The sequence below is a fragment of the Dendrobates tinctorius genome, unplaced genomic scaffold, assembly GCF_039654945.1.
Source record: "Dendrobates tinctorius isolate UK_male_01 unplaced genomic scaffold, ASM3965494v1 ptg000636l, whole genome shotgun sequence".
NCBI classification, from domain to species: domain Eukaryota; kingdom Metazoa; phylum Chordata; class Amphibia; order Anura; family Dendrobatidae; genus Dendrobates; species Dendrobates tinctorius.
This window is the reverse complement of record NW_027362288.1, coordinates 1-64,387: the sequence shown is the minus strand read 5'-3', so window position 1 is coordinate 64,387 and position 64,387 is coordinate 1. Positions and strand designations below refer to the sequence as shown.

The 64,387-nt window shown below is 47.1% G+C and overlaps 1 protein-coding gene across 1 annotated transcript; it reads left to right on the top strand.

Annotated features, from left to right (window-relative positions):
- The first annotated feature begins 9,142 nt into the window (after positions 1–9,142).
- Positions 9,143–55,737, top strand: LOC141079201 (receptor-binding cancer antigen expressed on SiSo cells-like). Its single transcript, XM_073565287.1, has 8 exons — positions 9,143–9,343; positions 12,909–12,980; positions 18,909–19,007; positions 24,309–24,384; positions 28,682–28,831; positions 29,364–29,471; positions 31,167–31,258; positions 55,329–55,737. The coding sequence occupies exons 3-8, from the start codon at positions 18,925–18,927 to the stop codon at positions 55,447–55,449; spliced, it is 630 nt and encodes a 209-aa protein (XP_073421388.1). The 5' UTR covers positions 9,143–9,343; positions 12,909–12,980; positions 18,909–18,924; the 3' UTR covers positions 55,450–55,737.
- The last annotated feature ends 8,650 nt before the right edge of the window (positions 55,738–64,387 follow it).

Genomic DNA, 64,387 nt, shown 5'->3' with positions numbered 1-64,387 from the left:
TCCTGCTAACCCCTCTAGCACTAGGAATTACTCCCTACCACAGGCAGTGCCCTGATTCATGCTAACCCCTCTAGCACTAGAATTACTCCCTACCAACAGGCAGTGCACCTGGATTCCTGCTAACTCCTCTAGCACTAGGAATTACTCCCTACCACAGGCAGTGCACCTGGATTCTGCTAACTCCTCTAGCACTAGGAATTACTCCCTACCATAGGCAGTGCACCTGGATTCCTGCTAACCCCTCTAGCACTAGGAATTACTCCCCTGACACACAGGCAGTGCACCTGGATTCCTGCTAACCCCTCTAGCACTGGAATTACTCCCTACCACCAGGCAGTGCACCTGGATTCCGTAACCCCTCTAGCACTAGGAATTACTCTCTACCACAGGCAGTGCACTGGATTCCTTGCTAACCCCTCTAGCACTAGGAATTACTCCCTACCATAGGCAGTGCAACTGGATTCCTGCTAACTCCTCTAGCACTAGGAATTACTCCCTACCATAGGCAGTGCACCTGGATTCCTGCTAAACCCCTCTAGCACTAGGAATTACTCCCCTACCACAGGCAGTGCACCTGGATTCCTGCTAACTCCTCTAGCATAGGAATTTACTCCCTACCACAGGCAGTGCACCTGGATTCCTGCTAACCCCTCTAGCACTAGGAATTACTCCCTACCACAGGCAGTGCACCTGGATTCCTGCTAACTCCTCTAGCACTAGGAATTACTCCCCTACCATAGGGCAGTGCACCTGGATTCCTGCTAACCTCCTCTAGCACTAGGAATTACTCCCTACCACAGGCAGTGCACCTGGATCCTGCTAACCCCTCTAGCACTAGGAATTACTCCCTACCACAGGCAGTGCACCTGGATTCCTGCTAACCCCTCTAGCACTAGGAATTACTCCCTACCACAGGCAGTGCACCTGGATTCCTGCTAACCCCTCTAGCACTAGGAATTACTCCCTACCACAAGGCAGTGCACCTGGATTCCTGCTAACTCCTCTAGCACTAGGAATTACTCCCTACCATAGGCAGTGCACCTGGATTCCTGCTAACTCCCTCTAGCACTAGAATTACTCCCTACCACAGGCAGTGCACTGGATTCCTGCTAACCCCTCTAGCACTAGGAATTACTCCCTACCACAGGCAGTGCACCTGGATTCCTGCTAACCCCTCTAGCACTAGGAATTACTCCCTACCATCAGGCAGTGCACCTGGATTCCTGCTTACCCCTCTAGCACTAGGAATTACTCCCTACCACAGGCAGTGCACCTGGATTCCTGCTAACTCCTCTAGCACTAGGAATTACTCCCTACCACAGGCAGTGCACCTGGATTCCTGCTAACTCCTCTAGCACTAGGAATTACTCCCTACCACTAGGCAGTGCACTGGATTCCTGCTAACCCCTCTAGCACTAGGAATTACTCCCTACCACAGGCAGTGCACCTGGATTCCTGCTAACCCCTCTAGCACTAGGAATTACTCCCTACCACAGGCAGTGCACCTGGATTCCTGCTAACCCTCTAGCACTAGGAATTACTCCCTACCACAGGCAGTGCACCTGGATTCCTGCTAACCCCTCTAGCACTAGGAATTACTCCCTACCACAGGCAGTGCACCTGGATTCCTGCTAACCCCTCTAGCACTAGGAATTACTCCCTACCACAGGCAGTGCACCTGGATTCCTGCTAACTCCTCTAGCACTAGGAATTACTCCCTACCACAGGCAGTGCACCTGGATTCCTGCTAACCCCTCTAGCACTAGGAATTACTCCCTACCACAGGCAGTGCACCTGGATTCCTGCTAACACCTCTAGCACTAGGAATTACTCCCTACCACAGGCAGTGCACCTGGATTCCTGCTAACTCCTCTAGCACTAGGAATTACTCCCTACCACAGGCAGTGCACCTGGATTCCTGCTAACTCCTCTAGCACTAGGAATTACTCCCTACATAGGCAGTGCACCTGGATTCCTGCTAACCCCTCTAGCACTAGGAATTACTCCCTACCACAGGCAGTGCACCTGGATTCCTGCTAACCCCTCTAGCACTAGGAATTACTCCCTACCACAGGCAGTGCACCTGGATTCCTGCTAAACCCCTCTAGCACTAGGAATTACTCCCTACCACAGGCAGTGCACCTGGATTCCTGCTAACCCTCTAGCACTAGGAATTACTCCCTACCACAGGCAGTGCACCTGGATTCCTGCTAACCCCTCTAGCACTAGGAATTACTCCCTACCACAGGCAGTGCACCTGGATTCCTGCTAACTCTCTAGCACTAGGAATTAACTCCCTACCATAGGCAGTGCACCTGGATTCCTGCTAACTCCTCTAGCACTAGGAATTACTCCCTACCACAGGCAGTGCACCTGGATTCCTGCTAACCCCTCTAGCACTAGGAATTACTCCCTACCACAGGCAGTGCACCTGGATTCCTGCTAACCCTCTAGCACTAGGAATTACTCCCTACCACAGGCAGTGCACCTGGATTCCTGCTAACTCCTCTAGCACTAGGAATTACTCCCTACCACAGGCAGTGCACCTGGATTCCTGCTAACCCCTCTAGCACTAGGAATTACTCCCTACCACAGGCAGTGCACCTGGATTCCTGCTAACCCCTCTAGCACTAGGAATTACTCCCTACCACAGGCAGTGCACCTGGATTCCTGCTAACCCCTCTAGCACTAGGAATTACTCCCTACCACAGGCAGTGCACCTGGATTCCTGCTAACCCCTCTAGCACTAGGAATTACTCCCTACCACAGGCAGTGCACCTGGATTCCTGCTAACCCCTCTAGCACTAGGAATTACTCCCTACCACAGGCAGTGCACCTGGATTCCTGCTAACTCCTCTAGCACTAGGAATTACTCCCTACCACAGGCAGTGCACCTGGATTCTGCTAACCCTCTAGCACTAGGAATTACTCCCTACCACAGGCAGTGCACCTGGATTCCTGCTAACCCTCTAGCACTAGGAATTACTCCCTACCACAGGCAGTGCACCTGGATTCCTGCTAACTCCTCTAGCACTAGGAATTACTCCCTACCACTAGGCAGTGCACCTGGATTCCTGCTAACCCCTCTAGCACTAGGAATTACTCCCTACCACAGGCAGTGCACCTGGATTCCTGCTAACCCCTCTAGCACTAGGAATTACTCCCTACCATAGGCAGTGCACCTGGATTCCTGCTAACCCTCTAGCACTAGGAATTACTCCCTACCACAGGCAGTGCACCTGGATTCCTGCTAACCCCTCTAGCACTAGGAATTACTCCCTACCATAGGCAGTGCACCTGGATTCCTGCTAACTCCTCTAGCACTAGGAATTACTCCTACCATAGGCAGTGCACCTGGATTCCTGCTAACCCCTCTAGCACTAGGAATTACTCCCTACCACAGGCAGTGCACCTGGATTCCTGCTAACCCCTCTAGCACTAGGAATTACTCCCTACCATAGGGCAGTGCACCTGGATTCCTGCTAACCCCTCTAGCACTAGGAATTACTCCCTACCATAGGCAGTGCACCTGGATTCCTGCTAACCCCTCTAGCACTAGGAATTACTCCCTACCATAGGCAGTGCACCTGGATTCCTGCTAACTCCTCTAGCACTAGGAATTACTCCCTACCACAGGCAGTGCACCTGGATTCCTGCTAACCCCTCTAGCACTAGAATTACTCCCTACCACAGCAGTGCACCTGGATTCCTGCTAACCCCTCTAGCACTAGGAATTACTCCCTACCATAGGCAGTGCACCTGGATTCCTGCTAACTCCTCTAGCACTAGGAATTACTCCCTACCAGGCAGTGCACCTGGATTCCTGCTAACCCCTCTAGCACTAGGAATTACTCCCTACCATAGGCAGTGCACCTGGATCCTGCTAACCCCTCTAGCACTAGAATTACTCCCTACCAAGGCAGTGCACCTGGATTCCTGCTAACTCCTCTAGCACTAGGAATTACTCCCTACCATAGGCAGTGCACCTGGATTCCTGCTAACTCCTCTAGCACTAGAATTACTCCCTACCACAGCAGTGCACCTGGATTCCTGCTAACCCCTCTAGCACTAGGAATTACTCCCTACCACAGGCAGTGCACCTGGATTCCTGCTAACTCCTCTAGCACTAGGAATTACTCCCTACCACAGGCAGTGCACCTGGATTCCTGCTAACCCCTCTAGCACTAGAATTACTCCCTACCACAGGCAGTGCACCTGGATTCCTGCTAACCCTCTAGCACAGGAATTACTCCCTACCACAGGCAGTGCACCTGGATTCCTGCTAACCCTCTAGCACTAGGAATTACTCCCTACCATAGGCAGTGCACCTGGATTCCTGCTACCCCTCTAGCACTAGGAATTACTCCCTACCATAGGCAGTGCACCTGGATTCCTGCTAACCCCTCTAGCACTAGGAATTACTCCCTACCACAGGCAGTGCACCTGGATTCCTGCTAACCCCTCTAGCACTAGGAATTACTCCCTACCACAGGCAGTGCACCTGGATTCCTGCTAACCCCTCTAGCACTAGGAATTACTCCCTACCACAGGCAGTGCACCTGGATTCCTGCTAACCCCTCTAGCACTAGGAATTACTCCCTACCATAGGCAGTGCACCTGGATTCCTGCTAACCCCTCTAGCACTAGGAATTACTCCCTACCACAGGCAGTGCACCTGGATTCCTGCTAACCCCTCTAGCACTAGGAATTACTCCCTACCACAGGCAGTGCACCTGGATTCCTGCTAACCCCTCTAGCACTAGGAATTACTCCCTACCACAGGCAGTGCACCTGGATTCCTGCTAACCCCTCTAGCACTTAGGAATTACTCCCTACCACAGGCAGTGCACCTGGATTCCTGCTAACCCCTCTAGCACTAGGAATCACTCCCTACCACAGGCAGTGCACCTGGATTCCTGCTAACCCCTCTAGCACTAGGAATTACTCCCTACCACAGGCAGTGCACCTGGATTCTGCTAACCCCTCTAGCACTAGGAATTACTCCCTACCACAGGCAGTGCACCTGGATTCCTGCTAACCCCTCTAGCACTAGGAATTACTCCCTACCATAGGCAGTGCACCTGGATTCCTGCTTACCCCTCTAGCACTAGGAATTACTCCCTACCACAGGCAGTGCACCTGGATTCCTGCTAACTCCTCTAGCACTAGGAATTACTCCCTACCACAGGCAGTGCACCTGGATTCCTGCTAACTCCTCTAGCACTAGGAATTACTCCCTACCATAGGCAGTGCACCTGGATTCCTGCTAACCCCTCTAGCACTAGGAATTACTCCCTACCACAGGCAGTGCACCTGGATTCCTGCTAACCCCTCTAGCACTAGGAATTACTCCCTACCACAGGCAGTGCACCTGGATTCCTGCTAACCCCTCTAGCACTAGGAATTACTCCCTACCACAGGCAGTGCACCTGGATTCCTGCTAACTCCTCTAGCACTAGGAATTACTCCCTACCACAGGCAGTGCACCTGGATTCCTGCTAACCCCTCTAGCACTAGGAATTACTCCTACCACAGGCAGTGCACCTGGATTCCTGCTAACTCCTCTAGCACTAGGAAATTACTCCCTACCACAGGCAGTGCACCTGGATTCCTGCTAACCCCTCTAGCACTAGGAATTACTCCCTACCACAGGCAGTGCACCTGGATTCCTGCTAACCCCTCTAGCACTAGGAATTACTCCCTACCACAGGCAGTGCACCTGGATTCCTGCTAACTCCTCTAGCACTAGGAATTACTCCCTACCACAGCAGTGCACCTGGATTCCTGCTAACTCCCTCTAGCACTAGGAATTACTCCCTACCATAGGCAGTGCACCTGGATTCCTGCTAACCCCTCTAGCACTAGGAATTACTCCCTACCACAGGCAGTGCACCTGGATTCCTGCTAACCCCTCTAGCACTAGGAATACTCCCTACCACAGGCAGTGCACCTGGATTCCTGCTAACCCCTCTAGCACTAGGAATTACTCCCTACCACAGGCAGTGCACCTGGATTCCTGCTAACCCCTCTAGCACTAGGAATTACTCCCTACCACAGGCAGTGCACCTGGATTCCTGCTAACCCCTCTAGCACTAGGAATTACTCCCTACCACAGGCAGTGCACCTGGATTCCTGCTAACCCCTCTAGCACTAGGAATACTCCCTACCATAGGCAGTGCACCTGGATTCCTGCTAACTCCCTCTAGCACTAGGAATTACTCCCTACCATAGGCAGTGCACCTGGATTCCTGCTAACTCCTCTAGCACTAGGAATTACTCCCTACCACAGGCAGTGCACCTGGATTCCTGCTAACCCCTCTAGCACTAGGAATTACTCCCTACCACAGGCAGTGCACCTGGATTCCTGCTAACTCCTCTAGCACTAGGAATTACTCCCTACCACAGGCAGTGCACCTGGATTCCTGCTAACCCCTCTAGCACTAGGAATTACTCCCTACCACAGGCAGTGCACCTGGATTCCTGCTAACCCCTCTAGCACTAGGAATTACTCCCTACCATAGGCAGTGCACCTGGATTCCTGCTAACCCCTCTAGCACTAGGAATTACTCCCTACCATAGGCAGTGCACCTGGATCCTGCTAACTCCTCTAGCACTAGAATTACTCCCTACCACAGGCAGTGCACCTGGATTCCTGCTAACCCCTCTAGCACTAGGAATTACTCCCTACCACAGGCAGTGCACCTGGATTCCTGCTAACTCCTCTAGCACTAGGAATTACTCCCTACCACAGGCAGTGCACCTGGATTCCTGCTAACCCCTCTAGCACTAGGAATTACTCCCTACCACAGGCAGTGCACCTGGATTCCTGCTAACCCCTCTAGCACTAGGAATTACTCCCTACCACAGGCAGTGCACCTGGATTCCTGCTAACTCCTCTAGCACTAGGAATTACTCCCTACCATAGGCAGTGCACCTGGATTCCTGCTAACCCCTCTAGCACTAGGAATTACTCCCTACCACAGGCAGTGCACCTGGATTCCTGCTAACCCCTCTAGCACTAGGAATTACTCCCTACCACAGGCAGTGCACCTGGATTCCTGCTAACCCCTCTAGCACTAGGAATTACTCCCTACCACAGGCAGTGCACCTGGATTCCTGCTAACCCCTCTAGCACTAGGAATTACTCCCTACCATAGGCAGTGCACCTGGATTCCTGCTAACTCCTCTAGCACTAGAATTACTCCCTACCATAGGCAGTGCACCTGGATTCCTGCTAACCCCTCTAGCACTAGGAATTACTCCCTACCACAGGCAGTGCACCTGGATTCCTGCTAACCCCTCTAGCACTAGGAATTACTCCCTACCATAGGCAGTTGCACCTGGATTCCTGCTAACCCCTCTAGCACTAGGAATTACTCCCTACCATAGGCAGTGCACCTGGATTCCTGCTAACCCTCTAGCACTAGGAATTACTCCCTACCATAGGCAGTGCACCTGGATTCCTGCTAACTCCTCTAGCACTAGGAATTACTCCCTACCACAGGCAGTGCACCTGGATTCCTGCTAACCCCTCTAGCACTAGGAATTACTCCCTACCATAGGCAGTGCACCTGGATTCCTGCTAACCCCTCTAGCACTAGGAATTACTCCCTACCATAGGCAGTGCCCTGGATTCCTGCTAACTCCTCTAGCACTAGGAATTACTCCCTACCACAGGCAGTGCACCTGGATTCCTGCTAACCCTCTAGCACTAGGAATTACTCCCTACCATAGGCAGTGCACCTGGATTCCTGCTAACCCCTCTAGCACTAGGAATTACTCCCTACCACAGGCAGTGCACCTGGATTCCTGCTAACTCCTCTAGCACTAGGAATTACTCCCTACCATAGGCAGTGCACCTGGATTCCTGCTAACTCCTCTAGCACTAGGAATTACTCCCTACCACAGGCAGTGCACCTGGATTCCTGCTAACTCCTCTAGCACTAGGAATTACTCCCTACCACAGGCAGTGCACCTGGATTCCTGCTAACCCCTCTAGCACTAGGAATTACTCCCTACCATAGGCAGTGCACCTGGATTCCTGCTAACCCCTCTAGCTCTAGGAATTACTCCCTACCACAGGCAGTGCACCTGGATTCCTGCTAACCCCTCTAGCACTAGGAATTACTCCCTACCACAGGCAGTGCACCTGGATTCCTGCTAACCCCTCTAGCACTAGGAATTACTCCCTACCACAGCAGTGCACCTGGATTCCTGCTAACCCCTCTAGCACTAGGAATTACTCCCTACCACAGGCAGTGCACCTGGATTCCTGCTAACCCCTCTAGCACTAGGAATTACTCCCTACCACAGGCAGTGCACCTGGATTCCTGCTAACTCCTCTAGCACTAGGAATTACTCCCTACCACAGGCAGTGCACCTGGATTCCTGCTAACCCCTCTAGCACTAGGAATTACTCCCTACCACAGGCAGTGCACCTGGATTCCTGCTAACCCCTCTAGCACTAGGAATTACTCCCTACCACAGGCAGTGCACCTGGATTCCTGATAACTCCTCTAGCACTAGGAATTACTCCCTACCACAGGCAGTGCACCTGGATTCCTGCTAACTCCTCTAGCACTAGGAATTACTCCCTACCACAGGCCAGTGCACCTGGATTCCTGCTAACTCCTCTAGCACTAGGAATTCTTCTCCACCATTTTTCCTTGAAGATATGAAAAATTCCTGCTACAATTTATAAACCTCCTAACAAAAGGTAAGACCATTTTACAGACGGCGCTGACATGAGGGAAACGTTATTTACGAACGTCAGAGTTTCAAAAATTGCTAACTGTTCTCAAACTTTTCATATTTTTTGTTATAAATAAATGCAAAACATATCGATCTAAATTTACCATTAACATAAAGTACAACGTGTCATGGAAAAAAAAATTCTCAGAATCACTGGGATATGCTGGAAACATGTCAGAATTGGGGGGGAGGCTGGGTCACTAAGGGGTTAAATGATGACACTGTGTCCCCTCTTCACACATCTGAAGGGCAGCAGTAAGCACCACACTACAGGCTGCAGGACACACAGGTAGAAGTAAGGAGGATCGTGAGCCAGGGAATTATGGGAAATGTAGTTTCTGAAATAACGTAGAGACTACACTTCCCAGAATGCTTCGCTTCGTTTTCCACGTCGGCGGCGTTTTGACGTGTGGAGCGTGCACTGCCGCCGCTGCGTCGACGTCATCGATCCTGGACAGAGCGGTGGGAGAGAAGGAGTGCTCGTCCCTCTTCCCTGTGTTTGCCGGGACCTTGCCTCGCATGCTGCCGCCTGATGGGCGCTCCACACCCGGAGCCGGGCGCACGCTGAGCCGGAGCTGCGCGTCCCCTGCAGGTGCATTGTGGGTAGTAGTGCTGAGGGAAACGTGCTGGAGCTTATCAGCCCCGGGGAAAGCTGGGTGACCGCCCGCAGCAGAGCCGCTGCTCCGGGATTAGAGCCCAGTGATCAGCCCCAGGGTGCGCTGGGATCAGTAGTCCCACCAGTGATCGCTGGCAGCTTATGGTGCAGTGTTTCTCTTGCATCACATGGATGAGCTTTTCCTAGACTTTTTTCCCCCAATGTTGGTTCTTGTTCACATGAAGCTTTATTTATTTTCTATTTTATCATGTTGAAATTTTGCTGCATTTTTTTTATCCTGTGCAAAAAAAAAAAAAATCCTGATGCACATTCCCGAGTTTGGAAAATTTAGCGCTTAAAAAAAAGAAAAAAGACACCATAAAAAAAGGAAAAATAACCTACCGTACCATAATTCAGCCTCTGTGTTCTTTTTTTTTGTCATGGGGGGTAAAAACCAAAGACTCTTTGCTGTGGTTTTTTTTTTCTTACGTTAACGTGGGAACGCTGCATTAAAATTAGCAGGAAAAATGCAGATTTTTTTTTTTTTTCCTTTCCAAAATTCACTTCAGATAAATAAAGATAAACATGCAAAGATGTGAATGAGACTTTACAAATCTCACTGTTTTGCTGCAGTTGGAAAAACTATTTTTTTTTCTTTCCGCCCTAAAAACTGGACTGAAAAAAAAAAAAAAAAATGCTCCTAGTGTAATAATAATCCCGGTGGTCTCGCACAATGGCAGAGTGACTTCTGCACTTAGGTAACAGGACAGTCAGTCTGCAGCAGTGTGGGGGCCGCGAGAACAAGCGGAGTCTCCGTCACTGAAAGATTTGAATCTCCTCCGAGGGTAAATACCAATCCTAGAATCCTAGAACCAATCCCCCGTTACACACTGCGATATCGCTAGCAATATCGCTGTAAAGTCACCGATTTTGTGACGTAGCAGCGATATTGCTAGCGATATCACTATGTGTGATACTTACCTCCGACCGGCTCCCCCGCTGCTCAACACTGGTCACGCGAGAAGCTGCTGGACCATTTCTCGTCGGTCACTTCCTGCGGCGCTTCCTGCTGTGACGACGAGCGACGCGTGGAGCCGGGCAGGATCGCCGCGTCTGACGGGTAAGTAGCGACCCCCGTCCCCAGCGATGTCGCTAGTGAGATATGCCTGTGTGGCAGCTCACTAGCGACCACTTAGCGATGCACCAGCGATCCTGACCGCGTCATATCGCTGGTCGGGATCGCTGGTGAGTCGCTAGGTGTAACGGTACCCTTAGAGTTGGAGGGGACCTCCTGGGCCATCGTGTCCAACCCCCTGCTCAATGCAGGATTCACTAAACCATCCCAGTCAGATGTCTGTCCAGCCACTGTTTGAAGACTTCCATTGAAGGAGAACTCACCACCTCTCGAATTCGCAGAATAATGCACTGCCCGCTCATTAAAAAAACAATTTTGACTAAATGTTCTGCTGCACATCAGTTGCAGAAAATACTCCTCATATTCACTACTTGTGCATTTGCTCTCTGATGTCCGCCCCCTCTTCAGGCTACTTTCACACCTGCGTTTTTTTTGTGCTGTTTTTGCGCATAAGTGCGCATCCGTTTTTTTCCCCCTATATTTAACATGGGTGCACATAGTCATGCGTTTGTATGCGCGTGCGTTTTTTTGTAGTGTGCGCCTGGCTGCGCAAAATGCATCCTGTTGCATTTTTTGTGCGTCCGACCTGTCCCAAAAAAACGCATGCGCACGAAATTCACCCAAAACTAGAGTTGAGCGACTTTGGTCGGATCGGGTTTCATGAAACAAAATTTGAGTCGGATGAAACTGCTCCGACTAGGGCAAAAAAAGTCGGAGTTTCGTCTGAAACCCGACCTCAATGCAAGTCAATGTCATCCACTCAATGATGACTTTTATTCCCCATTGACTTGCATTGGGGTCGGGTTTCGGATGAAACTCTGACTTTTTTTGCCCTAGTCGGAGCAGTTTCATCCGACTCAAATTTTGTTTCATGAAACCCGATCCGACCAAAGTCGCTCAACTCTACCCAAAACCCATTAAAGTCTGTGGGAGTGCTGACGTGCTCATGGTCATGCGCACGTCAGCGCAAAAAAAAGCATGCATTTTTTGCAAAAACCATGTGCAAAAAACAAGAAAACGCACTAAAAAACGCAAGTGTGAAAGTAGCCTCAGTAAGCCAAAAATAGAGGCTTCTAAATTACCGCATCAAAATTTGACCTTTTAGTCAGTTTTTTTTTTTATTATATGTATGGTATATTTAAGCCACCATTTAATTCATGTTCTATATTCTGTTTTATGTGCGCCTTCCTTGCAGATCACGCGCCACAGCGATTTCAAGGAATTGTCCAAATTCAAGCGCCCGTCTCAGATTTGCAATGACCCCCAGTAATTTTAGTATATAATGGGGCTCAGATTTCACTAGAGTCTATTTTTTAAATAATTCTGTTCTCGAATTGGTGGTCAACATTGCCCATGTGCCAGGCAGAGGGAGGCTGTCAGGGTGCCACCTGCTGATGTGTTTCCATGTTTTATTTCCTCCCTACTAGGGATGAGCAGACCCAAACGGTAAAGTTCGGGGTTGGTACTGAACACCTTGTGTCCGATGTCAAACCTCAAACACAGACTACTTACTGAATGTCAGGTTTCGGCTTCTGTAGCCTAAGGCCATGTGCACACGTTGCGGATTCTGCTGCGGATCCGCAGCTGATTTTTCTGCATTGTACAGTCCCATTGTATTCAATGGAAATCCAATAATGCTGTGGACATGCTGCGGATTTTTCAGCGCGGATTTGCTTCGGTTTTAAATTCGCAGCATGTCAATTCTTTGTGAGGATTCCGCAGCGGTTTTACATCTGCTCCATTGTACAGGTGTCAAACCGCAGGGGAAAACCACAGGCTAATCCGTAGGTCTTTTGACCTGCGGATTTACCTGCGGATCTTTCTAAATCCGCGTGGAAAAATCTGCAGCACCTTCAACAACGTGTGCACATAGCCTTATAAAGCTTGCTGAAAGCAAGCTTTAAGACATTGAGCACTACCATCCGTATCACGGCCATGGTAAGTAATGGCATGTCTATGATTAGCAGGCGCACCGCGTGATTCGGCCTGATAGTGTGTATATGTGTGAGCTGTGAGCTGGTCTTTATTATGCTGGGAAGTGGCCAATATCCATGGAGCTTCTTTTCCAGCCTATTAATATCAGTCCTCAGGTGTCTGCTTTGCCTTAACTTGTGATTAAAATGATGTGGGGGGGCAAAAAAGTTTCTCCCCTAATTTTAATAAGCTAAGGCAAAGCAGACAGCCGGGGGCTGACATTTACATTCTGGGAAGCTCCATGGATATTGGGCATTCTCAGCATTCGACTACCAGCTCACTGCTGTCTGCTTTCCCTTGGCTGGTTATTAAAAAAATAGTGGGGCCCGTGTATTTCCTTTTTTTTCCCCCATTTCAGCTGAACCCAAGCTTCCACAGGGTCCACTCATCTCTTCTCCTCAACCCATGTATTTTCCAGTGTTTCTTTATATAACAGGTGTTTTCTATCTCCAGTGACCACAGAGGACGGCTCTCTACGATCTTCTCAGATCTGTGAATGAAGCATAAAGGAGCCGGCGCTCACAGGTAGGTTTTATGTGTCACATGCCGAGAGTCCGTGGTTGAAAGAGCGTGTCTTGACCATAGGATGGAAGAACAGAACGGGGGATTGTTAGTATTCTGGGCCTGGGGGCACCCACCAGAGACAAGGCTTCTTTTTGTGTGTGAGTGGGGGTCTTACCACAATGCCACAGATGACTGGTTGACCCTTTGATGAGCAGATGTTGTATGTCGCTGACTTGCAGGTATGACCCTGGGCCATGAGATCTGGTGTCCTAGGAACAGAAAATGGGGTTTGTTCCTTCTAAGATGTAAAAGGTTTCTGATCCCAGTGTGCGGGTGATGAGACGAGGGCCCTATAAAGCTGACTCTCCGAGGAGGATACAATGAAGGCGATTCCTTGTTAAGGACATTGTCAGTCTGTGTACAGGGGGCAATTTTGGGACTGACTGCCCCACTTTTGAATTCGGGTTTAGATGTTTGTGGTTAATCTGGAATTTGGTCCAAAGACAGACCCTGAAACGGACATGTGAAGCAAACCTAGGCCGTGCTCTGAGGACTAAGGCTATGTTCACAAGGTTATTTTTCTTTTTTTTCAGGTGAAAATGCCTGAAAAACCTACAAAAAACCCAAAAGAATGTACTATGTAAAAAGTAGTCTTGCTTTTCAGACATGTATATGTATGTTCAGGCTTATTAACGTCTCTTAACAGCTTCATGTTTTCTAGAAATGCCAAGTGGTTTAAAACAAGTTACATGCCCTTTCCTCTGCCGTTTTCCGCTCGGGAGATCCTCTGTACCTTACAATACAAGTCAATAAGAGCATTTTGCCATCATTTTTGCTTTAAAAAAAAAAACAAAACTTCACTATCCAATGGAGTGAGGGGGGAAAAAAATCAACAGCAAAAAGGACATGACAAAAACCTTGGGAAAAACTACAAAAATTGACCGGGGGCTAAAACAGAAAAACACTCAGGACATGGCTTAAAAAAAAAAGCACACAACAATTTTCAACGGAAAATAATGGCCAGTTTCCTGCTTCTTCTGCTCGAAGGCATTGGCGGGTTCTCCGGAGTGTATAAGACACGGTGTGCACAACATAGCCCGACACTTTTTTGTTTTCTGAGTTGATAACCAGTGTCCTCACCTTCAGGTCGAAGTAGAAAGGGTGCGGCACTGATAATGTAACAGTATATATGTCCAACTCTGGCCCGCGACACCAGGCGGGTCTCCCAGGTGTATTTGGCCTGCGAGGCACTTTCTCCCAGCTTTGCACATTAAACTATATCGGCTTCCCAGATGCCAATACAATTAAAAGCGATGATGGAGAAGGGAGCATCAGCCGACTCTCTCCCATCATTCCCGCTCTACATCTGCAGAGGATTTGAAGACTCCATAAAGAGATCGGAGCAGAGGTGAACATTTATTTTATTTAATGTGAGGCCAGTATACTGTATGTGGGGCCCTTTATAGTGTACTAGCTGAAGAGCCCGGCGCTGCCCGGGCATAGTAACTAACTGTGGTTAGTTATAACAAATTATAATTATCCTCCATCCCATAGTCCCGTGCCCATATACCCATCATACATATCCTCCATCCCATAGTCGAGTGCCCATATACCCATCATACATATCCTCCATCCCATAGTCGGGTGCCCATATACCCATCATACATATCCTCCATCCCATAGTCGAGTGCCCATATACCCATCATACATATCCTCCATCCCATAGTCGAGTGCCCATATACCCATCATACATATCCTCCATCCCATAGTCGAGTGCCCATATACCCATCATACATATCCTCCACCCCATAGTCCCGTGCCCATATACCCATCATACATATCCACGATCCGATAGGTCCGTGCCCATATACCCATCATACATATCCGCCATCCCATAGGCCCGTGCCCATATACCCATCATACATATCCGCCATCCCATAGTCCCATGCCCATATACCTGTCATACATCCTCCATCCCATAGTCAACCATTATGACATCATAATGAGCGGCGGGGCTTGATACACGCACACTTTTTCCTCATTATGTAGATAGGGGCAAAATTATTTGGTGAATTGGAACGCGCGGGGTTAAAATTTCGCCTCACAACATAGCCTAGGACACTCGGGGGCCAGACGTGTGACTGTGCCAAATTTTATGGCTGTAGCTGCGACGGTGCGGATGCCAATCCCGGACACACACACACACACATTCACATTGAGCTTTATATATTAGATGGGCCGCTACTCAGTTGGCGAATGGGGGCCACCATTCTTTGTCGGGGAATTAAGGGAGTTGAGAAGGGTCATCATACCGTGTGTGGGTGTGGATGAATTCTCTGTAGGGGTATCATACTGTTTGTGGGCATTTTTGTTTGCATCATACTTTATCTGTATTCAGGCTTTGTTATCCTTTGTTACATTATTTTACTCGCTTATATAGCGCCATTAACTCCACAGCGCTTTACAGACATCGGATTAATATTATAATTTATTCTAATTATATTAGGCCATTGTGCCACATGCTTTTTACTGCTCTTACATTATTATACATTTTTATAGCACCATTTATTCCATGGCGCTTTACATTTTCAAAGGGGCAATTATAGACAAGTACAATGAACATGAGCAAAACAAGGCGCACACAAGTACAGAGGATAAGAGGACCCTGTACACGAGGGCTCGCAGTCTACAGGGATGGGTGAGGATACACTAGGACAGGGTTCCCCAGCTCCAGTCCTCAAGGCCCACCAACAGATCATGTTTTAAGGATTTCCCTTGTATTGTACAGGTGATGCAATTATCACTTGGGCAATACTAAGGAAATCCTGAAAACATGACCTGTTGGTGGGCTTTGAGGACTGTAGTTGGGGAACCCTGCACTAGGAGAGGGTAGAGTTGGTCGTGCCGCGGTTCAGCAGACTGAATTGCAGGTTGTAGGCTTGTCGGAAGAGGTGGGTCTTCAGGTTCTTTTTGAAGGTTTCCATGGTAGGCGAGAGATTGATATCTTGGGGTAGAGAGTTCCAGAGTATGGGGGAAGCATGGGAGAACTCTTTTATGCGATTGTGGGAAGAGGAGATAAGAGGGGAGTAGAGAAGGAGATCTTGTGAGGATCGGAGGTTGCGTGCGGGTAGGTACCGGGAGACCATGTCACAGATGTATGGAGGAGAAAGGTTGTGGATGGCTTTGGATGTCATAGTTAGGCTATGTGCCCACGTTGCAGAAATGTGGAATTTTCTGCAACTCCCTGCCGTGGGTAAAACGCGTGCGGAATTCGCATGCGTTTTCCTGCAAAACACAAGCGTTTTGCAAGGGTTTTTTGCTTGCAGAATGCTTGCGCATTTCCAAGCGATTTGAAGCATTGCTTAGAGAAGTGTTTGACAGGTTGGTCACACTTGTCAAGCATAGCGCTTGACAAGTGTGACCAACCTTTTACTATTAGTAAACCTTTTACTTTTAGTAAAAAAAAATATTAAAAATAATAAAAATAAAAAATAGAGATATACTTGACCTCCGTTGGCCCTCGGAATCCTCCCGGCCCTCATGGCGCTGCTGGCAACTTCCGTTCCCAGGGATGCATTGCGCAAATGACCTCTGATGACGAAGCGGTCTTGCGTGACCGCTACGTCATCAGAGGTCATTCGCGCAATGCATCCCTGGGAACGGAAGTTGCCGGCAGCGCCATGAGGGCCGGGTGGATTCCGGGGACCGACGGAGGGTAAGTATATCTCTATTTTTTTAATTATTTTTAACAGGAATGTGGTACCCAGGGCATGGAGGACGGTCTCCTCTCCTCCAGACCCTGGGTACCATCCACACATATAACGCTCACTTTACGCATAGTGGGCATAGCCACATGCGTAAAGTGAGCGTTTCAATGCAATCCTATGGCGGCGAAATCACAGCGATTCCGCAGAAATAATGGAAATGCTGCGGATTTTACCGCTATGCGATTCTGCAGCGGAAAAATCCGCAGCATGGGCACAGCAACTGCGGAATCGCATAGGATTGCATGGAGATGCGTTTAAGCGTTTCCGCTTAAGGTTTTGGACTGGAGCCTCGATGATAGGAAGCCAATGAAAGTCTTGGCATAGAGGAGAGGCTGGGGAATAACGGGGAGACAGGTGGATTAGTCGGACAGCAGCATGTAGGATGGATTGGAGTGGTGCCAGAGTGCTAGAGGAGAGGCCAGAGAGAAGGAGGTTGCAGTAGTAGAGGCGGGAGATAAGGGCTTGCACTAGTGTCTTTGTGGTTTCATGGTCAAGGAATGCACGGATCCGGGAAATATTTTTGAGTTTGAGGCGGCAGGAGGAGGTGAGGGCTTGGATATGTGGCTTGAAAGAGAGCGCAGAGTCGAGGATCACCCCAAGGCACCGAGCGTGCGGGACTGGGGATAGAGAGCAGCCATTGACATTGATGGATAGGTCTGGTGGAGGGGTAGAGTGAGCTGGGGGAAAGATGATGAATTCTGTTTTGTCCATGTTCAGTTTTAGAAAATGAGCAGAGAAGAAAGCTGAGATAGCAGCAGACACATTGTGGGATTTTGGTCAGTAAGGAGGAGAGGTCAGGTCCAGATCTGCGTGTCATCGGCGTAGAGATGATACTGCAAACCGTGGGATTCTATGAGCTGTCCCAAGCCGAAGGTGTAGATAGAGAAGAGTAGGGGTCCTAGAACTGAGCCTTGAGGAACACCGACAGGTAGGTGGGGAGGTGGTGTGGGAGAGGGAGACACTGAATGTAAGTGGATGTAAAATTGTCCGATTGTGTTTTTTTTTCTTTTTTTGTGTGTGTTCATCTGTAGACCTGAATGGGCAGGTCATGTCTGACATATTGAAGAGCATAGTACCTTATTTTTTTGGGACTATAAAACGCAACCCAAATTTTAAGAAGGAAAACGGGGAGGGGTAATTAATGCATCAAATGGGGGTCCGTCTTACAGTCTTGCATCCATCTTACCCGGTGGGGAATCGGCACCCCTGGTGGCAGCAGGAGTCGCACGATTCTTCCGGTGGCCCGACAATGCGGGGCGATGATCTCGCTCCCATCCCAGCCTGGTGTGGCGATTCTTGGTGGTGTGGGGGCCTCCGGCGACATTTTCTGAAAGTCCAAATCCCCCACACTTCTATTGCCTTGATGCTATGTCCTCTGGGAAAATGGCCACCGAAGGCAGCGAATGCGCAGATTGAGATCTTGGCCACAATTGATTCCCCAGGCGCAGATTGAGATCTCTGAGCCGAGATCTCAATGTGCGCATGCGCCGCCTCCGTGACCATTTTCCCGGTGGCCGCAGCATCGAGGCAATAGAAGTGCGGGGCTCCGGGCTTTCAGAAAATGTCGCCTTAGCCACTGGCACCGCCGTACAACAATCATCGCCCTGCAGCGTCAGACCAGGACCATCACAATAATCTCCCGACTCCTGCTGCCACCAAAGTGTAAGTACTGTACATTCCAACTATGACACCCCCCCCCCCCCCGTTTTCCACCCAAATTTTTTTGGGGAAAAAGTGCGTTTTATAGTCCGAAAAATACGGTACATGCTACTATATTTTTATTTTCACTTAGAGCAAGTCTGTCACTTGAACAGTCGGCGCGTCGTCCTTGTTACTCGTGCAGAACACGTCTATATTGTACGCTCCTGAAGCCTTGAAAGGGGTTCTCATGTCAACAACTTTGTGCAGGTACCCATCCTAGATTGGGGCCTCTCTGTCACCCTGATCTCTGATCACCTGAATGACTATCATGTATTATTACTTTTCCTATCCAGCTGCTTTCCCCAGAAGAATGAGCTGATGACTAGTGCTGCCTGACCAGCCAAATATTAAAGGGATTGTTCCCTTTAAATCACCTTCCCATATCTTGATCTAGTGTACCCCATTACTACTGGGATAGCTGAGCATTATATACAAACCGCCTGATTTTGTGATTTAACTCTTTTGTGTGATTGCCTTGCAGGTGAACAGCTCTCGGCATGGCCGTCACACAGTTCCGCCTATTTAAGATTTGCACTTGCCTCGCTTCCGTTCTCGCCTTCTTCAAGAGATTAATATGCAGGTAACCTGGGCCTGGCATCTGTTACTTTTTAATGTACTTTAGTTACCTTATATAGCTTCAGTTATCCTAAATATTTTTTTATATTTATTTATTTTTTAATAGACGATACATTCTTTTCCTGACCTGATCCTGCCCATACAGCCCTCCATGCTCTGACATCGGTGTAGCCGAGTGGGTGTTTAGCCTCAGTGCCTGCACTTTTCTTTCAGCTATTCCCAATCCGTATTTTCGGCACAATTCATGAAATACACTTTTCCCAACCCTCTTAATAATCCTTCTTGCTTATGTAGAATACAGTGTAGAGACGGTGATGCCTTTGAGAAGCCGAAAGTGTAGTGACAAGCCACATCTTATATTATGTAGGGTGCACTCACATTCACGTTGTGCAGTGTCTCCTTCACGTGTCCTGATTTTTCCAGTACTGGAAAAACCTGTATCGGTGCTGTCTGTGCATACCACCTACTTGAATAGAGATGACAGATGTTTAGATGTTGGATGTGCAGAAGATAGAGGTAGATATGGTGCAGATAGAATGATATCCGTGAGATATTTAATTAGGGCCGTGTATGTGTAGTTTACTGTACTTACATTAGGCTAATAAATGGGGGAAAAAAGGGGTCCCATCCAGTTTTGATAACCAGCCAAGGTCAAAGTAGACAGCTGAGGGCCATTGGATATTGGCCCCTTCCCAGCCTAAAAATACAAGCCAATAGCAGCCCAGAATTGGCACATCACACGGGATGCAACAATTCTGGCGCTTTCCCTGGCTCTTTCCAATGGGAAGAACTGGTTCACTAGCAATCTGGGTAGTAATTTCTGGGCTTGATGTCAGCTGACATCAAGCCCAGGGGTTAGTAATGGAGAGGCGTCTATCAGACACTCCCGTTACTAACTCCGTAAGTTAAAAGGAAAAAAAAAAAAAACACAAACTCCCATGCTGGTCTGAAGTAGTCCAAGGATTCAGACGTAGTCCTCAAATGGCAACTTGAAACAAGAAAAGAGAGAAATAAAGACAAGAAGCAGTCCATCGTTTACCAATTTATTAACCTCACAGCTCCAACGGAATGCTTGGACTAATTCAGACAAGCATGTGTTTTTTTTTTTTTTGTTTTTTTTGTTTTTTTTTTTATATTAATACATTGAACCAGAGTTTGTTTTTTGTTTTTTTTTTCCCAATAAAATATTAAATATTATGGGGCTTTTTTTTCTTAACTTACGGGAATGGTAATGGAAATGTCTGATAGACACCACGCCATTACTAACCCCTGGGCTTGATGTCAGCTGACTTTACACAGCTGACATCAAGCACACAAAATAAGTAAATATTATTCCGATTGCCTCCACACCAGGGCAAGCAGGAAAAACAAGGCAAAGTGCCAGGATTAACACATTCTTTGTGATGCGCCAATTCAGGGGTGGCTGTGGGCTGGGAAGGGAACAATATCCATGGACTGTCCCAGCTTGATAATACCAGCTCACAGCTGTCTGCTTTACCTTGGCTGTTTATCAAAAATGGGGGATTGGCCCTATAAGCTTTTTTTTCAATTATGTATCAGATTAATACAAGTGTAATAAGCTACACATTCAGAGCACTAATTATGTATCTCATATATATCTTTCTATCTACACCATATCGATCTCTGCACATCTTAACATGTAAAAATGCCATTTCTATTCCAGTGAGTGTCACACAGACGGTACAAGGATGTCACACCTTGTCATCCATATGTGTGGGATGTATTGACGTCTATGCTGCAGGAAAAAAAAGCGGACGTGTCCACGAGTGGATCACACCGACATGTGCGCAGCCTCATAGATTATAATGGGTCTACATGTGCAAGTGTCTTCAGTACGTGTGAAAACCATCACCAAACGTACTGGAAACACTGACGTGTGTTACTTGTGGGGGGTTTCCGGAAACCACTCTTCGATACATTGGGCCCCCCATGTATGTAGATGAGCCCACATCATACCGGGAGGTTATTGCTGGGTTACACGGCCGGCATCTTCCTATAGTAGCAGTGATTGGCTTCAGCTCCAATCGTTGTTTTGTTACTATATAAGTGCCAATATCTGTCGCTCACAACGGCATTTTAAGAGAACCGGTTAAAGTAAAGATATGATCATTATGGCCCAGATATACTGATTTAATGGGTACCTGTAGTGAAAAAATCTGTAGCCTGGTTCTGTTTAATTCACCTTAGAAGTTTTGGTGCAACAACCTTTTCATGCATCGGGGTGAGACTGTGGGTAGAGACCCAGTTTGGCTTGGGCCCCTCCACATCTGTATGAGCCTCCTTCTTAAAATTTCACGATAGCTCAGCCCTTGCCGGTGGCTCTTGTACGCTTTCACGTTCCAGTGTCCTGCAACAAAATGGCGCTGCAGGCTCAGGTTAATCTTGCTTTCTCCAGCAAAATGGAGCCTAGATCATTGAGTTGAGATCCCAATCTGCGCTGGCGCAAAATTTAGCAAACCGGGCTCGGAAAAACGCAGGTGTCATAGCAGTGTCCAAAACCCACAGTCCTGCCCGTTGAAGGTATCCATTAAATCAGTATATCAGGGCCATTGTGGCCATACCTTTCCTTTAAGAGGTTAAATACTGATGGAAGGTTCTTTTTTAAAAAGAGCGGTTGCCGGTTTGTGTGAACACTAGCTCCCAATGGCTTGACATGATGACGATTTACTGATTGGCAGTGTAGCCGGAGCATGCTGAAAACCCCCATGGCTGCCATCTTAGTTCTGTGAAGCTCAGGCGGTGGCCTCAATACTGAGGTGCTCCTGAGATGCCAAATCAGCAAAAATCCCTAATTTTGGAAACTGCACCATTTCAAACCCACAGGTGCTTCACAAAAGCTTATAACATAAGGACTACGCTGTTGCTTTAGTCCCAAACTTCATTTTCACAATGGTAACAAGTGAAATATGGACCCCATAGTTTGTTGTGTAATTTCTCCTGAGGACACTGATGCCCTATTTATGGTCGGAAATTACTGTTTTTGCGCACGGCAGATATAGAAAGGGAAGGAGCACTTGCAATTTTGGCTGGGATATATTGTGGATGCCATATTGCATTCTAAGATCCCCTGAGGTTTTGAAATGATACCCCTCGAGGAAATCCTCTAAGGGTGTAGTGAGCATTGTGAACCCACAGGTGATTCACAGAATTTTTTTTTTTTTTTTTACAGTAGGATGTAAAAATTAGGTTTTCCAGTAAAATGTTAATTTAGCCCCAAATTTTCATTTTTACCAAAGGGTAATAGGAGACAATTGACAGCACAATTTGTTGTGCAATTTCTCCTGAGGGTGCCGATACCCCATCTCTGGGGGAAGACTACTGTTCAGGCAAATTGCAAAACTTGGAAGGGAAGGAGCGCCATTTTGGATGCAGATTTTGTTGACGTCGTTTGCGGGTGCAATCTCTCCATACATCCCTCCATGAGTTTATCTACAGTTCCAGTGAATATGCTGACGCCACAGGTTTTTCATAGAATTTTATACAATTGGGAGGTGAAGATAAAAAAAATTTTTTTTACCAGTAAAAAAAAAAATTTTTGTCCCAGATTTTCACTTAAGGGGATCAGGTGACAATGGACCCCCAGCTTCTAACACAATTTCTCTTGAATACATCAATACCCCATATGTGGTCAGAAACTATGGTTTGGCACAAGGCTCGGAATGCCAGGAGTGCTGTCTGAATTCTGTAATAGAATAATTTGCCGGTGTCAGTTGTAGAGCTAATAAAGTGCCAGAACTGCTGATCCCTCCCCCCCCTCTCAAGTGACTCCTTTTTTTGGAAATTATACCTTTGCGAAATCCTATATGGATGTAGTGACAAATTTGACTCCCACAAGTGTTTTCCAGAAATAAGAAATAGTTGGTGTTGCATATTGAAAATCCATTGTACCCATCTCATGCTTCTGGAGATATGTACCTCTGAAATGTAAAGTGCTGCGGAATATGTCGGCGCTATAGAAATAAAATGTATTATTATTATTATTGCCCCATAAATTAAGTGGGTTCTCATCATTACGGTAATGGTGAACATGTGGACACTAACTGCGGTTTAGGCACATTGGGGCTTAGCAGGAGAGGGGCATTTAGATTTGAGAGCACAGATGTTACTGGATTCCTCCTTATGAGGGGAGACATTTAGCTTTTCCAGACTTTGTACTACAAGTAATGTGGAAGCCCCTTTTCAGTTTTCAGATGATGGACCGGAGTGGGGACTTGATTGTTTTTAATTTTTTTTGTGCGAGTTCACTGTTTTTATTGGTTGCATTTTGCGGCGCAGAACATTTTGGATCACTTTTAAGGCTCCGTTCACATTTATCTTGTGCTCTACATTGAGCACTTGCATCAAAGTTTTCTCAGTCTAAATCCCTGAAATGTGATTTCAATTGAATAATCCAATGGATCCATTCACTGCACGCGTAAAGAAATGGGTCACCACTGGTTAGTAGCCCAAAATGACTCTCATTAGCCTCATTACAGTGAAATGTTTAGTCTGAATCCTATTTTCAGATATTTCTGTGGAAACCTTGAGTCGAGTGCTCCGCTTAGAGTGCAGGATGAAGGTGAACTCAACCTTATTCTGATATTTGGGAGGCAGAATGAACACACACAGCTTTTTTAAGAACTTTATTTTTTTCCTCCTTCCCTCTCACTGGCTTCTAAAATGTCATGGTCGCTATGAACCACGGCATTTAAACAGCTAGACGGAGGTGGTTATTGCAGCCGTTAAGCTGAGTCCCCACTCCTGTTCCTGCACGATCACCCGGATGTACCAGTACATCTATTTTAATAAGACATATCATTGTGTGTTATGTCGGGAAGGGTTTATTCATGATGTGTATGAAAGTAGACAGAAACACGAGCACCCTGAGCAGTTCTGATGTAGATGAGGGAAGGTGGTACAGGAATGAAGCTGTGCTGATACTGGAGAGCCAGTGAAGACAGCAGCTCCCTGGACACACAGAGCTCACATCCAGCCTATATTACTGAGAGGAACACGTCGTCATGAGGAGAGTCAGAGACTAGGAGCAGGTTACAAGCTGCATGTCAGGGAGTCGGAAAAAGAATGACTATTATAAACTCAAACTTTGTGCCACATTTTTAAATAATGGAAACTACTAATATGTAAAATTCCTTCTTTTTTTTTTTCCTTTGAAAGCTGTCAATGGTCTCTAAATGTACTGGTATTTTTGAAGATGCAATTTGCTAAACTTCTTTAGTTGCCTGCCTCTCTGATCGGTTTGGCTGATTCATGTTGTCTTTTTTTTTTTTTTTTTTTTCTTTTTAAGGTCCGGACGTGGGAGAAAGTTAAGCGGTGATCAGATAACTCTGCCGACCACTGTAGACTATTCTGTTCCCAAGCAGGTCAGTTACTGCCTCGCCTCCTTGTCTCTGTTCTCCTCCTGCCGCACATCCTGTTCATTGTATATACTGATGTGTGTGCGTATATGTAGGCAACGAGATATGGGCACAAGACACCTAATATGTATATGCTATGTACTATATTTTTCAGACTATAAGACGCACTTTTTAACTCCCAAAATGTGGAGGAAAATGGGGGGGGTGCATCTTATAGTCTGGATGTACAGGCTTTGGCAGTGGTGGGGAGGTGGGGGAGCTGTTTCAGCGGAGCAGCGGGTCACAGAGGCTGGAGTCAGTGGCAGCGGCCAACTCCTGTGCCCGCTGTTAAAGAAAAATGAATATTCCCTTCATTAAATGCCCATGGGTGTGGAGGGCAGTGAATATTAATTTCTTTTTGGCATCATGGTATGATTGGCCCCATCACGTTCCTGGTATGCATTGCCCCATCCTTATCCTGGTATGATTGGCCCCATCCCATTCCTGGTGTGCATGGCCCCTTCGGTATTCTGGTGTGCATGGCCCCTTCGGTATTCTGGTGTGCATGGCCCCTTCGGTATTCTGGTGTGCATGGCCCCCTTCAGAAAAGATTAAAAAAAAAAACATCACACTTACCTTCCTCGCAGCGTCATGCTCCTTTATGTAGCAGGGACGTCATGCGCTGCTCACAAGCAGAGCACAGCTGCCGGAATAGTCACCGGGATTGTTCATCGCAGAGAGCAATGAGTATTCGTTGCTCTTCAGTAACGCGCAGTGTCAGCGGGAGCCTTCCTGCTGCTGCCGGCAGTCACTTGTGCAGATACTTAAGAGAAATGAATATTCTGACTATTCATCTTAAGTATCTGCACAAGTGACTGCCGGCAGCAGCAGGAAGGCTCCCGCTGACACTGCGCGTTACTGAAGAGCAACGAATACTCATTGCTCTCTGCGATGAACAATCCCGGTGACTATTCCGGCAGCTGTGCTCTGCTTGTGAGCAGCGCATGACGTCCCTGCTACATAAAGGAGCGTGACGCTGCGAGGAAGGTAAGTGTGATGATTTTTTTTTTTTATCTTTTCTGATGGGGGGGCCACTCATACCAGGTTAAGGATGGGACCCTGCAATACCAGGATAGGGATTGAGGGGACCATATTTACCAGGATAGAGGATATTAAGTACAGAAGTGACCACATTTTTTGCTTCAGATTTTATTTTTTCCTTATTTCCTCCTCTAAAACTTAGATCCGTCTTACAGTCCGAAAAATACGGTACATCTCCTCCTACTGGGCTTGTTTAGGAGCTTTAGAAACACTCATTACTTACTACTATGGGAAAACAGTTTTTTCTGCTTTTTGTTTTCTTATTGGGCTAAAAAACAAAAAAATGTAACCCCTTAATGATGCAGCCATTTTTTCTTTTTTTTTTTGCACTCCTACAAAGAGGGGGGGTTGTTTTGGATTCTTTTTGCACGCAATAAGTTGTAATTTTGAATGACACCATTTATTTTTGTCATACAATGTACTGACTGTCAGTAATGAAAAATCCAAGTGTGGTGAACTGGTGGTAGGGGAGTGGGGAGGGAACAAAAAACTCTTCAAATCCGCCACTTTTCTTTTGTATTTACTTCATAATGAACACCATAAAAATAAGTAAAAGAAAATCTGCTAAGGTCAGTATGATTATGGAGATGCCAAACGTCTGTATACAATGTATATGTATATATTTTGTGTGCCTTTTTTTTTGTTTGAGTTTTTTTCAGAGTGGGCTGTAGTTTTTAATGTCAGCATTTTGGGGTACAAAAAGCGTTTTTATTACGTTAGTTGATTTTTATTCTTTTTTTGATGTTTAATATATTTAAACAATTTTATAGATTTAATCCATTACTATTAGGTTTATGCTCAAAATGACGTCACCAGCCTTATCACAAGACTATCTGACAATCCAAAGTGACTGACATTCTTCCCTCCCTCCCGTTGTGCAGCCCCTGATGATCTGCCCACGTCAAAGAAAAAAAATTGCCATGTTCGACAGGAATCTTTTCCCTAATAGCATGCCTTCTCTTCCATTCTTCATCTAGATCATCTTTAGTCTCTCAACCGGCGGTAATGAACTTACCGCCGATCAGAGTCAGTGTTTTCCGTGCTGTCATGGCAGATGACAGCGTGGCAATCAATGGATTCTTGGGTCCCCCATTCATCTTATTGGGGTCTGGATACTGTTCTGGTACCCAAATCAAACTTTTTTTTTTTTTTTTTTTAAACTTCGCCAAACCCGAACATCCACGGGTTCGCCCATCACCACTAACAGCTGAATCTAATGGCGGTCACTGCTCCCTACTGATTCTCCTGGATCTCTTTAGCATTGACACTGGATCAGCAGCTCCTCCTCACTATGCTCCGCTCTATCGAGCTCAAGGACCCCGTTCTTTGTTCTCCTACCTTTCTGACCACTTGTTCAGTTTATAAATTGCCGGCTCCTCCTCCTCCTCTCCCCTCCTTCTCTTCTTATCAATGGGGTATCTCAGGGCTCAGTTCAGTTTTCAGTACCATTTTTATGCTGATGACACCCAATTATACTCCTCTTATCCTGACCCCCACCTGAATACAAAATACCAATGATTGTTGTTTGTCCGCTGTCTCTAACGTCATGTCTGCTCTGTATCTGAAACTGAATCTTTCCAAAACTGAACTCCTTGCTTTCTCTGTTGGTGGTTCTGCCATTGCTCCCCAGCATCGTGCCCGCTGTCTTGGGGTCATATTGGATCAGATCTTTCCTCTACTCCCTACATCTAATAATTCGCTGACGTCACCTGCACCTCAATAACATCCTTAAAATCCGCCCTTTTTTACCATCCTGAATGTGGGATCCAGGGTCATACTTTTGTCCCACTGCTACACTGATGCCTCTACAATACAGTATAAACTCTCACCCACAGCTCTCCACAGTGCTGCACCACCCTACATTTTTTTCATCATTTCTATCACCCTACACGTCTTATCCATTCTGCTAATAATCCAAGACTAGAATAATCCGAGCATCCCATTCCAGTCTGTAAGACTTTCCTTGTGCTGCACTAGTTTTCTGGAATGCACAACCCAGGACAATTTGATAAATTCAAGTATACACAGTTTTAAGGTGTTAAGTGTGCTCTAAAAACGCATCTCTTTAGACAGACCTTTCACCTCACTAATCTTAACTCTTCCCTGTTCTTCCTTCCTGCATTTTCTTCAGTATCTGTTCCCTCCTATTCTTCGCACTTGGTAACTGTATTTGTAGACCTAGTGGCTGGTTCATGCTGCATCTTTCAAAGCCCCTATTATAATATAATTATAATGGCTGGCCCTTACTATACAAGGTCTTTTTTTTTTTTTTTTTTTTTTTTTTAAATACCTTTTGTTTAATATCTTTCTATTTTTTTTTCGTATAATGAAGGGTTTTTCAGTTTCCCAGTATACTTTCTGTATCAGTTCCTCACCAATTTCATGATCTCTGTTTACTGTCATTTTGTAAGATCTTTCATTGTTTACAAATGAGAGGCCGGCCACGTGACGGATGCACAGGCGCGCTGCCGGCCACGTGACGGATGCACAGGCGCGCTGCCGGCCACGTGACGGATGCACAGGCGCGCTACTCATCACACAGCTCTAATGTTTTTAATGTAACAAACCGTGCACCTCTGTCCATTGCATGACCGGGACATAATTTCAGCCTCTGGAAAGTTTTGCTTACACTGCAAACATCACTTTTGCTTTTTTATGGATCCTTCCTCAATATGACATAATTGGCCTTAATTTTTTTTTTCTTACTAGTAGGCTATTCTGATGGAAAAGAACAAAGCCCTCTTATACATTATTATTATACATTTATATAGCGCCATTTATTCCATGGTGCTTTACATGTGAAAAGGGGAAATCAGTTGTATTTTTGTGGGTTTTTGTCTGTTTTCACCAGTAGACTTTCCTGTCAAATTCATCAAAATGGTGCACGATGTTTGCATTTGTCTCAAATTGAAAATGGCATTTTTCCTTCCCCCCCCCCCCCTGTTTGCTGATTTTTACTCCTTTTTTGTAGTGAAATGTCGCACATTTGTCTTCAATTACAAAAAGAAAACCTTTTGTATTGTACTGTCTACTGAGCATTGCGTAAAAACTTTTGCGACAGTCACAAATGACGAATCAGCAGATAATATCCAGCTAATGAAAGCCGCGTCTACCGTGTACAGACAACCCAAAGATGAAATAGGCACAAAAGCTGATCTGAATCTGGTGGAAAAAAATAATGTAATAAGCATGACTCTCGCTAACTCTCGTGCGTCTCGTTTAGGTGGAGGAGTGGAGTTCTTGGGACGATGAAGTCCCCACGAGCGTGAAGATTGAAGGCGGGAATGGAACTCTGGCCACACCAAATTCCGGGGAGCAAGAAGAACCCGACTACTTCAAGGACATGACGCCAACAATCAGGAAAACCCAGAAAGTCAGTTCACGCACCATAAAGTGGTATATTGACTGTGCTGCCGTCTGACCGCTGCTCTGCCGGGGTCTCGTGTAGCTTTGCTTGTTGAAACCAGTATGCAAATACTATGTTAGATGCTGCAAAATGAGCGTCCGGGCACCCCGACCACCAAATTATTTCTAAACCGGCAGATGTATAAGAACAGACACATCACATAATATCACACTGGAGATATGAGTTTAATATCTTACAGTCGGAGCACGCAGGGTTAAACGCAGCTTCTGTGATTCTACTAGCAAATGTAGTCAATATGGCATGGAACACAGTGGAATCTATAGGTATCGCGATGTGCATAGTCTGCGCTGGTAATTAAATGCTTAATCCGCCATTGGCCGTCTACCGAGTGCAATTTCCTTATCACAACAGCAGGTGGCGCCGTATACACAAAAGTCTGTTAGAGAGCAGCGTGCGGGCGGAAATAATGGCCGTGTGTTCGCCACGTTCTGGCTTCCGCCGCTACAGTTTTTGATCTCATCTTTCGCTTTTTCTGCAGATCATTGTCAAGAAGAGAGAACCAATCACTTATAATGTCCCAGATGGGAGCATAGGATTTTCAAGCCGACTGGCAGCCACACAGGATCTCCTCCCTTATGTACAATCGGTGAGTGTTGGATGAGACGGCTGAAGACCTGCACAACGCCGGTCTCCGATTATGTTCGTGTCAGGCGGGCTCGTTATTGTCTTTGTCACGGTGCGCCGTGGTTTTCATGGTAGCTATCACACCGGTCCCATGCGGCTAGTCTTTAGTCTTCTCCTGGGTATCCATCAAGCTGCGGTAACTTTGTAAATCGCATCCAGCACATCGTGTGATGGGGATAGTCGGCCCTCTTTGCCCTCCTTGATGTACGACCAAGCACACAGCAGCGAACGTGGAGCCATGGAGCACCCGGAGGGCCATTAATGTTAAGCCCCCGTCACACTCAGCGATGCTACAACGATACAACCTGGTAGATAGCTGCTGTGTCGCTATGTGGTCACTGGTGAGATGCCAAACAGTCAGATCTTCCCAACGACGCAGCAACGATACGGCGACCCGTAGCGACCTTTGTAACGATGTCGGCGGTATGCATGCCTATATGTGTCTTCGCTTCTGAGTCGCTAACGAGCTGTCAAACGTACCGATGCATGCTACCCAGCGGGACCTCAACGATCAAAAAAAAGTCCAGGTCATTCCGACACGACCAGCGGTCTCACAGCAGGGGCCAGGTCGCTGCTACCTGTCAAACGTAGCGAGATCGCTGCTGAGGTTGCTGTTGCGTCACAAAACTTAGTCTCGCTTAGTGTGACGGGGGCTTTAGGAAAAGAGGACCATCATTATTTGCAACTCATTCTTTTGGCCTATCCACAAGATAAACCATAAATGCCTGATGGACGGGGGCCGACCACCGGTGCTTCAAAGGAGTCTCTTGGCTGAAGGTGACCGCATAAACCAAGCTCAGATCTTTGTGGGCTATAGCCTTCTATAAAAAAAAAAAAAAGTCCCTTTTAGGGCTCTAGTCCCTGCTTCCATTCTGCAAATCTTGAAATGTAATCTAAACTGTTAATTATGTGCTCGGTGCACCCCGGGTGTGGCCAAGAGTCTCAGCGCATCGTTCTGCCCACTGGTTTTGCCTGTGCTGCCCCTCTTTTTCTTTGGTGATTGACAGCGCTGGCTTAACTGCAGTGAGCACTGTCTGCAGAGAAAGTTAAGGCAAGCCAGCGCTGTCAGCCATTAGTGAGAGGCGGAGATATGCAAAACTAGTGGGCAGAACAGGGCACTGAACCTCTTGGCCACACCCAGGGTGCACTGAGTACATAATTAGCATATTGGATTAATCTTCAGCTTCTACAGAACAGACAGCAATAAGAGCCCTAAAGGTGTGAATTTTCTGTGCTTAGTTTATGCTGTTGGGAATGTCCCATCAGAAAACTACCTTATGTTTTAAATTGCGGTTTTATGTAAAAAAAAAAAATTTTTTTTTTTTTTTTTGGTTTCACATATCATATTTATTAATTTTCAGAAATCTTGCAATTTTAACCCAGGTCTCTAGGCCTGATCTAAATAAGTGTGACTGTCACACGAGAACACAAAAAAATAAATTTTACATTAAAACCTGATTTAAACAGGTGACTTTGTGATGACGCGTCTGCCATAGACCGCAGCGATGAGACCTCTGCATTCTCCGAGGGGAGATAATGTACAGCCAGTAGAAGGGTGCACATGCCCTGGCCAATGATCACGGGGCTTTCCTTACCCTCACATCACACACAGCGCAGTTCACAATGTGCTTTTACCCTCCTATAAATATATTTTTAGGCAGAATTGGGCGACTTAGAAACGTGGCAAGAAAATTCCAATGCTTGGGAGGCAGAGGAAGACGCGGCCTGGCAGGCGGAAGAAGTTCTACGGTAATAACTCATTGTTAATATCGGTCATGCACTCGGCCTATAAGAATTGTAGAGATGTATTTTTATATATCATTTATAAGATGTAAATGTAATTTGGATTCATCTTGTAATTTGGTTAATTACCTTATTTTTGCTTCTTTAATGCTGAAGAGAGATGCCGAAGTGTTCATAGATCTGTGCTCCAGATATCCCAGCTCATGTAGGTGAGGGGAGCAGGCTGCACAGTTCTCGCTCTCCCTGTATATAGCAGCCATAGTGAGAGGAGTGCAGGAGCTGGGGCTGCACAGTGCTCGCTCTCCCTGTATATAGCAGCCATAGTGAGAGGAGTGCAGGAGCTGGGGCTGCACAGTGCTCGCTCTCCCTTTATATAGCAGCCATAGTGAGAGGAGTGCAGGAGCTGGGGCTGCACAGTGCTCTCCCTGTATATAGCAGCCATAGTGAGGGAGTGCAGGAGCTGGGGCTGCACAGTGCTCGCTCTCCCTGTATATAGCAGCCATAGTGAGAGGAGTGCAGGAGCTGGGGCTGCACAGTGCTCGCTCTCCCTGTATATAGCAGCCATAGTGAGAGGAGTGCAGGAGCTGGGGCTGCACAGTGCTCGCTCTCCCTGTATATAGCAGCCATAGTGAGAGGAGTGCAGGAGCTGGGGCTGCACAGTGCTCTCCCTGTATATAGCAGCCATAGTGAGAGGAGTGCAGGAGCTGGGGCTGCACAGTTCTCGCTCTCCCTGCATATAGCGGCCATAGTGAGAGGAGGGCAGGAGCTTGGGCTGTACAGTGCTCTCCCTGTATATAGCAGCCATAGTGAGAGGAGTGCAGGAGCTGGGGCTGCACAGTGCTCGCTCTCCCTGTATATAGCAGTCATAGTGAGAGGAGTGCAGGAGCTGGGGCTGCACAGTTCTCGCTCTCCCTGTATATAGCAGTCATAGTGAGAGGAGGGCTGGAGCTGCACAGTTCTCGCTCTCCCTGTATATAGCAGCCATAGTGAGAGGAGAGCTGGGGCTGCACAGTGCTCCCTCTCCCTGTATATAGCAGCCCATAGTGAGAGGAGTGCAGGAGCTGGGGCTGCACAGTTCTCGCTCTCCCTGTATATAGCAGTCATAGTGAGAGGAGTGCAGGAGCTGGGGATGCACAGTTCTCGCTCTCCCTGTATATAGCAGTCATAGTGAGAGGAGGGCTGGAGCTGCACAGTTCTCGCTCTCCCTGTATATAGCAGCCATAGTGAGAGGAGAGCTGGGGCTGCACAGTGCTCCCTCTCCCTGTATATAGCAGCCCATAGTGAGAGGAGTGCAGGAGCTGGGGCTGCACAGTTCTCGCTCTCCCTGTATATAGCAGTCATAGTGAGAGGAGTGCAGGAGCTGGGGCTGCACAGTTCTCGCTCTCCCTGTATATAGCAGTCATAGTGAGAGGAGTGCAGGAGCTGGGGCTGCATAGTGCTCGCTCTCCCTGTATATAGCAGTCATAGTGAGAGGAGTGCAGGAGCTGGGGCTGCATAGTGCTCGCTCTCCCTGTATATAGCAGCCATAGTGAGAGGAGTGCAGGAGCTGGGGCTGCACAGTTCTCGCTCTCCCTGTATATAGCAGCCATAGTGAGGAGTGCAGGAGCTGGGGCTGCACAGTGCTCCCTCTCCCTGTATATATTTATCAAATCCATTACAAACAAATGGAAAGAAAATGGTACCACAACAAACCTCCCAAGAAAGGGCCACCCACCAAAACGGAGGGCATTAATCAGAGAGGCAGCACAGAGACCAAAGATAATCCTGAAGTAGCTGCAAAACTCCCAAGCAGAGACGAGTATGTGTCCATATGACCACAATAAGCCATACACTCCATAGAGGTGGCCTTTATGGAACAGTGGGCAGAAACAAGCCTTAGAAAAATTATAAGGCTTGTTTTGAGTTTTCCAAATTACATGTGGGATACTCCCCAAATGTATGGAGGGAGGTGCTGTGGTCAGTTGAGTCAAATTGAAGTTTTTGACTACCAAGGAAACTCTGGTGCCAAAGCAACACAGCTCATCAACCCAAGAACACCATTCCTGCAGTAAAACATGATGGTGGCAGCATTATACTGTGATGTTTTTTCAGCAGCAGGGACAGAGAAAATGGTTCAAAATACAGGGATATTTTTGAGCACAACCCGTTTGTCAGTGATTTGAGACAATGTCCCAAAGCATTCTGCAAAGGAACACTCACGTGGGTTAAAGGTAAATGTTTTGGAGTGACCTAGTCAAAGCCCAGACCTTAATCCAATTGAGAATCTGGGGGTCTGACTGGAAAACTGCTGTTTACTAGAGGAAACTATCTAACAAAGGAGCTGGAGCAAATTTGCCTTGAGGAATTAACCACTTTACCCCCAAGGGTGGTTTGCATGTTAAGCCTCCGCTCACACATAGTGATCTCGCTAGCGAGTCGCAAGTTTTGTGACGCAACAGCGATCTCACCAGCGAGATCGCTGTGTGACACTTCTCAGCGACCGGCCCCCCCTGCCGGTTATCGCTGATCGTCCTGGAATGGCCATGACACTTTTTTTGATCGCTGGCCAGCACGCATCACTGCGTGTGACAGGCGGGAGACAAGCGATCAGCGCTTAGAAACCCGACGTGTGCCTTAGTTACCAGCGCGCTGATGCAGGGAGCTGGTAACCAAGGTACACATCGGGTTTCTAAGTGCCGTGCACCGCTTAGAAACCCGATGTGTACCTTGGTTACCAGCTGCCTGCACCAGCGCGCTGGTAACTAAGCGACGTGCGTCGCTTGTTACCCTCCTGTCGCTGGTGCTGATCGCTGGTGAAGCTGCCTGTTCCTGACAAGGTCATATCGTTGTCGGGATCGCTGGTGCGTCGCTATGTGTGACGGGGCCCTTAATGACGGGCCAATTTTTACACTTCTAACCACTGTCCCTTTATGAGGTTGTAGGGGTGGCGAGGGAAGGCAAAATTAGGTGATGCTGCTGATAGGTGGGAAGATGTGCTAATCCAACCGAACTGGGGGGGTGACCCACTTCTTAGCGCAAACAGACTGGAGACTGAGACATTACTGTAGTTCAACAGGTCTGGTTTTATTCACCAACTTTGCCGACGTCCACACTTTAATACAGGACTGTTCACTTTTCCTCCTCACACAGACCCGGGTACCTTAGATGCATCTGTGCCACTGATGTGGCGTCCTCTGCGGTTCTCTTCACTGTGGCTGCCCTAGGCACTTCCACCAAAGCGCTTCCCCGTTCAAAGTACACCGGTACCTATTCCGCTCAGACTGTCTCCGTCTGATGCTCCTGTGTTCCTGGGTCACCCCCCCCGTGACCGTCTCTACTGTCTGGCGCTCTCTGAGGGCTCTCCACTCAGCAGCAAACCCTCCTTTCTAGTGAGCTCTCCTGGCTGATTGACTTTCTGGAAGCTTCTCCCAGCCTTTTATCCTACCAGCCTAGGTAGCTCCACCCACTGTCACCTGACAGTCACCTTTGACCAATAAGAGTGACCTTGACCTGTGGCAGTTATGTAACATTCTCTTCTGTGCTCCCCACTGCCCTCTAATGGTCACTCTCAGTACGGCAACCTTTTCTCTTCTCAGTGCCTGCCAGGTCAACCTCCCCACAAGGTAATAACTCTGGAACGCTTCCATGGATCCCGGTGATTCTGTCATTGTTTTCTCGTGACGTATTGTACTTCATGATAGTGGTGAAATTTCCTTGCTATGACTTGCATTTATTTGTGAAAAAAGGGAAATTTGGTAAAAATTCTGAAAATTTTGCAATTTTTTTAAAATTTGAACTTTAAGTAACATTTCCCACATGTTTACTTTACATCAGCACAATTTTTGCACCAAAATTTTTTTTCCGTTAGGAAGTTAAAAGGGGTTAAAACCTAAACGGCGATTTCTAATTTTTACAACATCATTTTTTTTTTTTTTTTTTAGGGACCACATCACATTTGAAGTCTCTTTGAGGGGTCTGTGTGATAGAAAATACCCAAAAGTGACACCATTCTAAAAACTGCACCCCTCAAAGTACTCAAACCACATTCAAGAATTTTATTAACACTTCTGGTGCTTCACAGGAATTTTTGGAATTTAAAAAAAAAAAAAATGAACATTTAACATTTTTTCACAAAAATTACTTCAGATCCAAATTTTTCTATTTTACCAAGGGTAACAGGAGAAAGTAAACCCTAAACGTTGTGCAATTTGTCCTGAGTACGCTGATACCCCATATATGCAGGTAAACCACTGGGCGCATGGCAGAGCTGGGAAGGGAAGGAGCGCCGTTTGACTTTTTCAACGCAAAATTGGCTGGAATTGAGATCGGACGCCATGTCTCGTTTCGAGACCCCTGATGGGCCTAAACAGTGGAAAACCCCCCGCAAGTGACACCATTTTGGAAGCTAGACCCCCCCCCCCCCCCCCAAGGAACTTATCTAGATGTATGGTGACCACTTTGAACCCCCAAGTTCTTCACAGTTTATAACGTAGAGCCGTTAAATAAAAAGAAATCATATTTTTTCCACACAAATCTTTTTGCCCCAATATTTTTTTTAACAAGAGAAATTGGACCCCAAAAGTTGTTGTGCAATTTCTCTTTTGAGTATGCTGATACCCCATATGTGGGGGAATAATACTTTTGAGGCACAATAACATGCTCAGCAGGGAAGAGGGGCCATATTGGAGTTCAGATTTTGCTGGAATAGTTTGAGGGTGCCATGTCAAATTGGGAACTACAGAAACCCCCCCCCCCCATATGTGAACTGATTTTACAAACTACACTTCCCAATGAATGCATATAGGGGTGCAGTGATCATATTGACACCACATGTGCCTCACAGAATTTTATTCCACTGAGCGGTGAAGAAAGAATAAATTACATTTTTACAAGTAAAATGTTGTTTTAGCCCCAAGTTTTTAATTTTTCTAAGGACTAATAGGAAATTTTTTTACAACAAATTGCACAGAATTAAAAAACACAAGTTAAAAAAATCTCTATCATAATAAAATATGGAAATACAAACACTGAGCAGCAGTTCCTACAAAAACACCGCCATATCTATTTTCTCATTTAACCCTAAAGGTGCTGTGGCATTCGTTCGTAGAATCCACTTAGATTCTCTTTGTAAGATAGAGGTTTTTTTTAACTTGTGTTTTTTAATTCTGTGTTTGATTTGTTTGTTCACATGTTTCACTCCATTGGGGGGAGTATAAGTTTGAAATTAGGAGGTGTGTCCACATGTGTGTGTGCTTCTAAATTTCCACCTGCCTGCATTCCAGCCTCAGGACCCGTTGAAGCGCAAGTGCGTGAAACGACCGTTGTCCTCTCTCTGTACGTTCCTCCCGTGCCAATGCCTTTTAATCAATAAAGAATTTTCACGACAGAACGGTGATCCCACGCCACTTTTTTTTACATTTATTTAATTTTAAATAAGCAGCTTGTGGACCCTTCTATTCTTGATAACCAACCTTGCTGAAGATGACAGCTGAGGGTTGCAGCCCCCAGCTGTGAGTTTTGCCTGGCTGGTTATAGAAAATAGAAGGGAAACCCACGCTGTTGTGTTTAGTTTTTTTTTTTTTTTTTTCTTCATTTATTTATAGCACAGGCGGCGGCTAAATACTCCTATCAGCCGCTCCTGCTGTCACTGTTATTAGCAGCAACAGGGGTAGGCTGATGGGAGTAATAGTCCCATCAGCTGCTGCCTGCTGTCTCTTATATTACTTAAATATAACTCCCATCATTCTCCCCTGCTCACGACGATCGCCGGCAGAGCAGGGGAGAATGATGAGAGCCAGGGAACAGCGCTTACTGTAACACTTCTGCAAGTATTACACACACGGACAGTGACCTCTCCGGTACTGGAAATATCAGGACGTATGAAAGAGGCCTTATTGTGGGTTTTTATGTTTGGCAGCTGTCGCAGAGTAAAAGACGCTTTTTCTGGGAAAAAATAGTTTCTTTATCACTTCATTGGGGGACACAGGTAACCATGGGTGTATGATGCTGTCGCTAGGAGGCTGACACTATGCAAATAAAGTAAAACTGGCTGCTCCTCCGTAGCGTACGCTCACCGACAGGCAGGAAGTACCTCAGTTTAAGCTTAGTGTCCGTAGGAGGCGGACCTGGATCTAACACCAGATCCGCAGTGTTTTTTATTTCACAGGTTTCTGTGTGAATTTATTAATCCTTTTCCCTTTGTTTTTCAGATACAGCTCATTGGGTAACAGGGTGCAGATTTCTCACCCTGTTTTCCCACATTTAAGCGACCGAGAGAGCAGTGTGGTATCACTCACATCGCCCACTCTGACTCGCTGGCACGACTTTGTCCCCTGTCCCCCCTTTGGGGTGTTTCAGGGTGACTCTCGGTGGCCAGTCCTTGCCTATTCCCCTCCTCACCCCTCTCCTCGGAGAGGGCTGAGAGGATGACGGTGGTCACCGGTGGTGGCCTTCCCCCTTGTTCCTAAGGGGTTGACGCCGTTTTCTGCACCGTCTGGAGACGGTGCGGGAAGTAGGATCTTCTCTCCCAGGACCCTCTTCATCCCGAGGGCTCCTGATGTGATCCTCAGCTATGAAGAGGAACCAGATTCAAGCAGGTGGTAAGCCAGTGGGCTCCTTCTTCCCCCCTGCAGCAGCTACCCCCAGCACAGCTCCCCTGTTTACCGGTGTATAGGTCCCCGCTGTAGATAGGCCACTTAACTCTCGGCTCCACCTCTCATTCAGGCTCAATTTTCACGCTTTTTTCTCATAGCGCGCGGCCCCGGCATTTTGCATGCTTTCTTCTTCCCTTCTGCCATTTTACGTCAGGAGCACGCTCCCTGCTTGGCATGTTTAGTTTGCCCTAGCCATCTAATATGCCGAACACGCCCCCTCTGGCGTGCCATCTTATTATCTCGCCTTTTTCACCGCCGGGCACGCCCCCCTATCTGCGCATCGCTGGCGATTGGGCCATTGCAGGTCGCACGCTCCTCCTCCGCTTGTCAGCCTATCAGGCCGCAGCCTTCTTCTTTCGTACTCTTTCCTGCCCGATGGGAGGCGGCGCTGGGTCAGATTATCCTGGCTTGGTCCAGGTCACGCCTCCCAGCGCAGCTTTGGCTGGGTCACACCCACTGCTCCGCAGCGTGACGCTGTTCCTGTCTCTCCCTGGCTTGCCCGGTCCGGTCGCTACTGGCGCCCCCCGCCACGTCAGCCATTAGGAGGGGAGCTTTTCTTTGTTTTTCGCCATCCGGCACATTAGCCTGAGTCGGCGCGGCTCCCCCGGCTTTGGGCCTTGTCTACCGGTCTCCATGTAGCCACCCTCTTACCGGCTTCAAGCCCGTCTGAGACCCTCGGCCAATCAGTGCGCGCCCTGCGCACATTACCAGACCAATTGGTGTGCGCTTTAGGCTTAGCCACGCCCCCTCCCGATGGCCACGTTTTATTTGACTAATCAGTGAGTGTGCCTCTAGCCCTCGCTCCCTGTCACCCTAGACACGTCCCCAGTATAGCGTCTCAATGCCTGCAAGTTGTGATCATGCACTATCTGTAGATTTGTGCACTGTCTTCACCATCTGCCTCAGGACCCAGAGGGCACAGCAGGCGGTGTACCTCTATCTGTAACAGCGGACGAAGATCCGTGCATCCCCAGCGGGCACCCATTTCTATCCGGCACCGGATCTGGGAGACACTGCAGCCTGAGCAGCGACACCGCCATCTCTGGTTTCAGGTAGGACCAGCCCAGGCTGGTTGTTTTTTCTACCTCATAGGGGCTTATCTATCCCCAGCAGTAATCTTCGTCTCTCCCTTTGGCCACCATCTGTATAAAAGGCAGTGGCCTTCTAACCAGGGCTGTGGAGTCGGAGTCGGTGCTCATTTTGGTGGAGTCGGAGTCAGAGTTGGAGTCGGTATAAAATGGACCGACTCCGACTCCTAAAATATATAATAAATTGGGTACAGTAATTCAATGCAGGATGTGCTGAATATTTTTTCATAGGAGTTTGGGAAAGTTATGAAATGTCCTATAAATGGCTGTTATATTCCTGATCTAAGGCTACATTCACACACAGCATTTTTCCTGTGTTTTTTGAGGATACGTTTTTCAGCTGCAAAAGCTGATCATCTTTTTAAAAAACTGCATCACCTGAAAGGTTTTTGAGCTCATAGATAATGTTTTCAATAGCAAAAGCAGATTAGAAATCTGCTCTATCTATCCATTTATCCATATCTGTCTATCCATATCGTATCTGTACCAAAAAGAATGAAAACCGGGTAGTACACCAATATATATTCTGTTCTATCTAAATATCTTGATTATTGGATCGTAAAAATGATTAAATGTCTGAGGTTCACATTGTACTACAATAAATTTTTCACTTAAATATAAGCAATATGTGTGGGAGTTGGAGTCGGAGTCGGTGTAAGGGAAATTGAGGAGTCGGAGTCGCAGGTTTGGCTTACCGACTCCACAGCCCTGCTTCTAACTAGTCTGCATTATTTATGCCGGTACTGCAGCTCTTCCACAGTGTCTGTCCTACAGCAGTCACCTAACTCCTAGGACAAGAGCACTCCCCTCCCTCCAGAGTGGGCTGCTGCCATGTCTCAGTCGATATCCGACCTGACAGAAGTTTCATAATCCACGACCCAGGTCCTGGAGCGTCTTTTGCATCGTTCTACTGCCACCAGTCCTCCGAACGCCGTTTCATTCAGACGGGTGAAATGTCCCTCCAGCATTTTTCACAAAGAGTTTGAGGCTACCACCTCTAGACACTGGGAACATCCGGGCAGACGCTTCCCAGGAAGAAAACATCTGGACATTCTATACCCTTTTATAATAACCTTTATTTCTCTCACCCATGACAGCACCACGGAGAGAGGGGATCCGCCCTTCAGGGACTGGAACCTACAGATAAAAGGGCGGTACCTATCCTCCGCCTTCAGTTGGGTTCCTGTCCCTGACTGGGGGACCCACAGTACGGCGTACCTGTGATTTGAAGGAGAAGAGTCCGGATCCGGGGCCGACCTGTCCGGTATACGGCAGCGGGGAGGCCCCTGTCGTGGCAGGAGCGGTGCCCGAAGCCGCCACCGCTGGGGCCGATGCAGGCTGCCGGGTGAGCGGGGGGGGAGACGTCGGAGCCGACGCTCCGGAAAGGAGATTGGGGCTCGCGGGGACCCGGTGGAAGAGCGGGCAGCGCCATGGTACAGAGTACCAAGATGGCCGCTGCCTCGGAAGTAGAGAAGCGGCTTCCGGGTCCCTGAAACCGGCGCATGCGCAGGAGCACGCTCCCCGGCCAGCGCGGTGCAGGATGGGAGCGGTGACGTCACGGGGGCGGCAAATTTAAAAATGGTGGATTCAGAACTGGCTGGAAGCGATCCTGATAATGGGGGATAGCGACCAGCAACAGGAGCAGCATGCCAGGCTGCAGCTCAAGCAGCAGCAGCACCACCAACACCACCACCGGCAGAAGGAGCGAAACAGAGATGGCCATTCCAGCAGTCACTCCACGCGGCGCAGTACGTCATCGGCAAGGAGCAAATCGCCACCAGGAGATCAGCCTATACAGGACCTGACTCCATCTCCCGAACCGGTACCTGCAGCCATGCACCTTTGGGGGTAAGTGATCTTCGTGAATGTTCGCCCTTGTAATACAGTTCCTCTCCCTTATTAGGGAAAAAAGAACAGGGAATGCCCCACTTGCACTAGACCCCTACCTGTATCATGGGAGAAAAAACTGTGAGTCTTGCACAAAAGAAATTCTTTGTCAGGAGACTCCGGATTTCGCATCCGACCTAAGGGCTGCAATCAAATCAGAGGTTCAGAGCGCCATCGTATCCCTTAAGCATAGGGATAAAACGAGGAAGAAAGACACGATAGGAACCTCCCAGTCAGACTCTTCCATGTCGGGAGAAATCACGTCTAAAACCTCGGAATCCGGCTCCTCATCCTCAGACGAGGAAACGGGAGGGCGTCACTGTTTTCCCCTAGAAGAGATAGACAGACTAGTAAAAGCTGTAAGGTCTACCATGGGGGTATTGGACCCTAGGCCAGATAAAACAGTCCAGGACATAATGTTCGGGGGACTAGGCCAGAAAAAACGGAGAGTATTTCCGCTTAACGAAATTGTCAAGGGCCTAATTAAAAAAGAATGGGACAAGCCAGACAGGAAAAATACTACAGTCCCTTCCCTTAAAAGAAAATATCCCTTTGAGGAGGAGGCATCTACGTCTTGGGATAAAGCCCCGAAGCTCGACGTAGCAGTCGCAAAGGCCTCAAAGAAATTCGCCCTTCCCTTTCAGGACATGGGCACCCTCAGGGACCCCCTAGATAAAAAGGCAGATACCTTTTCTAAAGGGGGCATGGGAGTCAGCAGGCGGTAACCTCAGGCCAGCCATAGCGGCGACATGTACTTCAAGAGCCCTAATGGTATGGGTGGACCAACTTGAGAAACAGCTGAGGAAAGGGACACCAAGGGATAAGATCTTAGATTCTATCCCAGTAATAAGGGGAGCGGCTGCTTTCCTAGCGGACTCATCAGCCGATTCAGTCAGGCTATCGTCCAAAACAGCAGCACTTTCAAACGCGGCCTGAAGAACACTATGGCTTAAAAGTTGGCCAGGGGACCTACAGACTAAAATGAAATTATGTTCAATCCCCTGTGAAGGGAAATTCCTTTTTGGGGAGACATTAGATGACATCCTCCAGAAAGCAGGGGACAAGAAGAAAGGGTTCCCAAATTTTGGGCCAGCAGCATTTAAAAGGCCCTTTCGAAATAGGAGGTTTTTTCAGAGGAGACCACCAAGGGAACAAAAGTGGGATGACAAAAGAGATAGAGGGTTCTTCTTTAGTAACTCTTCCCGAGACAAAAAGCCCTCCAAGTGACAGTACACCCAGGGTGGGGGGAAGGTTAACCCTTTTTCTTCCAGCCTGGAGGAGAATTTCAAACAACCCATGGATAGTAAACCTAATCCAGGAGGGCCTAAGAATAGACTTTCTCTCTCTTCCACCTCAAAAGTATGTAATAACGCCGCTGAGATCCAGTACGCGAGAACAGGAAGCGCTAGAAAGCGAGGTCCTAGGCCTAGTAAAAAAAGGAGTCCTCCAGGAAGTTCCCCTGCAGGTTATGGACAGAGGGTTCTACTCCCCTCTTTTTCTAGTAACCAAACCGGACGGCACCTTTCGAACGATCATAAATCTGAGAAAGCTAAACAAATACGTCAGGAATCAGAGCTTCAAAATGGAGTCGATCAGGTCCACCACCAAAATCCTGTTCCCAAACTGCTACATGACGGTGTTAGATCTCAGCGACGCCTATTATCACATCCCTATCCAGAAAATATCTCAGGTTAGCCGTCTCAATAAAGGGCAAGGTCAAAGAATTCCAGTACAGAGCCCTGTCGTTGGAATATCGATAGCCCCGCGGGTATTTACCAAAATAGTAGCAGAAATGATGGCTCATATAAGGGAACAAGACATAGTAATAATCCCATATCTAGACGATTTCCTCATAGCAGGCAGCTCGGCTCAAAAATGCAGGGAACAGAGGGACAGGGTGATGGACACTCTACAAGGCCTAGGCTGGCTTCTAAATCTAAAAAAATCAAGATTGGAGCCCAGCAGGGTACAACAATTCTTGGGCCTAAAGGGCCTGTCACACTAAGAGATATCGCTAGCAATATCGCTGTAACTTGTGACGTTATAGCGATATTGCTAGCGATATCGCTGTGTCTGATACTTACCTCCGACCGGCTCCCCCGCTGGATATCGCTGATCGCGCGAGAACGTCCAGGACTGTTTCTCGTCGTCAGCTTCCTGCGGCGCTTCCTGTGGAGAGACGAGCGTGGAGCCGGGCGGGAGGATGTCAGGATCGCCTGGTGTGACCGGTAAGTAGTGACCCCCGTCCCCAGCGATGTCGCTGGTGAGATCTGCCTGTGTGGCAGCTCACTAGCGACCACTTAGCGATGTACCAGCGATCCTGACCGCGTCATATCGCTGGTCGGGATCCCTGGTGCATCGCTAAGTGTGACAGTACCTTAACACTGTATTCAAACATTCAGGAGTGTCGCCTCCCAGACCACAAAAAGGAGAAAATCGCTCAAATTACAGCAAGAGCAATCCAGAATCCCTCTATGACATTAAGGAAAGCTATGTCACTGCTTGGTTCCCTATCTGCCTGCCTGCCAGCAGTTCAATGGGCTCAGTTAAGCCCCCGTTACACACTGCGATATCGCTAGCGATATCGCTGCATGTGATACTTACCTCCGACCGGCTCCCCCGCTGGTTATCGCTGATCGCGCGAGAAGCTCCTGGACCATTCCTCGTCGTCAACTTCCTGCGGCGCTTCCTGTGGCGCCGACGAGCGAGGCGTGGACGCGGGCGGGAGGACGCAGGATCGCCGCGTCTGACAGGTAAGTAGCGACCCCCGACCCCTGCGATGTCGCTTGTGAGATCTGCCTGTGTGGCAGCTCACTAGCGACCACCTAGCAATGCACCAGCGATTCTGACCGCGTCATATCGCTGGTCGGGATCGCTGGTGCATCGCTAGGTGTAACGGTACCCTTACACACGAGAGATCTCCAGTGGGACGTATTAGCCAACCAGGCAGCAATAGGGGGACATCTAGAGGGTCGTTTTACCCTAAATTCAAGAACTATTCATTCCCTAGCTTGGTGGGGAAACCAGGAAAATCTGTCCAAAGGGATCCCCTGGGTAACAAAGATAACACACATAGTGACAACGGATGCCAGTCCCACGGGATGGGGAGCACACATGAACAACGAGGTGGCTCAGGACGTGTGGGGAGATCAAGAATTAAAAGCCTCCTCAAATCAAAGAGCTTCTAGCAATAGGCTATGCACGGACACACTGCCTACCCCTGCTCCAGAATCACCATGTCCGCATTCTTTCGGACAATCGAGTCATAGTGGCCTATATAAATCATCAGGGGGGAACCAGGTCCCAAGCCCTAATGGACACATCCGCCAGAATCCTCAAACTAGAGGAGGCAAACCTGCTATCTGTTACCCCTACACATCCGGGGTACAGAGAATCAAAGGGCAGACTTTGAGCCGCACCCAATTACGACAGGGGGAATGGGTACTAAAGTGGTCCATTTTTCGGCAGATTGTAAAAATGTGGGGGACCCCAGACATAGATCTGTTTGCCGATTTCAAAAACAAAAAAGTAGACACCTTCTGCTCCCTAAATCCCAGGGGGAATCCTCTAACTCTGGACGCATTTATGCTCCCATGGACACAGTCTAACATATGCCTTTCCCCCAATCATGCTCATTCCAGCGGTCCTAAGGAAAGTCAGGGAGGACGGGGCAAGAATGATACTGATAGCCCCTTTCTGGCCCAAAAGAACCTGGTTTTCCTGGCTAAGAATGCTCTCAGTAACCGACCCATGGATCCTACCGGATCTCCCGGACCTGCTATCGCAGGGCCCAGTGTTACATCCTCGGGCACCGAACCTCCATTTAACAGCATGGAATTTGAGAGGGTGCTGATGAGGGACAGGATTTTCAGAGAACCTGATAACTACATTACAAAAAAGTAGGAAACCGGTTACGATGAGAGCTTACGGTAGAACATGGAAAAAATTCCTATCCACTTCTAGGGCAAAGGTTCAAGACGGGGTTCAGATTGATAAGATACTAGAATTTCTACAAAAGGGCCTAGAACAGGATCTGGCGGTCAACACATTAAAAGTACAAATAGCGGCGTTAGGCGCCCTCTATAACCATGATATGGCAGGTGGCCCTTGGGTAGCACGGTTTATTAAGGCCGCAACCAGATCTAGGCCAATAACTAGTCAAAGGTTACCGTCATGGGACCTGAATCTTGTACTTTCAACACTGACAGGCCCTCCGAACCAATTTACTCGGCACCCCTAAAAATCCTATCACTTAAAACGGTGCTTCTGGTGGCACTAACATCAGCTCGAAGAGTTAGCGATATTCAAGCCTTATCAGCAGGGCCACCTTTTACAAAAATTCTAGAGGATAGAGTCATCCTAAAACCTGACCCGGCCTATCTACCTAAAGTATCATCACATTTCCACAGGTCCCAAGAGTTCCTTCCTTCTGCCCAAATCCAAAAAATAAGGGGGAATAAAAATTCCACACTTTAGATGTTAAAAGGTGCCTAGTACAGTACTTAGAGGCCACCAAATAATGTAGGAAAGAAGGCTCTCTTTGTATGTTTCCAGGGTCCTCGGAAGGGGCTCAAGGCATCCAAGAGTACCCTGGCAAGGTGGATAAGGGATGCGATTGCCCTGGCATACTCATCCAGTGGAAATACCATCCCGGAGGGGCTGAGAGCTCATTCCACAAGGGCAATGGCGACCTCATGGGCTGAAAGATCTGAGATCAATAGAACAAATCTGTAAGGCGGCCACCTGGTCATCACCTTCGACCTTTTTCAGGCACTATAGATTAGATCTAGCCTCTACGTCTGACCTGATCTTCGGGAGAAGGGTCCTTCAGGCGGTGGTCCCTCCCTAAGCTACCAATCTCTGTAATTCTCTCCGTGATGCTGTCATGGGTGAGAGAGAATAGCTTAGTTACTCACCGATAACGGTGTTTCTCGGAACCCATGACAGCACCCGCTTATTCCCCTCCCCTTCATGAGTGTGGTGAGCACGTTTTACTGTTAGTAGTGTGTTTCCGTTTAGGCACGGTGCTTTTGATAAATAAGCAGTATTATAATATTGTGTATATATTTCTGTTTAACTAACCTGGAGGCCCTCTGATGCTCTGTAACCAACTGAAGGCAGAGGAGATGTACCGCCCTTTTATCTGTAGGTTCCTGTCCCTGAAGGGCGGATCCCCTCTCTCCGTGGTGCTGTCATGGGTTCCGAGAAACACCGTTATCGGTGAGTAACTAAGCTATTTTATATAGCGCTAACATTGCAGGCCTTGCATATGTTCCGATTCCCCTAAGGTGGATCTGCCTTTTTTCACGCTTAGCCTCTCAAACAGTTCCATCCAGTCCTGATGTGGCGTCTCTCAAGGACGCTACGGACTGACAGATTGTGGCTTTAACTGTATCGGCTTTGGAGACGTCATGCACTTCTCTCTGACCTAATTTAGCCTCCACTTGAGTGCTGAAAGCCATACTGGCATGGACCAAGATACTTCACCGGGGCATTAGGGCGGCTCCTACAGAGGAGCTAGCAGATGTAGCACTGGCGTGCCGTTCCAGGAATCCAGGCTCTTTGGGACCAAGCTTGTCCAGATCACTTCCGATGCCACCAGAGGTGAAAGCAGCTCTCTGCCTTTCCTCTGGCGGTTTTTTTTCCAGCAGGACCGTTCTCCTGCACAAGGGGAAAGAAAGAAACCTTCCTTCAAGCTATTCCTCACTGGAGGTCTAGGACCCGTCTCTCTAAGTCCTCCGGATCCCCCTATCACAGATCCTCCTCTAATGACAGGTCATCCTTACCTGGGAATCCTTCCAGGGTGGAAGGCAGGTTTCTTCTTTTCATGGAGACTTGGTTGTCGGCGGTCAACGATGCCTGGGTCAGGGAGATCGTTTCACCCGGCTACAAGATGGGGTTTTTTCTTGCCTCAGGAAGACGTTTCCCCCTCCCGCCAATTCAACCCTCTCATGGGTTCCCCAAGCCATCTCGTCCCTGCCTAAGATCAGGTGTCATTGTACCCGTTCCTTGGCACGAACGGTTTTTCTGGGTTCTGCTCAAACCTCTTCATTCTCCCGAGAAAAGACTGTTCTCCCCGCCCGATCCTAGACCTTGAGCAGTTGAATTGCCACCTTCGAATTCGCCTCTTCAGAACGGAGTCCTTGCACTCGGTGATCCTCTCCATGGAGCAGGGAGATTAACTTTGCTCTGTGGACATTCAGGATGTTTACCTGCACGTTCCTGTGTGTACAGCATCGGCGGTTCCTTCGGTTTGCGATACAGGAGCACAATTACCAGTTCATGGCACTCCAGTTCAGCCTGGTGTGCGATACCAGGGTCTTCACGAAGGTCATGCCGGCGGTCATAGGAACTGTCCTTTATGCCCAGTTTCACACCCGCCCTCTTCAGTTGGCCCTCTGGTCTACCTGGGACAAGAGAATTTTCCCTGAACTGTTTCCCTGGATCGGCCAGTGCTTTTACCTCTCAATGTGAAGCAGTCCCTCTCTTGGTGGAAACTATCCGTCTCTGCCCTGCGCAGGAGGTCATGTCTCCTGCTCCATTGGCAGATCTTCAACATCGATGCCAGTCTTCAGGGTTGGGGAAAAGTCTTCCTGAATCTCACAGTGCAGGGTCGGTGGAACGTTCAGGAGACCCTCCTCCTCATCAATCTCTTGGAGATCAGGGCAATTCTCCTTGCCCTCCTCTACTGGCAGCCTCTCCTCGCAGGCAATTCAGTCCGCACTCTGTCGGACTAGGTCATAGCCGTGGCTTACATAAACCACCAAGGCGGGACTCGCAACACACAGATCAAGGTAGAGTTAGCAAAGATCCTGCCTTGGGCCGAAGGCAATGTCCCCGCCATATCAGCCGTCCACATTCCAGAGGTAGACTACTGGGAAGCCAGTTTTTTTTTTTTTTTTGTATCGTCAGGGATTCGCGTCAGGTGAGTAGTCTCTCAACTCCGCCGTCTTCTGCAAAATTTGTCGGAGGTGGAGCATTCAGGATGCCCACCTAATGACTTCTCGAATGAACCAAAGGGTTCCCTAGTACGTTACCTGGTCCCAGGATCCGATGAACTACAAGCTGAGTCAGACCTGGTACCTGGAGCTGGCGTACATGCTCATGGCCGCCTCCTGTGGCTTTCCAGACCGTCCCCTCTTCCGCCACAGTTCAGTCGTTTCAGTTTAACGCCATGGCCTTTGAGGCCTACTTCTGAGAGGGACTGGGTTTTTTCCCATCAGGTCATTATGTCCATGCTTTGGGTGAGAAAACCTGCATCTTAAAGTTTCTGCGACAGTTACTGGAAGATCTGATTCAGGTGGCGTAAGTACAACTATTTGGTTCCGTTAGCCTTATTGGCTACCAAGAAGAGTAATCGGGGGCGTTCTGAGTTGGCAGCATTATCCTGCCGTCCTCTATTCCCCTTTCATTCCACATAAGTGCAGACATTGTCCTTTCTTCTCTAGGTCCCTCTTGCCCCTTTCTGGTCCAGACTCTGGATGACTCCTGGGGCAGTTTCTCGCTAGGGCTCGGCTTTAGAGGTTGCAGAGCCGCGACCTAGTCCTCTTCGCACATTCTTGTAAAGTTTTACGATATTCATACTCATGTCTTGTCCGACGCAGGCCTAGGAAGGAAAGGTGCTGCAGGCGGCGTTTACGCACCGGCCGGCCTCGGTCCTTTTTTCTCTGCATTCTTTCTGTTCCCACCCTTGGGGACTGCTTTAGGACAACCTATGGTTACCTGTGTCCCCCAATGAAGCGATAGAAGGATTTTTGGTACTCACCGTAAAATCTTTCTTGGAGCCTTCATTGGGAGACACAGCACCCTCCCTATTTGTTCTGGTTTTGGGCCTACGTGCTTTGGTCGTTGAGCCAGTATGTATGTGGAGTTTGTTTGTTGCTTCTCCTACTGCTTTAACACTTAACTGAGGTACTTCCTGCCTGTCGGTGAGTGTATGCTACGGAGGAGGAGCCAGTTTTACTTTATTTGCATAGTGTCAGCTGCCCAGCGACAGCAGCATACACCCATGGATACCTGTGTCCCCCAATGAAGCGATAAAGAACCTTTTTTCCCATAAAAAGCGTCTTTTACTGTGTGACAGCTGCCAAACATAAAAACCCGCCATAAGGCCTCTTTCACACGTCCTGATATTTCCAGTACCGGAGAGGTCAGTGTCCTTGTGTGTAATACTTGCAGCACATGTGTCAGCCTCCTAGCGACAGCAGCATACACCCACGATTATCTGTGTGCCCCAAGAAAGAGATTTTACGGTGAGTACCAAAAATCCTTCTTTTGGCATCACCACATTTTTAGAGCTATAATTTCTCCATATTTTGGCCCACAGTCATGGGAGGGTTTTTTTTTTTTTTTTTGCAGGACGAGTTGTTTTTATTGGTACCATTTTTTGATCGCTTTTTTAATTTCGAATTTTTTGGGAGGCAGAATGAACAAAAACCAGCAATTCATGAATTTCTTTTTTGGGGTGTGTGTTTTCACCATTCCACATGTGGTAAAATTAATAAAGCAGTTTTATTCTTCGGGTCAGTACGATTTCAGCGATACCTCATTTCTATCAATTTTTTGTGTTTTGGTGCTTTTATACAATAAAAACTATTTTATAGAAAAAAAATAATTGTTTGTACCACTTTATTCTAAGAGCTATTTTTACTTTTCGCTCAAGGAGCTGTATGGGGGCTTGTTTTTTGTGGGACAAGATGTCGTTTTCGGTGCTACCATGTTTATTTATATCCGTCTTTTTGATCGCATGTTATTCCACTTTTTGTTCGGCGGTATGATGATAATGCGTTTTTTTGCCTTGTTTGTTTATTTTTTATGGTGTTCACTAAAGGGGTTAACTAGTTGGACAGTTTTATAGGTCGGGTCATTGAGGACGCGGCAATACCAAATATGTGTACTTTTCAGGGTTTATTTATTTTTTTTTTTTCATTCAAATATTTAGAGAGAATATAGATTTTTTTTTTTTGTTTTTTTGTTTTTTTTTTAATTTACATTATTAAAAATTTTTTTTTTTTTTTTTTTTTTTTTTTACTTTGTCCCACTATGGGGCAATAATTTTTTGCAGGCTGATCGCTTCTATAGCATGTAGATGAAGCAGCTTCCCCATGCCGTAGGAGCTGTCTACGCTGCACTCGCAGAGAGACTTGCTGATCATGTACTGCGCATGATCGGCAAGTATCCTCGATCTGGTGACCCAGATGTCGTCATGACAACATCGGGTCAGCATGGCAACGATTGGTACCCCGCGCAAGGTCTCCAATCTAAAGGCAGAGGGGCTGTCAGCCCTCTGTCAGCTTCCAGAATGCAGGGATCGTGTTCGATCGCAGTATTTCGGGGGTTAAAGTGCCAGGAGTGGTCACCTAGTGCCGGTTGTCAGAACAAGCTGACACCTGGCGACGATGGCCCACGCAACCCCTGTGAGAGCGTGCGATCGCATTGACTTAAAATTCCATCCATGGTCAAATTGGCCCAGGTCACTTGGACGGATGTCAGAAAGGGGTTAAATTCCCCACAACGCCACCTCAGGGGTGACGACGCATGGCACTGTGTCTCTTCTTTTTGATTGTGTAATTCAGGATAGGTTCTCAATCAGCGGTTACAAAGAAGGCTTCTTTGTAACCGCTGATGAAGAGGTGGGGACTCTGATCACAGGACCCCCACTCACAATTTTACAAAATGGGAAAATGGGCTGTTAAACCTGGACATTTCCTATAACTCCAGACAGGATCCTACCCGTCATAACGACACCTCTGCTTTGTGGCACATCTTGGTTCTCTTAATCTTGGGATATTGTTTTGTAAATAACGAATACCTTTCTTCACAGACGCCAATTTCTTATCTGGGTCACTGGGCGTTTTCTGATGTAAATAAAGGTGGTGACTTTTTGGAAGCTCCCATCTGTTTTGGATTTTCAGTGCCCATTTTCCCAGCCAGATCTGTTCTACTCCTGTCACATCCAGACCTGCCCTCGGTACGGTTTCCTGTGAGCTCATGGGTCTCTTGATCTTGAATTGTCCTTGCAGACCATTATAAAACCGAATATATCTCCCAATACACCTCCGCCTATATACTGCACAACACAGGATCCCAGCCAGACGGTGGCTTGTGGTGACTCATTATACAACTTGTGACCCGTACTGGAAGAAAAACCGTCACCGGGGAAGGAAACTGTAAAGAATGGGTTATTGCTTGGGGATGTGGCTGCTGCTATTACATTATCCCCACAGCTGCTAATGTGGATGGACTGGGTCTGCCAGAACTGGTTTATGGAGGGCAGTGGGACACTCCACTGACTTCTAAGTTACTAGGGTATAACCACCTCTTCAGTGTGCTCTAATACTATGTTCGAGACCCTGTGACTGCATGTCTTGCAGGTCTTTGACAGCTGCGACACATGCAGGGGATTACTGGCGACTCAAACATGGTCGGGAGCGTAAGCTGCCCCACAGCCAAGCTCGGGGGGGCAGAAGCAATACTCGGCGCAATCTTGAGTATTGAGCACTCATCAAAAATTAAAGAAAAAAAGCAATCAATGTCATGTCCTCAAAATGGTACTTATAAAAATTACAACTCTCCACGCAAAAAGAAAAAAAGTTCATCAGTGTAAGAGAGAAAATGTTACAGGATTTCAGGAGACTTAGAAAAAGTTCAGAATTTGTTTCTAAACATCCACCTTTCCCACTAGAACTTAAGTAGGAGAGTCCTTCTTGCACACGGCGTCCATCTGGGCGTTTTTGTGCACAGCGCATCGTGCGCATCCATGCGCATGCGTCATGCGCACCTATGTTTTACATGGTGTATGCATGGTCTTGCGTTTGTCTGCGTTTTCGTGCGCTGCGTTTTTTCGAGGTGTGCAACTGGACGCAACGTGTTGCATTTTTGGGTCCGTCCAAAGTTGGCAAAAAGCATGCATACGCTTGCGCACGAAATGCGTTAAAACAATGCATTACAGTCTATGGGAACACAGAGGTGTGCGCATGCGTTTTAAACATGTCTAGACACTGGTTTAAACCACCCCCTTCCCATGACACACGCCCACTGGTGTCCCATTGGTGGAGTCTGTTTCAAGGATTTTCCTCCTGTGAAATGTGACACCTAGAGATCGTATGCGCATAAAAAACATAGAGATCGTATGCACATTTTTGCACGCGTTTCTACTTGCGCACAAAGACGCAGATGTGAAACTAGCCTAACGAGGGTACCCTAACATTAACAGACCTGTTTAACCCATAAAGACCTCCAGAAGGGACATCCCAATAGGGCACATAACAGAATCCTCACATTTATGTGATCATAAACAAGTAAATTTAATTGTGACATGAAAAAAATAAGTGAAAAGTGTCGTACACAACACAGATCTGTCCGTTATGATAAAAAAAAAAAAAAAAAAGGCTGTATGTGAGAAAGTAAAATACGCACACATTGCCTCTGTGGAGTTACGTCACCCCATGGTCTCTTTGATTGTCTGCTGGGTTACGGGTATGTGCAAACATTGTGGATTGGGCTCAGGAATTTCCTGAGCCAATTCTGCATCTCTTGCCAAAAACGCATATAGAAATCCGTACGTATTTTTTGGTGGATTTTGTGCGGATTGGCAAAAAGAATTGACATGCTGCGGAAAATAAACAGCCGCGGATACTGTGCGGAATCCTCCGCAGCATGTGCACAGCAAATTTTTTTTTCCCATTGAATAACATTGTTTGGTCTCACACTTGCGGATCTGCAGTGATTACGCACAAAAAATCCGCTGCAGATCCGCAACGTGTGCACAAACCCTAAGGTGTGAATGTGTCTCTCCTATAACACAAAACTGGTGGAGACAAGAACATCTTCCCCTTATTGCGAGGAGTCAGGGCAATGGCTGATGTCACAGAACAGAGAAGGAATAGTTCTACATCTTATTTGATTACATTATGGGATTGAGAGGAAGATTGGGCTCTTCAAACCTGTCACCTTTGCATGGCCATAAAGTTCAGTGCACCTTCCCCCCCACCATATTTTTCAGACTGTAAGATGCTGTTTTTTTCCCCAAAAAATTTGCATCTTACAGGGGGGGTTGTGGTACTGGTGGAGCGCGATCATAGGAGGCAGGGTTCCTTTCTTAGGAGGCTGGCAACAGCAGAAGCTGTGCGATGCTGCAGGTCTGGTGTTGGTGGTGAGGCGGAGCGGCGTACATTGCTTTCCTGGGGGCCATATTCCTGAAGAGTTTGGCTGAGGTGACACATGCACAGACTGGCATCTCTGCCCAGCTGAGATCTTAATCTGTGCAAGCCCCACCTCTGGTGGCCATTACCCTGAAGCCCACGGCTTCACCGCTGACACTGAGCCCGCAGCATCACACCACTGAGGCTCCCACTTCTGCCGCCCACAGCATTGCTCCACTTCTGTCACCACTGCCTTCCTGAGGAAAGGACCATGCCTCCTGTGACCGTACTCCACCACTGTTGCCGCCTCCAAAGGTAAGATTCCTTAAATTTCGACTATAAGACGGACCCGCATCTTATACAAAAAAAGCAAACTTTTTTTTCCCTTTTCCTCCCCAAAATTTAAGGTGCATCTTATAGTTCGAAAAATATGGTAGGTGGGAATGTGCACTGAACTATTTGGCCACCTCAAGCACCTGTATTTGGCTTGTACAGTGATTCTGTGCTGACAGACTCCCTTTAACTATTCACAATAAGTTGTCATGTACATGAGGAATAACTCTACTTGTATCCTGTATATTCACCAGTTTTCCCCTCTGCAGGTGCAGATTTTTTTTTTTTCTCACTTTACTCTGAGCTAGTGGGTGGAGACAAGCTGCTATAAGGTCTTCCATGCACTGCACATGTGAGCAGGTTGTGGGATGCAGTGACGGACAGGAGGCAGAGCAAGGGTTAACAAGTTTAATTTAATAACAGGGAAATACTCCACGCAGGGAGGTAATGGGTTAAACAGGGGAATAAAACAGTATTATTGCACAAGGATATGCAGAGTTCAAACATTAAGGCGGTTCCTGTGGAGCACTTGTCAGGAGTTCCTCAAACTGTAACTCCTGCTGTGAACTCAGTAGCGCTGGCGCGGTGTCTTTTCCAGGGAGGTCCTGTGGGCAACAATGCCCTGTCTTCTGGCGGCAGAGGTCGGTCTCCGTTACCTTCTACTGAGCCTAGACCATGTGTGCTACAGTGGCTGAAAGGGGTGTGGGCCACAGTCCTGTACGAGCCCAACGCAGGTCTGCAAGTATACTCTGGTGAAGTCAGGGCACAAGTGTCTGGGCAAATATTCGCCGGCAACGTCAGGGAACAAGTGTCAGTCACGTATGTGGTCCCTCTTATTTGGCATGTGTGCAGTTCTCGCGGACACAGCGTACGGCGCCTTTCTCTCTGGTAGTCACTGGGCACACTACACCTCTCTGGTCTCTGCTGCTGGTGGTAGGAGATGGTGGATGCTGGCCTGCACGATGCTGGTGCTCCCCGAGCGAAGCACTCTTCTGCCTGGTGGCTGCCGCTGATGCTGGACACATGGCTCCCCTCAGCGCAGCAGTCCCTCTCCTGGTCTGCTTCATCACGCCTGGACCTTCTCTCTGCTGCGGCCTCTCTGCAGGTGGTGGGGCCTTTCACAGCGCCGGTACTATGTGGAGGGATGGGGCGCAGAGCTCCTCTGACTACGCCATGCCCCAGGTTCGCACCCAAAACACCCTGCTGTGCGCACATATCTTTTATGTCCTCGTCCCACTCTGTCAGGAGGAAGCTCCAGCCCACCCATGCTCCCCTCCCCCCCGGGAACTGAGGATGCAGCCTTTCTAGTTCTGGACCCAGCACGCAGGTACCCGCGGTCTTGTCTTTCCACACACACACCCGCGGTCTTGTCTTTACCCTTATATATACACACACACACACACACACACACACACACACACACACACACACACACACACCCCCCCCCCCCCCCCCTCGGTCTTGTCTTTCCCCTTACACACACACACATATATACGATATGATTCCGGCTCTCCTGTCTAGCACGTGTTCAGAGGCAGCAGTTTGGAGGACATTATGCAGCCGTACTGAGCAGTGTAGCCGCGAATCCAACAATGTGGTGAGAGAATACTTCTTGGTGTGTCTGGGCTGCTTTCACTCTGTTCATTCTTCCCTCTCCATAGACTTGAATAGGCAGCTGGAAGATATTTCAAATATATAGGTCTGACTTGTTTTAACCAAGATGGTTTTTAGCAATGCAGAGTGGATGAGTAGCAAAAAATAGTAGAAAAGAACGGCACTCACCGGGTAGTGTAGTCAAGGCTTTATTGTAAAAGCATATCAGCGGGAGAACGGGTGTAAAAAGGAGATGGCAACGACGATCGTTTTGTGCAGCAAAGGCGCTTCCACAGGTTAAAAGAGTGGATGAGTAGTTCTAAGATTTATTACAAAGTGTATTATATGTGCTTGTACTAGTGATTTATGCAAAGGTAACCATTTTACGTTTGTTACTCAGGCAGCAGAAAGTAGCCGAAAGGGAAAAACGAACCGCAGAGCAGCAAAGGAAGAAGATGGAGAAAGACGTGCAGCGGCAAATGAAGAAGGAACAGAGCAAAATCGGCGTGAAATTATCCTAACGACGAGCGCCGCTCATCACACAAACACTTCTCTGATTTTTCTGATCTTTCCATTGGGGTAGCGGCACAAAGTCACTGGGATTTATGGGAACTCAGACGCCTCTTATCACATTTCTAAGACTTTGGATTACAATACCAGATGATTGAATTGCCTCCTCAGACTCGCGTATGGGACTCGGAAAAACGAAGATTAAAGAAAAAAAAAAAAGGTGTAAATAATTGGGTTAAATTGGCTGCTCCATTATACAGTGTGACAAATGTAATTATTGATTAAAGGATTTTAAAGAACTTGCTGTCATGTAGTATGATTAGTCGCCCCTGGGGCAGGCTCACACACAAAAAATTACGGACAGCGCTAAGACCAATGTTATTCAACTAGGATTTTTAGATGAGCGTTGTTTTTTCATAGAATCTGCGTGTGAAAATTTTCAACATGCACTAGTTTCTTTTGTATGTTGGGTGTGCTTAGTCTATTCAAGCCTATGGATGCCATATGGATCATCAGGTTTTTTTTTTTCTTATTGATACATTGCCATTCTTAAAGGGAATCTGTCAGCAGGTTTTTGGTATGTAAACTGAGAATAGCATGGTATGGGGGGCAGAAGAGACCCTGATTCTAGCAATGTGTCCCTTACTAGATTGTGTTTATCTGTTTTATTAAAGTCAATGTTTTATCAGCAGGAGATTATCACTAGAAGGTGTCTCGTGCCTCCCGGTCCGTCACCTTCACCACTGATTGGCAACTGTCAATACAAAGTATACGCAGAAATCTATTTTTCGAGCATGCCTAAAACACTGATAACACCCGAGCATGCTTAGAGAACGCCTTATCCCAGTACGTTCGCTCATCACTAGCAGCAACGCTGTAGCATTGCTGTGTATGTAGCACAAGCGATCAGATGATTGTGTCAAGTCCTCTTAGGAGACCAACAAGAACAGTGAAAAGTAAAAAAAAAAAAAAAATCCCCATTAAAAAGGAAACTACTACCTTTAGCAGCTGCCTTTAATGTATGGTCTTTATGAATTGGGTGGAAACTCTTCCCAGGTATGCTTGTTCTCACATTGAAAATATGTATAGATTTGAATAAGAAAATAAAATTCATTGTGTATTACAGGTGGGTAAAATGTGCAGCAAATTCACTCCATTTCCACCAATTCATCCACTGATTTTCCACTACAGGCACATTCATGGGGCATTATACTGAGCAACAGTGGAAAGTGCGGTTACATCCAATCAAGTGATAACTGTGGTCAGTGATTAGTAGGTGCAATGATGCCCTTCTAGCACAATTAGGCCAGGATCACACATGCGAGAAACACGTCTCAGTCTCGCATGTTAATACTCTGGAGCGGAGCGTGCGGCTCCATGTATTGCTATGTGGCCGTACGCTCCGATCAGAGTGCTGGCAGGAGTGCCGGGTATTAACATACACATGCAAGAAACACAGCTGATTCTTGCAAAACCCAGGCTTAGAAGATGTAGAGAAAGTCACTCTTGGTGAAGAATTAAAGATTAACCCTAGATATGATTTCTAGTTGCTGAAAGTCTTGTAACAAATGAGATTAAGCAAACCAGTCAGCAGGATTTTGCCAATTAACACTGCTAACTAAACCATGCCTGTAGTTTACACTGATTAAAAAGGTACCTGAGGTAAAGAAATCAGTCTTGTAGTTCTTGTGTTAGAAATTTTCAGTTACTGATAGGAATGTACACAGAGTCTTATATTCCTGCTCTAAGCCAGAGAAACCAAGGAAAGACCTGCCCACAGGCTGCTCCGAAGCACAAACATGTTCATCCTCAGACAGAGACAGACTCTTTGAACAAATTATTAAACAACATGTATGTCAGTACCTGGATAAGAATGAAGTGATTAAACAGAGTCAGCATGGGTTTGTAACTAATAAGTCATGTCAGACTAACTTAATTTCCTTCTATGACGGAATCACTGATTGGGTGGATCAAGGAAATGCTGTAGATATAGTATATCTTGACTTCAGCAAAGCATTTGACAAAGTATCTCATACAATCCTTATTGAAAAAATGACTAAGTATGGAATGGACAAGGCAACTGTTAGGTGGATTCATAACTGGCTTAGTGATCGGACCCAAAGAGTGGTCGTAAATGGCTGCACATCCAGTTGGAAGAATGTCTCAAGTGGGGTACCACAGGGCTCTGTCCTGGGCCCTGTATTGTTCAACATCTTTATTAACGATTTAGGTGAAGGAATTGAGAGTAAACTGATTAAATTTGCTGATGACACAAAGCTAGGAGGGATAGCTAATACTAGAGAAGAGAGAGAGGATTCAAAAAGATATAAATAAACTGGAGAAGTGGGCAGCAACTAACAGAATGGTTTTTAACAGGGAAAAATGCAAAGTACTACATCTGGGCAATAAAAATGAAAAAAGCATATACTGAATGGGAGGAATAGGGCTAAGCAACAGCACATGTGAAAAAGACTTGGGTATACTAATAGATCACAGACTGAATATGAGTCAACAGTGTGATGCAGCAGCAAAAAAGGCAAATGCAATTCTAGGATGTATTAACAGAAGCATACAGTCTAGATCACGTGAAGTCATTATTTCCCTCTACTCCTCTTTGGTCAGACCTCATCTGGAATATTGTGTCCAGTTTTGGGCACCACATTTTAAAAAAGACATCAACAAACTGGAGCAAGTTCAGAAAAGAGCGACCAGAATGGTGACCGGTCTGCAAACCCTGTCTTATGAGGAAAGGTTGCAGGATTTGGGATTGTTTAGTTTGCAAAAGAGAAGACTGAGAGGAGACTTAATAGCTGTCTACAAATATCTAAAGGGCTGTCACATTGTAGAAGGATCAACTTTATTCTCATTTGCACAAGGAAAGACTAGAAGCAATGGGATGAAACTGAATGGGAGGAGACACAGATTAGATATTAGAAAAAACTTTTTGACAGAGTGATCAATGAGTGGAACAAGCTGCCACGAGAAGTGGTGAGTTCTCCTCCAATGGAAGTCTTCAAACAGAGGCTGGACAGACATCTGACTGGGATGATTTAGCGAATCCTGCTTTGAGCAGGGGGTTGGACCAGATGGCCCAGGAGGTCCCTTCCAACTCTACGATTCTATTCTTTGTACTTCAGGGTGGCCTGTGGTCAGGTAGCGTCTTGGTTTCTCTGGCTTGGAGCATGAAGATAAGACCCAAGTTCTGCCCCCGAGCACAGGCATATTAGTAACTGAAAATCTCCAACGCTGATTATACAAGAACTATATTCACCACAGGTATAATTTTAATCAGTTTAACACAGTCAATCTGACAATGCCTGTAGTTTACTTAGTGACATCCTGCTGACAGGTTTGCTTTACATTTCTTCTGGATTCATTCAGTTTAGGAAATAGGAGGAGGAGCGCCGAGAGATGGCTGCTCTGGCATGAGGCTCCTGAGTTTTTTAGTTTTTTACCCCGTTTAATTGTCAATTCTCCCTTTGGTTCACTCACCATTGCGTAGCTACAGGATTCGGCAGAGCTGGGAGTAGTGTGGAGACTGCGATCAGCTGGGACCGGTGTCTTTCTATCCACGTGGAGCTCCGTGCCTTGATTCAGCTAGGAGAGAGTGAAGCTGCTGGCTGCCTGCCAACTTTCCTACAACTTGTACCCATTTCCAGCAAGCAGATGATCCCAGGATAGGAAACCTGGTGGAGTGTGCGGTGCTGGAGTTGTTCTGGAGATCTTGTGGTCCACGTGGAGCTGTAGGGCTACAGGATTCGGCAGAGCTGGGAGTAGTGTGGAGACTGCGAAGAGCTGGGACCGGTGTCTTTCTGTCCTCGAGCTCCGTGCCTGGTTTCAGCTGGGAGAGAGTGAAGCTGCTGGCTGCCTGCCAACTTTCCTACAACTTGTACCCATTTCCAGCATGCAGATGATCCCGGGATAGGAAAGCTGGTGGAGTGTGCGGTGCTGGAGATGTTCTGGAGATCTTGTGGTCCAGGTGGAGCTGAAGGGGTGAGCTGGGCAGGTTTGGACTGACTGTTGGCGTGTCCCCTGATGTCCCTGTCTTGTTGCACCCATGCCCTCCCCCCAGCAGTGCTGGGAGCACCCTTTATGGAAAGTTTTACATTTAACTCTGCTAAGCTGTGACTGTTCAGTCTTTATAGCTACAAGCTGAGTGTAATCATGGCCACTGCACTCTGTAAACCTACTCTTATGATTTCAAGGGACGATTTATTATTCTGAAATCATCTGCAATTTCTCATGGACTCCCCTTCTTGGAGCATGATTGCTAATTCAACAATTGAGTACATAAAATCCATTACTTCTGTGAAACCTGTGGAGGTGTACTGCAAGAGAGGTAGGAGAGGAGGTGTCCTGGCACACCTTCGGAGGAGAGGGTTCAGAACTGCTCTTCCTTCACTCCACTTGGCTAATGTCTGTTCCTTATCTAACAAAATGGAGGATCTGAGCTTTGTAACATGAGATCTGATATGGCCAATTCAGCTGCTCTTTGTTTTACTGAGACCTGGTTGAATGAGACCATCCCTGATTGTAGTCTGGATCTACCTGGTTTTGTTATCTACAGAGCTGACCGTGATTGTGTAGCTTCAGGTAAACAAAGGGGGGTGGGGTATGTCTCTACATCAACACTAGCTGGTGCTGTGATGTTAACATACTGGGAAAAGGTTGCTCTCCAGATCTAGAGTACCTTGCACTCAGTTGTAGACCTTTTTACTCTCCAAGAGAGTTTTCATCTATGGTTCTGGTTGCAGTATATATTCCCCCTCAAGCATCTGTTAAAGCTGCTATTGGTGAATTAGCTTGCAAAATATCAGAATGGGAGAAAGGATCTCCAGAAGCATTTGTGATCGTAATGGGGGACTTTAACAAAGGAAAACTCAACCTGGATCTCCCCAAATTTACTCAACATATAAACTGCTTCACGAGAGACAACAATACGCTTGATCACTGCTATACAGTCATAAAAGGGGCCTACAGGGCAGTGAGGAGAGCAGCAGTGGGCTTTTCAGATCATTGTCTAATTCACTTAACTCCAGCCTACAGGCAAAGGTTGAAAACATCCAAACCTACAGTTTACACAAAGAAGACATGGTCTGAGGAGGCAAAATTGCAACTTCAAGCATGCTTTGAATGCACGGACTGGGAGGTATTCCAGGAAACATGCTCGGGTCTGGATGAATGGGTTGATGCAGTGTCCTCATATATCTGTTTTTGTGAAGACACGTTTATTCCATCCAAATCTGTCCACTTTCGGGGAAACAACAAGCCGTGGTTTACAAATAAAGTCAGGTTGATCCGTTAGAGAAAAGAGGAGGCTTATAAAGCAGGCGATATTACTGAATTCAAGAAACTTAGGAACTCGCTATCTAAAGAGATCAAGTTAGCCAAACACGAGTATGCAAAGATTCTGGAGGAAAGGTTCTCATCAAAAGATACTAGATCTGAATCATAGAATCGTAGAGTTGGAAGGGACCTCCTGGGCCATCTGGTCCAACCCCCCGCTCAAAGCAGGATTCGCTAAATCATCCCAGTTAGATGTCTGTCCAGCCTCTGTTTGAAGACTTCCATTGAAGGAGAACTCACCACTTCTCGTGGCAGCCTGTTCCACTCATTGATCACTCTAACTGTCAAAAAGTTTTTTCTAATATCTAATCTGTGTCTCCTCCCATTCAGCTTCATCCCATTGCTTCTAGTCTGTCCTTGTGCAAATGAGAATAAAGTTGATCCTTCTACAATGTGACAGCCCTTTAGATATTTGTAGACAGCTATTAAGTCTCCTCTCAGTCTTCTCTTTTGCAAACTAAACATTCCCAAATCCTGCAACCTTTCCTCATAAGACAGGGTTTGCAGACCGGTCACCATTCTGGTCACTCTTTTCTGAACTTGCTCCAGTTTGTTGATGTCTTTTTTAATCCTCTTCTGCATGGAGAGGATTAAGAGAGGTCACCAATTATAAAAGCCACCCCACTATAGTGAACCCCAGCAGAAGTCTGGCAGCAGAGTTAAATGAATTCTACTGCAGATTTGAGGCAAGCTCTACACACAGTGGCTATTCATCTCTAAGCACCTCAGTCTGTTCATATAAAGATCATTCATTGTGCAACACCCAAGTAGTGATCTCAAGGCAGAGGTGATACGCATCCTGAAGGGACTTAAGGTCAAAAAGGCACCTGGCCCTGATGGTGTATCTCCAGTGTGTCTGAAAGTATGTGCTACCCAGCTTGCCCCTATACTGACAAATATATACAATGTGTCACTGAAAGAGTGCGTTGTACCTCAGTGTTGGAAAAATTCCACAATTATCCCTGTCCCCAAGAAAGTGGGATCCTCTGAGTTGAACGACTATAGACCAGTAGCACTCACATCTGTAGCTATGAAAGTCTTCAAAAGAATTATGATGTCCCACCTGATAAAATTCACGCAGAAGCTATGGGACCCGCTTCAGTTTGCCTATAAGGAGAATCGTTCAGCAAACGACACTGTCAATCTGGCACTGAAGTACATTTTGGATCATACAGATGAACTGCACTCATATGTCCGGATTCTTTTCATGGACTTTAGCTCAGTGTTCAATACCATTGATCCGAATTTACTTCATAAGAAAATGGTAGCTCTTGGAGTCCCTCTCAACTTATGCTGGTGGATTTATAACTTCCTGACAGCCAGGATACAGAGTGTAAAAGTTGGACCATTCACTTCGGACACCTTGGTCACAAACATCGGGGCACCTCAGGGGTGTGTTTTGTCCCTGTTACTGTTTTCTCTCTATACGAATGATTGCATCTCTTCAGCAGACTCAGTAAAAATCTTGAAATTTGCCGATGATATGACACTGATTGGTCTCATCAGGGGAAATGCTGAAGACTTGTATCGGAGTGAGGTGGAAAGAATATGTGACTGGTGTAAAGCCAATAATCTTGTACTCAACACCAAAAAAACTGCTGAGATGGTTGTGGATTTTAGGAAAGATCAACATGAGATACTTCCAATCTACATCCATGACGAAGTGGTTCTTAGGGTCACAGAGACCAAATTCCTTGGTGTTATCATCTCTAATGATCTTAAATGGGGAAAAAACGTGGATGCTGTTATAAGAAAAGCACAACAGAGGATGTTCTTCCTGCGTCAGCTGAAAAGATATGGTTTGTCTAAGAATCTGCTGATCTTATTCTTTAATGCTGTCATCAGATCTGTGATTTGTTCCTCTCTGATAGTCTGGTATGGGGGAGCCACTGCGCATGACAAACTCCGCTTACAAAGGACTTTCAGAACAGCAGAGAGAATTATAGGCTCCCCCCTGCCTAAAATCCAGGATCTTTATGATAAGAGTATTCGATCCCACGCATTGAAAATTTCATCCGATCCCTCTCACCCGGGACACTCCTCATTCCAACTACTTCCTTCAGGACGTCGCTTCAGAGTCCCCAAATGCAGCACCAACCGCCATATGAACAGCTTCTATCCACTCTCTGTTCAACAATTAAATCGTCATGTGTAGACTATACTGTATACTGTATCTGTCTTGTTAGATGTTACTTGTTGTATCTGTTGTTATATATTATGTTGCCTCTTTGCCACAAAGAATTCCTTGTATATATGTAATATGTACTTGGCGATAATAAATTTGATTGATTGATTAGAGGATGACATAGGACAGAGCTTCACTTTCTTTAAAAAGGAGTGTCAGCACAAAACAGTTAAAACCAAGTACAGGCTCTCAGTGGACCCTTGCTCTGGTCGATCAGATCAGTGCACCTTCCCACCTACTTTTACTTGAATGTAAAAGGTTTTGTATGCTTTTTGGCCATGTGAACATGCATTTATATGCTGCATGTGTACCAACTCAAACCAAGCTCAATTTTTGTGTTTTTACTTGAATGTATCTGCACAATCCTGTTCTTTGATAGCGATGAGATTGATGGAAAACCATTAGGTGGTAATCTGCATTGGACGCCTGTGCTTGGCTTGAACAGTTACTTTGAGCTGGTACTTCCTTTAAATACATCCCAAAGAGGGGGTGCAGAACTTGAGTTGCAGTCAGTAGTCTGAGGCTATGTGCACATGCTGCGGATTTGTATCTGTGGAACCGCAGGTAACATGACCAGCGGTTTATCACCTCTACAATGGAGGAGATGGTAAACCGCAGCAGAATCCGCAGGAAAGTGACTTGTCATTTCTTTCTGCGGATTCAAAACCACTGCTTTTTTAATCTACAGCATGTGCACAGTAGATTGTACATCACAGATTTGCATGCTTCTGTACACTGCAGAACTGCTGCAGATCCACAGCAAAAACCACAGCGTGTGCACCTAGCCTTACAGCCAGACACAGGTTTATATAGTAGAAGTGTAGGGAAGGTGACCGGACTTGTCAGAATAGAGAAAGGAAGGTTTGCACAGTTTAGACAGGTGTCAGTTATTTCAGTGGGGAAACAGCTAGGAAAGTGTAGTGGACGTGCAGTACCTTGGGTTGACCATTAGAGGGCAGGGAGGAGTGTGAGCATAAGACTTGACATCAGCTTAGGGCTTAAGAAACCGTTGGTCATGGGGGCGGAGTCAGAGGAAACCAGGAGGGTTCCAGAAAGTTCCAGTCCGCAGGGGGCACTCAAGTGACAGGAAGACTACGACAGTTTGTGCACTGTGAGAGAACCAAACCAGGGGGACTGAGGAGAGAGGAAGTCAGGGGGGTGGTCCTGACACAAAAGTACCGCAGTATAAATGAGGCACAGAGGTAAAGCATACCGTATTGAGAGAGACGACTGATCAGCAAAAGTACTGTTGGTTTACGGGCCTAAGGCGGCCACAGTGACGGATCTGACAGGAGCGTCGAAGAGGGGACGGTGTGTACATGTACATCCCCGGTGTAAAGTACGGTGTGCGTGAAGCAGCCCTGGATATGGATGGCCGTGAAGGAGATATTGTGGTGTACTGTGAGGGCCGTCAGTCG

Bases quoted from the DNA above. Each gene is read 5' to 3' on its own strand.
- LOC141079201 (XM_073565287.1), top strand. From the start codon at position 18,925: ATGGCCGTCACACAGTTCCGCCTATTTAAGATTTGCACTTGCCTCGCT. The intron at 24,385-28,681 runs GTCAGTTACTGC...CGTCTCGTTTAG, and splicing joins ACTATTCTGTTCCCAAGCAG to GTGGAGGAGTGGAGTTCTTG. The intron at 31,259-55,328 runs GTAATAACTCAT...TTTGTTACTCAG, and splicing joins CAGGCGGAAGAAGTTCTACG to GCAGCAGAAAGTAGCCGAAA.